Source organism: Carex rostrata, chromosome 5 (genome assembly GCF_964058835.1).
Source record: "Carex rostrata chromosome 5, lpCarRost1.2, whole genome shotgun sequence".
Lineage (NCBI taxonomy): Eukaryota > Viridiplantae > Streptophyta > Magnoliopsida > Poales > Cyperaceae > Carex > Carex rostrata.
This window is the reverse complement of record NC_135922.1, coordinates 7,447,738-7,519,826: the sequence shown is the minus strand read 5'-3', so window position 1 is coordinate 7,519,826 and position 72,089 is coordinate 7,447,738. Positions and strand designations below refer to the sequence as shown.

The 72,089-nt window shown below is 34.4% G+C and overlaps 2 protein-coding genes across 3 annotated transcripts; one reads left to right on the top strand and one right to left on the bottom strand.

Moving 5' to 3' along the window:
- The first annotated feature begins 26,151 nt into the window (after nucleotides 1-26,151).
- On the top strand, nucleotides 26,152-41,747 carry LOC144553788 (putative disease resistance RPP13-like protein 3). The gene is made up of 3 exons (XM_078301984.1): nucleotides 26,152-26,835; nucleotides 27,434-28,225; nucleotides 40,442-41,747. The coding sequence occupies exons 1-3, from the start codon at nucleotides 26,246-26,248 to the stop codon at nucleotides 41,745-41,747; spliced, it is 2,688 nt and encodes an 895-aa protein (XP_078158110.1). The 5' UTR covers nucleotides 26,152-26,245.
- Nucleotides 41,748-58,152: 16,405 nt separating this feature from the next.
- On the bottom strand, nucleotides 58,153-61,857 carry LOC144553696 (receptor-like serine/threonine-protein kinase SD1-7). Of its 2 annotated transcripts, none has more exons than XM_078301908.1 (7): nucleotides 60,368-61,857; nucleotides 60,029-60,154; nucleotides 59,796-59,962; nucleotides 59,366-59,576; nucleotides 58,951-59,188; nucleotides 58,729-58,861; nucleotides 58,153-58,628 (listed from the first exon to the last, which is right to left on the bottom strand). In XM_078301908.1, the coding sequence occupies exons 1-7, from the start codon at nucleotides 61,644-61,646 to the stop codon at nucleotides 58,320-58,322; spliced, it is 2,463 nt and encodes an 820-aa protein (XP_078158034.1). In that variant the 5' UTR covers nucleotides 61,647-61,857; the 3' UTR covers nucleotides 58,153-58,319. The 2 variants fall into 2 exon arrangements, with proteins under 2 accessions (XP_078158034.1, XP_078158035.1); XM_078301909.1 differs by having other exon boundaries at nucleotides 59,357-59,576; nucleotides 59,796-59,944.
- Nucleotides 61,858-72,089: the final 10,232 nt, after the last annotated feature.

Here is a 72,089-nt window from a genome sequence, read left to right as displayed (position 1 = left end):
TAGATGCCCTATTGCTAGTGTATTTAGTTCTGGTGATGGATTTCGCACAAATCCAGTAGCCCTTTAAATTCCGCACTGAGAAAACGGATGACAGGTTTTCTCACCCCCTCCCCTCGGGGAATTTTTCCCTTTGAACTGATATGTGCAGGTAAACGCGAGTGAAGTGGGACTCGGGCTCGACGCGTGAGTTTAGGCCGAGTTAATAGGTTATGCCAAACCCTTTTTGTACCCATTTTGAATGTGTAGTTGAACCCGTAGTCGGTTATTTTGATGTATAGGTTGTTATCGAACCGTATTATGTTATAAAACCCTAACGGTATGTTTTAAATGGTTGTTATGATTTAAATGTTGAAATTGCATTTTAAATGCCATTAAAATTGCTAGTGAATGGGGAATAATTGTTTAGTTATACGAGGATTTGATCGGGTTTGAAAACGGGGTGAAATTTCACGAAAATGGGCAAAGGAATGAAAATCAGTACCCTTATTGCGGGCCGCAATAACCCTATTGCGGGCCGCAATGAGAGTAGACAGAAAAATTCGCAGCTTAACAAGCCAACCAGGTCATTGCGGGCCGCAATAAATTCATTGCGGGCCGCAATGAATGGAGGCAGAAGTGCGGTGCAGAGGCTGGGAATTTTGGAATTTGTTGCGGGCCGCAATAAATTCATTGCGGGCCGCAATGAATGGAGACAGAGGCAAATTTCAAAGGCTGGAAATTTTGAGAAGTGTTGCGGGCCGCAACAGCCCTATTGCGGGCCGCAACAGCCCTATTGCGGGCCGCAATGGGTTCCCAAAAATACTGTTTTAGGGTATAACTTAGTCAAATTAAATCGGTTTTGAACCAAACTTGTTTTAAATCAAATCATATGATAATTTGACTAATCTGGACCGTCGGTTAAAGGATTTTAATGCAATTTGACTTCTTCAAAATAAAATTTGCTGTGCTCTATTGAGCGGTGCTTCGTAACCTCAGACAACGCTCGCAGGGGGCTGCCGCCCCCCTGCCACCCCCCGCATACTAATAGAATGAGGCCCACCCACATAAACATATATCAATATATATATATATATATAGATCTGCATGAACAAAACCGCATTTTAAAACGAAACTGCGCGACCCCCTGTCCCGGGGTGTGACAGCATTAGGCTCAGACTTTTTATGAAATTGTGCTGAAAAATTGACTAAGTGTTGAGTGCGGGTGAGTGACCCGCACTGCGGATGGGTTCAGCCGCACTCATGAATTCCTGTATTGAACTGAATTTCCTGAAATCGGCTAAGTACTGAGTGCGGATGAGGTTGACCCGCAGTGCGGGTGGAATTCATCCGCACTATGCTCGGATTTTCCTGAATTTCTATTAAAAACTTTCCAAGTCCCGAGTGCGGGTCAAGCCACCCGCAGTGCGGATGGGTGCATCCGCATTCAGGGTAATTTTAACTCTAAAACTCAAATTGAAGCCTCTCTCTCTCTCCCACTTCATATTTTCCCCATTTTCTTGTGATTTTCGCCCATAAAGAAGAAAAAGAACGTGAGAACTTTCCGTTCCTTTCAAACCTCCGATTGTTGCGAGAAATCGAAATCAGAACCGAGTAAGCTGCCGAGGATCTCTCCGAACTCCCCTATTTGGTATTTCTTTCTCTCCTTTCTTTCGAAACCTCAAATTTTCTCGATTTCTCAGATTCTCGTTTTAAACTCGAGATTTGTGTTCGAATTGCTCGAGGACTAGTTCTTCTACACTCCTTACTTGTTTGTTTGTCAATATTTTTCCCGATTTCTTCCGATTTGTGGATTTTGATTTCTAGGGTTTCGTGCCAAAACTGAAATTGGGCATAATCATGAATTGATCTGCTTAACCCAACCAATTAGACTTGTAATCGGTAGGGTTGCTTCCTGATCTTGAATTTTTAGAACGTTTAACGGTTAATTTGAGGTTTTGACCAAATTAGGGTTTAACCAATCGGTGAATTGAATTGATCCGAGGACCAAAGTAGTGAAACGGTGATTGATGGTTACCGAAGTGAAATAGTATATGGCTTGAGGGCCTAGATGAAATTGTGCACCGTTATGTGAGATTTTGGTAAGAAAAGAGGAATCGAAAGAATCGGTACCAAAGCATAGGAATTGGTTAAGGAATGTAAAAGCCCTAGTACCACTCGATTAAACTCCTTGATCATGAACCAAGGTTAAACCTAGAATACGTGTGATATAGGTGTAGGCTCGGTCGAGCAAGACGTAGCGAGGCAATTCGAGACGCCTGATCTGTAGTTTAAGCGGTACGCTCGTCATACTAAGGTGCGGGATTCTTGGACTTGTTTGATACTTTATTTTCAGGAATTAAACTGTTTATTCGTTTGTCATGTTTAATGCTTAATTGTTGCATATTTTGGAATTCATGCTGTATATTGATTCTTGCATAAATGAGAATGATTTGAATTGTCCGGTTAAGGTTATTTGGCATGTTGGTATGGTTATTATTTGATTAGTTCTATTAATTGTTCTTGATGTGAATGAATCTACCAGGCCGACCTGTTTAGGTGGCTGGATAAGGTGACGGTGACCTATCCGTTGACCTGTGTTTATGAATTTGCCAGACCGACCTGTTTAGGTGGCTGGATAAAGTGACGGTGACCTATCCGTTGACCTGTGTTTATGAATTTGCCAGACCGACCTGTTTAGGTGGCTGGATAAGGTGACGCTGCTGACTTATGCGTTGACCTGTTATGAATTTGCCAGACCGACCTGTTTAGGTGGCTGGATAAGGTGACGCTGCTGACTTATGCGTTGACCTGTTATGAATTTGCCAGACCGACCTGTTTAGGTGGCTGGATAAGGTGACGGTGACCTATCCGTTGACCTGTTTAATGAATTGTGTAAAGCTGATAGCTGATTTTGATTATATTTGAATGAAATTGCAAAGTTGAGTGGTATGGCTAACTTTGATTCCGTGTGATTGCATTTTTGTCAAAGTTGACCTGTATAGGCTGTTACACTTAGGGGCACCTCTAATTGCTCAAAAAACTGAAATTAAATTGCAATTGAAAGTAAAGAGATGAGTTTAGAGAAATTTGACACGCGGGGTGATAACGGAGTTCGGCAAAACTAAGGCCTACGTCTCCGGGGCTTCGCAACCTTGTGAGGTGCGCCTTCCTATTACCCAATACGAAAGGATTACAACTTGTGAACCGTTGAGCCCTTATACACCAAGCGGGAAGTCAAACGGCCAACTCAAATAGGTGAGAACAAGGTCTCGATTGTCTAGGAACACAAGATAAACACTCAATAGATCACTCTAACCTAATCTATAACAAGATTAGTGAAGTAGGTTTGAGGTTGCTTGAGGGATTTTGAAGTTTTAAGCTCTCACAACAATGGAGTAGGCTAAGCTCTCAGAAAATCGCTTTTAGAATAATTAGGGTCGGCTGAGGTGGATTTGAAAGTGATCCCCTCAGTCTATTTATAGTGGCAGCTCAAAAATGAGCTGTTTGACATAAAACGTTACCAACGTTTTATTCAAATGCGATTTAGGGTTTTAATTCTCTGATAGCTTAGTAAAACGTTACTTAACGTTTTATAAAACGTTACAACGTTTTCCAAACGTTATAACGTTTCTAGTTTGTACTGAACACCTGTTCTTCAGTTGTTCTGAACCTGTTAAATGTTACAACGTTTTATAACCGTTATGACGTTTGTAAAACGTCACAACGTTTTATAAAACGTTCTAACGTTATAACTTGGTTCTCTTTTGATATTTTTGAAACTTCTGATCATTATAAAACGTTACCAACGTTTTGAAAACGTTCCTAACGTTTTATCCCACTTTGATCAACCTCACACATACTTTACTAAGCTTTTGAATTTACATTTTATATTCTAGATAAAAGTCTTCGTGATTTCTTCAGTCCAAGCATATTACATCGCAGTTCTTACTCTTCTTGGACCTATATGTTCTCAAAATAGAAGAAATCGTAAAATTCAATAATTGTATGTTTTTGCAAATTAGTCAAATAGGCGTAAAAGATTATTGTACAAACAACAATCTCCCCCTTTTGGCGATTTGCAAAAACATACAATGTGAGTAAGTGCATAAATCGAAAATTTTCAAAAATTAGTTAATCCAGTTTTGATTTTGCATTTCAATCCATTTGTACCAATTTCTCCCCCTTTTGGAAATCGACAAAAGGGTGAAAAATTAGCACTAATTTAAAGTGCTCCCCCTCAAATTATGCACTCCCCCTTAATTTAGTAATATAGCAACAATAATTTACAAACAAAAATAAAGTTGAGGGCATAACTTTTACATGCAAAACAATTCAATTTCAATTAACCATATCAAGTTGTATATATCAATGTGCATAAATCATGCATATACAACATTTCAAATCATGCAATCCAAGTAATTCAATAAAACTTGTCAAGGCGCCAAGATATCCAATTTTGCAATTTTGCAAAGTAGCCCCTTACAAGTTAGCAATTCATACACCATTTTTAAGATATCTATATCTCATACATATCCACACCAAATTTCAAATACCACAATTCAATCAAATCATGCAATTCAAATTAAACATGTAATCAACAAACAATTCATGTAAATAACACACAATTTAAGTTAGCAAGTTTTTTAGTCTTTAAAACTAGTACGATCTACTCATCATTCATGGGGTCGTGTGGTTCATCGGCCACTTCTTCTTGACCTTCAACTGGGATGTCTTCTTCTTCATCATCCAGGTTTTCTTCCTCAACCAGACGCTCACGTGCTCGTGCTGGGCTTCCAGAGGGACCATATTGCTTGATAAAGCGATTGGAGAGGCTTGATTGTGCTTCATCAAGCGTATTGAGAGCTCGAGCATGTGCTCGCAGTTGTTGCCTTATCTTCATTTGCCCCTTTTCAAGCTTGTCGAACCTCCTTTGCATGGCTTGATGATTCTGTTGAATCTCAAGACGTTGATCATACATTTGTTGACAAAGCCACACCATTTGCGCTTCTTGACCTTCTGGAGGGACAAACGCACCAGCTTGTGGCACAAATTGTGGTTGAGGTGGAGGTTGAACCGGTGCAACTTCTTCTTCCGAATCCCAATATTGATTGGGTAGTGCCTCTAGATGGTTTATCCATTGGTTGATGGGTCTTGCATCGGGTTCATAGCGCCTCAGACCCGATTCTGAATTACCATAGACCCACCCGATTCTTGTCAGGTGGTCAACCAAGTTTGTCGGGAAGGATACTTCTGCATCTTCGGGTAGTTGGATATGGTTGAGGCGGATGATTTTGTGAATAAGATGGGCATATGGCAGAGAATGGACCGTGGTTGAAAATGCACCATTAATGTGGCGAATAAAGAAGTAGGGTATGTTGATCCTTTTTCCATCCAATTGAATGAGATGACGAAGAAAGTACATGGGTCCCCATTCAAGATTGGTTTTGATTGTGGCTTTGGGCATGAGGATGTTGTTGATGAAGAGAAAAAGTAGCCGATGTAGAGACGGAAGGTGAGAAACATAGATTTTAGCCCCGGATATGTAGTTTCGGTCAAACCATTTCTTATAATCAATTGAGGTTCCATCGGCATAAAGAGGCCAACTTCTCAAGGGGTAGGTTTCCTCCCCGTCATTCTCAACCACAAGCCATTGTGCTACATTATCCAGAGACAGGACAATTTCTTTCCCGCCAACCCAAGAGGTGATCCTGAAGGGTTCATCACTAGTTTGGATGTTTGCATAGAACGTACGGGTAAGAAGTTCAGTGTAGGGTTCGAAACAAGTCACAATAGGTTCCCATCCCCAATGATTCACATGAGCAATTATCTTGTCATCCTTGGGTTGGGAGAAGGTAACCACGGATTTGTTAAACCAGTAGCAATCGGTTATTTTCCTATTCATAAAAGAACCCACATAGTTCTCATAGGCAACAATATCCCGGAATAGGTATCTATTTGACCGGTGAATGTTCCAATTTGGTTCTAGATTCCCCCCACTTCCTTGACCACCCTCCGAGTCCACACGTCTTTTCTTACCACCCTTAGCCACCGCATCTTTCTTTGGTGCCATTAGATTAGGTTTAAAGAGAAAGTTTACCGATTGAGAAGTGAAGTGCTAAACCGAGAAGAGGAGAACCCTAGAAGTGCAGTGGTGAAGTCGGATCGTCAATCCAACGGTCAGATCGCCGGATTTGCGCCTAGGGTTTTGGTTAGGGTTTTGGATAGAGAGAGATTGAGAGAGAGAAAAGAGATTTGGAGAAGAGAATGGAGTAGAGAGAAGAGAGGAGAGGAGGATTCAAGAAGAATTTCTTGATTTGGTGAAGTAAATGGTTAGAATGGGTAAAGAGAGAGAGAGAGAGTCGGAGTAGAGGAAGAAGGAGAGTATTGGAGGAAGAAGGAAGGAAATAAGAGGAAGGGACGGGTTTGGAGGCTTTAAAACCCTTTTTCGCTATAAAACGTTACCAACGTTTATAAAACGTTACCAACGTTTGTTTAAAATACATTGTTTTTACCTAAAACGTTATAACGTTTGTATAACGTTTGTCCAACGTTTTTGTGAAGCTTTCGGACTTTTTGAAGTCTCATAAAACGTTACCAACGTTTTCATTTGTAATTTTTGCACTTTTGGTCCCTTGTCAGACAAACGTTGCAACGTTTGTATAATCGTTGTGACGTTTTGAAAACGTTGGAATGTTTGTGTAACGTTTGTTCAACGTTTTTGTGAAGCTTTCGGACTTTTTGAAGTTTAATAAAACGTTACCAACGTTTCCAAAACATTTACAACGTTTATAGTGTAGTTTGTCAAGATTTTGGCTAAGTATTAAAAGTGAAAACGTTTACAACGGTTACAAAACGTTATGTAACGTTTTTATCATGCTTTCGGACTTTTTGAAGTTTCACAAAACGTTAGGAACGTTTTCAGAAACGTTATAACGTTTTGTTTCTTTAGAACACTCCTTAAATGAACTATTTTGATTGCAAATGATTATTTTGAAATAAGTTGTGAATATGATTATTCTCTAAGTTCAAGCATGCCTAATTTAAATCTCAATTCATTGTGTTGTTGTGTATTTAGGGGTTTTGTGAATATATCGGCAATTTGTTCTTTGATGTCGATATGTATGAGTTCAATTTCACCTTTTTCTATATGATCCCTAATAAAATGATGCCTTATCTCTATGTGCTTGGTTCTAGAATGAAGGACCGGATTTTTGGATATCATAATGGCACTAGTATTGTCACACATAATTGGTACGTTGCGGAAGCGAATTTCATTATCATTTAGGGATTGAATCATCCAAAGAATTTGTGTGCAACAACTACCGGCCGCTACATACTCGGCTTCCGTTGTGGAAAGGGCAACCGAGGTTTGTTTGCGACTTGACCAAGATACAAGTGAACCACCAAGAAATTGGCATGTACCACTTGTGCTTTTTCTATCCATACGGTCTCCGGCAAAATCGGCATCGGCATATCCTATCAAGTCTAAATCCGATTGTTTGCCATACCATAATCCCAAATTTAAACTACCTTTGACATATTTGAGAATTCTTTTAACGGCTTTCAAGTGCAATTCTTTGGGATTTGCTTGATACCTAGCACATAGACATACCGCAAATATTATATCGGGTCTACTAGCAGTTAAATAGAGTAGGCTACCTATCATAGCTCGGTATTGAGTGATGTCCACCGATGTGCCATTTGGATCCGAGTCAAGATTTGTATTCGTAGCCATAGGAGTTTTGCTAGTATTGCTTTCGGTCATCCCAAATTTCTTGATCAACTCCTTTGCATACTTGGTTTGGCTCACAAAGATGCCATCCATGAGTTGCTTGATTTGAAGTCCCAAGAAGAAATTCAATTCACCCATCATGCTCATCTCGAATTCACTACTCATAAGAGAAGAAAATTCCTCAGCAAGTGCCGCATTAGGTGAACCAAAAATTATATCATCTACATAAATTTGCACCACCAAGAGTGATCCATCTCTCTTCTTAGTGAAAAGAGTTGTGTCATTTTTGCCTCTAATGAATTCATTGTCAATTAGAAAGGAACTTAACCTACCATACCATGCCCTATGGGCTTGTTTGAGTACATAGAGAGCTTTGGTGAGTCTATACACATGATTAGGAAATGTTGGATCAACAAAGCCTTGAGGTTGATTAACATACACCTCCTCATCTATGAATCCATTCAAGAATGCACTTTTAACATCCATTTGAAATAATTTGAAATTTTTATTTGAGGCATATGCTAAAAGCATTCTAATGGATTCAAGACGAGCTACGGGTGCAAAGGTTTCTTCAAAGTCAATACCCTCTTGTTGTTTGTACCCTTGAGCTACCAACCTAGCTTTGTTGCGAATTACATTTCCATCTTCATCCTTTTTATTTCTAAAGACCCATTTGGTTCCAATAATCATTCTATCATTTGGCTTAGGTACAAGTTCCCAAACTTTGTTCCTTTCAAATTGAGCAAGTTCATCTTGCATAGCACAAATCCAATTTGGGTCTACATTTGCATCTTTAAAATTTTTAGGTTCTATATGAGATACAAATGCACAATGACCAATCATTTGATTTAATTCGGATCTTGTTTTAACCATTTTCCTAGGATCACCAATTACATTAGAAAGAGGATGAGAAGATACTTCCCTTAGGTCTTGAGGAATTTGATACTCAATTCGTGAAGGTTGTATCTCTTCGGTTTGCATTCCTTCAACTATTTGATCCATCTCATGATTGGTTGCATCTTCAATTATTTGATCTGTTTTAATAGTGTTGGTTGTATCCATTTCGGGTTGAGTTTGCTCGGGTTGATTCTCAATTGTGTCGGTTCTTGTCTCAACTTCATCTTGATCAAGGATTGGCACTTCAACACCTACAATCTCAATACCTTTCTCGACCTTTTGATTAGCATTTTCATCAAATTTAACATGCACGGATTCAATTACAATTCTTTGAGATGGAATGTAAATTCTATAGGCTTTACTTGAATTTGAATACCCTACAAACATTCCCTCAATAGATTTAGAATCAAATTTAGTTACTTTGGGAGATTCATCAAGAACAAAGCATTTTGAACCAAATACTCTAAAATGAGATATCTTAGGCTTGTACCATTTCCATAGCTCATATGGTGTTTTATTCAATATGGTCCTTATGCTTACGCGGTTTACTACGTAGCATGCCGTATTTACCGCCTCGGCCCACAAGTGTTTGGGTAAGGAGTATTCGTTTAGCATGGTTCGGGCAAGCTCAACTAAGGTTCGGTTCTTCCTCTCAACTACCCCATTTTGTTGAGGTGTGCGAGGAGCCGAATACTCATGTTTGTATCCCCTTTTAGAGCAAAGTTGATCAAATTTTGCATTTTCAAATTCCCCCCATGGTCGCTTCTAATCCTAATGATTTTTGACCTCTTTTCATTTTCAACACGTTTGCAAAATTCAATGAAGTTGCTAATTGCATCATCCTTGTGTTGTAGGAATAAAACCCAAGTAAAGCGACTATAGTCATCTACAATTACATATGCATATTTCTTTTTGGCCAAACTTGGTACACTAATTGGTCCGAATAAATCCATATGTAACAATTGCAAAGGTTGATCGGTTGAAACCATGTCTTTGGATTTAAAACTACTCTTGGTTTGTTTACCTTGAACACATGCATCACATAATCCTTCAAGTTCTAATTTATGTGTTGGTAAACCACGCACAAGGTCTAGTTTAACCAATTTCTTAATGGTATCAATTGAAACATGACCTAATCTACGATGCCATAACCATGATCCATTAGATATGGCACTTAGGCATGTCTCACCGGAATTAAAATGAGTAAAATACAAGTAATAAACATTTTTCTTTCGTTTACCCGAATAGATTAGAGTATCATCCGAAGATCTAACTAAGTGACAAGCATTAGCATCAAATTTGGCATAGTATCCCGAATCACATAACTTACTTACACTAAGTAAGTTATAGTCTAATCCATTAACTAGATATACATTGGATATGGTCAAGTGTTGGTTACCAATTGAGCCTGTACCAATAATAGAGCTCTTTCTTTGATTGTTTCCAAAAGTAACCGTACCTCCATCATATGGTTCTAAGAATTTAAAATTAGATTTGTCACCGGTCATATGGTGTGAGCATCCACTATCAATGATCCAAGCACTTTCCTTTTGAGATGAAATCAAACACACCTACAAAGTATATATTAGTTATTATTGAGTTAGTAACTAACATATACCTTGCTTTTAATCTCCCCCTTTGTATTTGGCAATTTTAAAACTTTTAGGGGAGATTAAGTGTGAACCTAAGATAGAATAGATTTAGGAATCCAAACAACATTATGTTTGTTGTTTACATTCCTAAATCCACATTCTAAGGAAGTGTGGCCAAGTTTACAACAATAGTTGCATATTGTAGTTGATTGCTTAAGTGTAGTAGAACCTTGTTTGAGAATGGATTGGTACTTCACTTCACACACACTACTCTTATTACTATCATGTGACCTATTTGCAACTTTAAATACAACACTTTTGATTTTGTTAGAATTAAATCTATTGTGATGTTGGGGAACATCTCTAGCTACACCATTTCTTTGAGTTTGGTTTTGTAAAGCATTTTTATTTTTAAGTTCATAAAACCATCCATCGGGTCCTTTGAAATAAGTTTCGTTTGACCCCTTTGGATTAAACATGTTCTTATCATTATTTTGAAAAGTATTTTTGTTCTTGAAATTTCTTTTATTGTACTTATACCTAAATGCATAATTAGGTGACTTTTTATCTTGATTAGCATTTGAGGCATGAGAAGACTTCAATTTGGATGACTCCTTGTTCAAGGGAGTTAAACCCTTTTTGGTAAAGAATTGATAATTTGAATATTGTTCACAATTAAACTTTAGTTTTTCATTTGGAATACTTGAAGTTTGAGAATGTTCCCCTTTTTCTTTAGGGCTGAGCATGTGATTAGATTTAAGTGAGGATTTACCCTTCTCAAATCCAAGACCAACTCTATCATTTTTATAATAGGATTGATCATTTATCAACTTGCTCACATAGTAGGGATCTAGACTAGTAACTTTTGATAATTCACTAGGAGATCTCAATGCCCGAATTTCGGTTTCCAAAGTTTGAACTTTAACTTTTAAAATGCCTATTTCACCTAAGTGAGATGCTTTTAATTTTTTATTTTCAAGTTCTAGCATGTCATTTTTAGCAATTAATTTTTGCATAATACCTTCTTTCTCAACCAAGGTTCTATTGGACTCATCAAGGAGGGATTTCAACCTAGATTCATTATCATAGTGCATTAGAATTTCATTATTGAAAGTGCTTGCATCATTGGTGTCTAACCGATTCATATTCAAGTCATTATTGGTCTCATTTGTGATAATACAATTTTCAATATCAATTTCACCACTATATTCTTCACCACCTTCATTTACAAATTCAAGTTCGGTCTCATAACCATCAAGACTAAGAGTTGAATGTACCTCACTAGCAAAGTTTGTTGAGGTGTTGACTCCTTCATCTCCCTCCTTGGCATTCCTTGATTTAACAAGCTCCATGAGAAAGTTGATGGTTGTTTCATCGGTGATGTTCTTGCTAGCTATAATTGAGTCTATGTCAATCTTCGAGGAATCTTCATCTACACTTGCCATCAATGCAAGGTTGATCTCCTCTTCATTCTCCGATTCTGTGTCGGATTGTTCCGTCTCACTATCCGAGAACAAAGCTTGCATAGCTTTGGCCTTCTTCTTCTTATACCCATCATACTTTTGTCTTGGTTTTCGATCTTGTTGTGTTTCGCCATCCGTGTTCTTCAATTGTGGAAATAGCTTGAAACATGTTTGAATGGAATGCCCTTCTCTATGGCATGCGAAACACATTACCCTTTTGTTCTTCTCTTCTCGTTCCTTGTTGTATTTTCTTTCAAAGTCAAGCATTCCTTGAAACATTTTGGATAAGAGAAGAGCATCTTTGGATGTTTCATGATCAATTTTGTTGATAAATTGATCATTTGAGAGACGGGTGTTTGAGGAGCTTGGAAAGTTACGGTTTTGTGCCGGAAAAGCTACGGTTTTGGATTTTGAGCTTTGCTTCAAATCACCGGATTGTCGAAGTTTTTCTTCAAAACTTCTAAACTGAGCATAGAGGTCATCCGGTGTGAATGTGTCGTGCGTGCCTTGGATTGCTTCTAGAGCACTCACCAATCCAGACCATCTATCCCTCATGAGCATCACTCTCAATAGCTTTCCTACAATTTTATTGTTAGAAAGTGGTTCTCCCAATTCGGTAAACTCATTTTGGATATGCATAAGTCTATTATACATATCCTCAATGCTTTCACCATCTTCAACCTTAAAGGTTTCAAATTTTGCTTCTAAACCGGTTATTTTGGTTCGTTTGATTTGGGTATTTCCTTCATACCGGTTTACAAGAGCATCCCACATTTCTTTTGCACTTGATGCACTTCCAAAGAGTGAGGCTACCGATTCACTAACCAAATTGAATATGACATTGGTTGCTAGGTCATTGTCTTTCTTGGTTTGTTTGGAATCGACGGTCTCAATTTTGGCATCGGTTGAACCCTCGGTAGGAACATTTGTGTATGTTGGTGTATACCCCCTTTCAACCACATACCATACCTCAAGGATATTCAAGTAATTAATCATGGTTTTCTTCCAATGCATGAAGTTTTTGGTAGTAGTACCAAAAATTAGGGGTTCTTTCACGGATCTATAGGGTGCCATTTGTCAAGTTGATCTAATCTCCAATTAAGTGTGTCTTAATTCGAGTAACCTGGCTCTGATACCACTTTGTTACACTTAGGGGCACCTCTAATTGCTCAAAAAACTGAAATTAAATTGCAATTGAAAGTAAAGAGATGAGTTTAGAAAAATTTGACACGCGGGGTGATAACGGAGTTCGGCAAAACTAAGGCCTACGTCTCCGGGGCTTCGCAACCTTGTGAGGTGCGCCTTCCTATTACCCAATACGAAAGGATTACAACTTGTGAACCGTTGAGCCCTTATACACCAAGCGGGAAGTCAAACGGCCAACTCAAATAGGTGAGAACAAGGTCTCGATTGTCTAGGAACACAAGATAAACACTCAATAGATCACTCTAACCTAATCTATAACAAGATTAGTGAAGTAGGTTTGAGGTTGCTTGAGGGATTTTGAAGTTTTAAGCTCTCACAACAATGGAGTAGGCTAAGCTCTCAGAAAATCGCTTTTAGAATAATTAGGGTCGGCTGAGGTGGATTTGAAAGTGATCCCCTCAGTCTATTTATAGTGGCAGCTCAAAAATGAGCTGTTTGACATAAAACGTTACCAACGTTTTATTCAAATGCGATTTAGGGTTTTAATTCTCTGATAGCTTAGTAAAACGTTACTTAACGTTTTATAAAACGTTACAACGTTTTCCAAACGTTATAACGTTTTATAAACGTTATAACGTTTCTAGTTTGTACTGAACACCTGTACTTCAGTTGTTCTGAACCTGTTAAATGTTACAACGTTTTATAACCGTTATGACGTTTGTAAAACGTCACAACGTTTTATAAAACGTTCTAACGTTATAACTTGGTTCTCTTTTGATATTTTTGAAACTTCTGATCATTATAAAACGTTACCAACGTTTTGAAAACGTTCCTAACGTTTTATTCCACTTTGATCAACCTCACACATACTTTACTAAGCTTTTGAATTTACATTTTATATTCTAGATAAAAGTCTTCGTGATTTCTTCAGTCCAAGCATATTACATCGCAGTTCTTACTCTTCTTGGACCTATATGTTCTCAAAATAGAAGAAATCGTAAAATTCAATAATTGTATGTTTTTGCAAATTAGTCAAATAGACGTAAAAGATTATTGTACGAACAACATAGGCGACTTTTAACCATACCTTAGGAAATGGTTAAGCCAAACAAATACAGATGGGTGTCAGATAAAGGGTCCAGCTTGGTTGGCCATCTGTAGGCGTCTGTAACCCTGCAGATGTGGGTTTGATAAAGGTCTAGCTCGAAAGAACATCTGTAGTTGCTACAAGCCCTAATGAATCGAGTTAAGCCAAATATATGTTGTGTTTGAAATTCATTTTGGAAATTCCGTGAATTGTGTTTCAGGTTGATTAATTGTTGTCGAGCATTGGTATACTGTTATTTATGATTATATATATCTGTTTGCATTGTTATTGTTTGGGTTTCATTTTTGAATATGGAGTTTGATTGCAAGTCCAATAATCTAAACTGTGGCAAATTTCGCACTGGGAATTTATTCTCACCCCCACCATTTGGGTTACTTTACAGGTACCGGTGCGACTGATTCCGGAGAGGCACGAGAGTAGTAGGCCTTAGTAGCTTACCACTTGATAACCCTAGATATATTTTGTTGTATAGATTTAGGGTAGGCCTTATGGTTGGTATCCGGATGTGATACTTTTGTTGTATTATTTACTGTCCAAACTGTGTACTCTGATTATATACTATAAACTTGGTTTTATACTTAATTGTTTGGATTGAATTGTTAATTGCCTTGTAAGCACACACGGTGTTGTATGCTTACGGCGGGGGACTGTTACGACCCGTGGCCGCGGGGTGTGACAGTTATTTTTAGTACTATAGAGAAAGAGAAGGAGAATGTTTCTTCTAAGCACATATTATGCTGTTGCGGATTTGCAAGACTGTTTATTGGTTTCAGTAATATGAAGCTGGGCCTAGGCCTTTTCAACCAAAAAAAAAAAAAAAAAGATTCCTATGAACTTGATACACACGAATCTTATAGCAGATCAAACCAATCAAATTTGGTCTGATGCTCATTGGACACTGATTTCTTGTCATGGGCTGTATATATTTTTCATTATTCTGTTGTGTTTGTTTGTGATCAAAGCTTAGTATGGGAAAAAAAAATAAAAATAGTCTTAAGTTTTCTCAACAAGATGTGGACTATTTATCCGGACGAGTAAATATAATTGATTTTTTTGTCCATTTTTGGACTGTTTATCCGGACGAGTAAAATTATTTTGATAAAATATTATATAAATATTGATTGTTAGATACACCACTGTACCAAAATTCAATATAAAATATTAACATCACAAAAACATCTTGTACCGAAATTAAAATTCAGTGTGGTGGGTGTACCGAAAATAAATTTCGATAAGTACATCACTTTACCGAATATAAATTTTTGTACAGGGTTTTTTTTGTGTAACAATGTGCAAGATGTGGCAAGTGGATGTATCGAATTTGAATTTCGGTAGCGTGTACCAAATTTCAAATTCAGTATTGATGGTTTTTGTAAAAGAAAAACCCCCGCAATCAACCCATTTTTTTTTAAATCTATATTTCGTTGATATCGTCTTTTTCTTTCACATGTAAATCTTTTTAGAGGATAAGTAATTCTAGCGACCAAAATTCATCCTAATTTCATTGCTTATCATACTATCAAACCCATGTAAACCTTAAGCACCTCGAAAATTTAATCTCATAATTAAAGCATTGGAGATTAGCTTGTTTTTCCATTTCAACCCTTGTATAAGAAACTGATTTTGGGCCCCATGCATGGCCTGTTTAAACCCAAACAAAACCCAGCTTAGCTTAGCAGGCCACTGCACTATGTAACTAGGACCAGACCGACAATCCTATAATTTGAGGATGAAGCAAATTTTGTTATGCAGCCCTCCAATTTCATTTTTCAATTTAAAAGTACCTTTTATTAATCAGACAGTTCAAATTAATAGATAGAGAATGTACCTATAGTTTTACATTTTATAATTTAAATTTATTTTAAATTAAATTATTTCTTGAATTTTACTGTAATTTTAAAATTATTTTATGAAACTATAGATAAAAATAAGTTGTTATTTTTATCAAACTATTAGATTAGTGACCAATAAGCTGCATAGAACTCTATCATGTCCCCTAAGAAGATAAAACTCAAGCAAAACATGAAAATATCTCTGTCAAATGAATCCTTCAATTTTAAATTTCTCGGTACATTGTTATGTCTAATTAATTTTTTTCTTGACTCAAGTAAATATGAAACAATAAATGTAAGTGAGTCGGATTTCTTAATAAATTTAAGATTTATTTTGCCATTAACAATTGTCAACATTTTTTTCCCTAAATGTTAATATATTACAACACTTTCATGTTTAGTTGTTTATAATAACTTATTTGTTTTTCTCTCATGCTGTAACTTTGTTTGCAGGAATTAATTAGGGATTTGTGTGACTGTTAATAATGTTATGTGTGAAGAAAGATCCAAATAATAATGTTACAGTGCAATGCAGAATAGATTGAATGATATACAAAAATAATGAAATAGAGACGAGCAAATATGAAATATATATGAAATAAAGTATATATAATGAGATAAACATCTACAACTTCGTGACTCAGTGCTTGGTCTTTAAGCTGTACACGGACAAAACATGATGATAATGAACTAACAATTAAAATAAACAATTAAAATAAACATTAGTTTGTATTGATCCAGGGAAGGGTTCTTGGTTAGGTTAATCTGGTATCATCTCATTTTCACTGAGCATATAGGAGCATCATTTAAGAATATTACAATTGGCACCTACTGGTCAATAGCTTAATTTGACTTGGAAGCTTGTAAGACACTGCAGATAATATTAATAATTTCATTTTTAAATACCTTATTAGCATGCCATTTTGATCATGTTGAGTCCTTGACCTGCAACAATATATTTACAACAAGAAAGTTGTAGAGCTTGTTGTAAGATTTCCAAAGAACTTTGAAGGACATCAATTGAATCTCCTATGAAGAACTTTTGGTCAAAATACTGAAGCGTGTCCCTTAGTGACGATTTGGTCACTCAGTGGTGGTTCCCGACATTGGAACTCATGTCATTACTGAAGCTTCCAGTGGTGGTTTTGGACAATTTAACAACCACTGCCAGAACATGTCCATCTTTTGACTCAGGGGCAGAGCCATACTTTCGAACAATGGGGATTAAACACATATGAATCAATCATATAAAAACTTTTGAACTATGATGATCAATTATACACAAATTTTATGTGAAAATAGAGTCAATTTTACTGTGACATGACATTTTACGCTAAATTATATAGAAAATTAAACATAAATGTTTATGTAGGAAAATTAAATGGGAATCAATATAATTGACTTCCATTGGATGTTCTTAGATTCTCCTCTGCTTTGACTCATCTTGGGCGGTGTCAAAATCAGGTGATCTAGAAATTTTATATCATGTGAAACTACCTATCTATAAAAAAAGAGTAAAAAAATAGTAAAATTTGATTTACAAGCACATTTTTTTTATATGTAGATCATGTTGAATGATTCAGAGTGATTGTTTGTTTGAATTTTGAAAAAACAAATATTAATTCATAGTACTAGCCAATCCGCACTAAACGCATAACATCAAATATAACCTCACTCTTAGTTAAAATTAAAGTCCTCATTATGGGTTGCATCTTCTGTTTAGTGCATTAAGACCGCCGGGTAACATGCATTGAGACCTCGAAATCAGTATTTAATTTGATACGGCTTACGAGAAAGTAACATGCGCATTCCTTGGAAATTGTATATATATATGGTTGTATTGGTTTTCTGCCGGACATTATTTGATTAATTAGAGTTAATGGAAATTTGTCTATCTGGTGTGTTGGTTTTCTGCTGAACAATATTTGAGTTTTCAAAATCCTATCGGATGATCCGAACCTTTCAACATGATTTTCATATTAATATGTACTTGCAAACCAAATTTTAATTTTTTTAGAATATTTTTACTATTTCTTTAGATAGGTAAAAAATCACTTAATCTGAATGATACATAATTCTCAGATCAAGTGATTTTCTATTGTTTCGGCTTTGTTTCTTTTTGTTCTTGAAACTTTTGTGTACTTCACGAGATGAATGAGTTTCGGACACATGCATAATAATGCCGGGTATCATGCATTAACCTCGAAATCAGTATTTAATTACACACAAGTAATGAAAAAGTAACATGCATCACATGAAAGTTTGTCTAGGTATATCCATGGTTGTATTGAAAATACGAAGTAACACAGAAAGTAACATGCATCACATAGTAACGTACGTGCATCACATGCTTGCTGCCGGGCATTATTATTTGATTAAGAGTAGGGTTATAATGCACCATTAATTTTGTGCCTCAATCATATCTCATGTCTTTATCTCTATTTACAAAGTTCAAACAGTCGATTCGAACCGCTCAACATGATATACATATTAAAATGTGCTTAGAGACCATATTTTATTTTTTTTGGAACTTTTTTTACTATTTTTTTAGATAAATACAAAATCACTGCATCTGGACCATAAAAAAACAGTGATTTTGTACCTATATAAAAAATAATAAAAATTTCAAAAAATATAAAATTTGGTCTCCAAGCACATTTTAATATGTATATCATATTGAGTGGTTCGGACTGACTGTTTGTCAGAAAGTAACATGCACCACCTGGATTTGGTGTATATGGTGTTTTCCTAGCGTGTACCTTTTTTGTCAATATTGGATTATACGTACCATGTGTTGCGTTGAAAATTGTTACTTGAGATTGAAATAAGTAATGGGTGCTAAGAGGAATAGGTTGTTCCGATGGTTCGTCATTTGTAAAAATGACAAGCTTTTGGAAAAACAAGAGAAATAAAATTTAGAAAAAAGTTAATAATTATACTGAATATGGAGATTATATTGAACGGTTTGGATTGAACGATAAGATTTTGAAAATAAAAATATTGATCTGTATTAAGGACCAAATCGTGATATGTATATATATATAGTACCATAGACTGAAGTTTACAAAAGATGTGTCTATAGTACTATGCTAGACCAAATTTACGGTTTCGGTACTATGCATATCAAGATGTTTGTATTAAAATCGGACCGAATCGGACGGCTACGCCAAAAAAAATTATATTGGACTGGACGGCTAGACTGGAAAAAACGGACCTGAATTCTAATCCGGTTCCGGTTCCGGTTCAGATAAAAGACAAAATAAGTATATAAACCGGAATAATATGAAAAAATGGCCGGTTTTTAGAAAACCTTGGAACCACCCAAAACCCGGAATAATAAGATGTTGGAGGAAACAAAAAAAAAAAAAAAAACATTGTTAATAACACTTGCATAGATAAGACTTTTTAGCTCAATTACAAAGTTTAAGATCAAGTGAAAGTACCGGCCACCCCCTCGACCAACTCTTTGCAACCTCTCCAAAATCTCGAGCAGAAGCAGCATGAGCAGCACGAGGGTGATGGCAACAAAGCCTTTCCACGTAAAGATTTGTTCTTCTTAGAGAGCAGTGTATTTTTTTTTTGACAAAAGTGGTATTTTACCACCGGTTTCATTACGAAACAAAAAGTTAGAGAACAGTGTATTAATTGGAGATCTAATTAAATAACTTAGTTTGATCAAGAGAGGTGAATAAAGGAGAGAGTTAATGGCACTATTTGTTAGAAATAAAATTTGCTAATCACGATTCACCAGAGAATACATTATAAATATAAAGGATTAGAGATGGCTATCTCCTACAAATCTTACTTTTTTGACTTAGTCATTTAATTATTATTTTTATTCCAATCGATGTATTAGCGCTAAAAGAAAAAGAAAAAACAGAAATAACAATAGAGAGAAGAATTTTCACATTATAAATAGATAATTTTGAGTTGTTCAAATTTAAGTTTTAACACCAATTAATGTAACTTTTATATTATCCCCGTAATTATCTTGAAAATTGTAAATATATGTGATAAAGTACTTAGTAAGAAAAAATAAACCCCATGCATATCCATTATTAATATATAATTATAAGATATAAAAAAAAAAAGATGCTGTCGATCTGGTATCAATAAATGATCCCAAGCATGGATCATGCATGCATGATTCAGTAATTGTTAACAATTAATTATATCCGTATCCAAATAATTCCATATTATAATTATTTAAGTTGATCCACGCAGATCGGGTCAGAGCCAGCATTGAAATCACATTAATTGAGACCCCGCTGATTAATATATATATATATATATATACATATATAGAGTTTATTGAGGAATTCAGAGTAGGTCTGATGCCCATCGGACCTACTTTGGTTTGATGTGCTCAATTTTACTATTCTATCAGTATTAAGATGTGTGCAATTTGTTTTAAAAACCGTGCGTATTTGTTTTAATTTTTAAGCACACGGATTTTAATGCGGATCAGACAGTGTTGGAGATAATTGGGCCTACTCCGCTCCAAAGAGAAAATTTGAGAGAGAGAATGAGAGAGAAGAGAGAGAGTGAATATTTGAAATGAGATTCAAAATTTCGGATATACCTGACCTCTTTATAAAATGTCAAGTAGTAGTTTAAGTAGTAGGGGCATTTTTACAATTTTTGAAAAATGGAGAGGCACTTTGGAATTTTTTTATTTTTTATTTTTCTCTCTGAGGATATGAGTAAAAATTTTAGATCTGAACTAGACCGAATCAACGGAATTAAGTAAATGAAATGGGAACACCTCGATATGTGCCATTCAGTTTGAATAATGAATTAAATAGGAGCAACAAATACAAATAATTAAGCAGTTGGCAGTGCGGTTTATAAATTGGGTAGACCTCGAGATCTGTCACTGAGTTTGAATAATGAATTAAAAACGAATTGTCAACTCAATTCATTACACAATAAAATGAATGCATCTCGGATCTGACTTGCTATGTAGTTGTATTAATCACACCATCTTGAGTCTTAACTCTTAACTGCCGCGCATTGTGCATGCTTCCCATATAACGTATGGATGGGTGCAATTTTCAAGAGAAACATTTGAAAATTTATTCAGCAGTACGGAATTAAAATTTGAATATAGAATTAACCTAAACATCTTTTGTAAAATGTCACGATAAAAAAGTAAAATCTATATATAATAAAAAATAATATGATACTTGACAATTTTATTTTAGTAAAACATTCAATAAGTAATAAGAAGAATCCAGAAGAGAACCCACACATGATACAATTAATAACGGACAAATGTATACAAAAGAAGGTGAGGGAGATCATGCTAATATAACGAATAATTATTTCAATCCTTCCACTCTAGTATCCGTATTCGTATTGTACCCGCAGCAACAATAGACAAAATGTTGTACTCTGATTGTCACTAAATATATGGTCCTCATTTCTCAATCCCTGCAATCGTCTCCCTGTTCGCTTTCATAGGTATAAACTTGGAACATAACAAATTAATACTTGCAAAATAAGATATTATTACTTACATGTGTAACTTGATATAATAATCACCTTTTCAAGTCCCCTAATCATCCCCATAACCTGTAGTGCTTGGTGATAGCTCACCATGACACCCAACAATTATGGTTTTGGATGGGCTTAAGCCATAATCATTATAAATTTCGGACCAAACTACAAGATATAATTACTTTTGCTAGTTCTTTACCCTCAGATTACCAAACTGCTTTTCTGATAATGTTTAGTATGTTTTGTTTGACCATCTGAAAAATTCGAAATAATCTATGTTTTCTACATGTAGCTGTTAAGAATTTTAGAACCATTGTACTAATGATTGTTGCATTGGTGCATTACTGGACAGATATAGTCAAGAGGCAAACTCGAGACATCATCCCCACTTGGCTGCCGGCAGTGATAGAAGAGATTCTGCTGCGGATCTGGAAACCAGAAGATACGCAATTGGTGATATATCAACCCCAGGGGGAGGAAGATCGTAGTTCCAGCACCACGACTTAGTCTTTATGCTACTTTATCTAATTAGTCTAGCTAGAAAAAAACATTTTCTTTCCTGTTAAGTTTTGTTAGAATCTGCCTGGTATTGCCACTTTGGTATTTTGGAATTTTACTTGCTTCTGGCATGGTACTTTTCTATGTAGGAATGTAATAAACATTGTTTCTTGAATGAAACGGGCATATGCCTTTTATCAAAAAAAAAAAAAATAGATAGCTCACCATAACCTGTAGTTCATGATATATACTGCTCTGATTTTCGTGTTGAAACCAATCATTCTTCATTGTCCATCTTCATATCTGGAACTGACAATACAATCATTTGGCCTCTTCTACAAATTTTTGATTCAGCTATCAGTTCATTTCTCCTATTCCAGAGTAAAATGGAGAATGTGAACTACTGGATAATATATGGTCCACAAACAATAATGATTTTGTATCTATTTAAAAAAATAAAAAATAAATAAAAATTTGATGATCTACAAGCATATTTTAATTTGAATATTATGTTGAGCAGTTCAAATCAACTGTTTGGACTGATCAAGACATAAATAAATGATATGAGGAATAAAAGATGTACATGAGGCGCATGAACTCTCTTCTTACAACAATAACTGTGAACAATATTTTACATAGCCAGCAACTACGCTATTATTCATTCTTCTGCCTCCATATAAATAAATCGTATTATATTCATTCACACCGGTGAAATATATATCAAATAAGCCAAAATGATAAAAGGACTATTATTGGGTAAAATAATGAGATAGCTAGGTCCATGATAGTGCATGACAGTCTGTCTACATGTCCATCACGATCGGCATGAAGAGGTAGAAACATTTTAATCGAAAATAAACATGAAGAAAGTTAGACCGATACGGATTGGATATTAAACGAATATGAATACGGCTCAGGTATTGACGGATACGAATATGGATACATATATAATTTGGATATTCAATCATTATGGCAAACAATATAATTTTTCTCGTGTAATTTTTACTATATATTAAGCCACATTGAAAATCGGTGATTCGACAGTGGGTTAACCAAACATTAAAACTAGAATGGACCATTGGATCAATGATTTTCAATGTGGCTTAATAAATAGCAAAAAAATTAAAAAAAATGTAAAATTTGATCTCCAAGCACATTTTCATATAGAGATCATATCTAATTGTTTGGATCAAATTATTGGACTTTGAAAATTGAAAAATGATTTAGTTGCATAGGACCTTATGGACAATCGATTTGATATTAGCTAACCTTTATATATATAAAGAGAGAGATAGAGAGGAGGGATCCACTTGCATTCTTTTTTGGTGACATCGAATTACATCCTACATTTTTAAACTTTTCAAAGTTCAAACAGTCAAATCTAAACAGTTCAACATGATGGATATATTAAAATGTACTTGCAGATCAAATTTTACATTTTTTTGAATTTGTTTACTATTTGTTAAGTGTTTTATAAAATCTCTGTTTTCAGAACATTGAATTTTTGTAGCCATCTTAAAAATAGTAAAAAAATTTAAAAAAAATGTAAAATTTGATTTGCAAGCCCATTTTAATATATCCATTATGTTGAATGGTTTAGATCAACTATTTGGACTTTGAAAATGTATGATGTAATCCGGTGTCACTAAAAAAAGGTATAAGTGGATCTCTCCTCATATATTTATATACACACACTTAAAGATATAATCCAATATACAAAAAAACTTATGCATTGCAATGTATGGTAGCCTCTCTCTCTATATATATATATATATACATATATATAATTACAAAAATTAATTGCTAACATAAAATGGTGTTGCAGTTACAATAATCGCTCAAAGATAGAATCCAATATACAAAAAAATAGGATTCCGACATTTTGTTTTATTTTTTTAAAGGAATAAATTGGCTTTGAATAAATTTGTGAGACATCTTGTCAAATTTCATTGTTTGATAAAATGTTACTATAATGCAATTTAGTCTTTCTGACATTATCTAATTACGAACTAATAAATTTGCAACTCTCACCCTTTGTATTCCTTTTTGTTGGACGCAAGTCCCTAAAACAACCAATATAGCATACCAGCAGTAAGCACAATCAACTGGTATCATTATGTGAGAGGGTTACAGAAATTCAATACTAATTTTACATAATAACACAAAGGTAATTAACAAGGAAACAAATAGCTATGCATCGGTATAGCAAGGATTTAAGCTCAGTATGGTGACAGTTGCCTAATATATTTATAATGTTTCTGATCTGAATTATTGGATTGATTATTTGTGTAATTTATCTCTTCCCTCAAAGTAACGGGTGAAGTTTACTTATTTTTTTCTTTTGTCTTTTATTTTCATTTAAATATATTTATTTTTATTTTGTGTGAATGTCAACAAAAAAGTCCAATAACATATATGTTATTTTATTTTATTTTGATTTTCAACGAAGATCCTAAAAATTTAATTGTCGATAGCCCTTAATTAATTTTTATTATAGAGTAATCGAATAACATATATATTATTTTATATATGGTTATTTCTCACCAAAGACTCTAGAAGTTTATTCGTCGATATCCGTAGAAGTTTAATTTAGGATATCGGCGATTAAACTTTCAGGATTTTCAGTGAAAAATAATAACAAAACAAAATAATATATATTTTATTAATCTTCTTTGTAATAAAAATTAATTTAGGAATATCGGCAAATAAACTTCTAGGGTCTTCGTTAAAAAATAATCATAAAATAAAATAATATATATGTTATTGGACTACTCTGTAATAAACATTAATTTAGGATTATCGGTGATTAAACTTTTAGGATCTTCTGTGAAAAATAATTACAAAATAAAAAAAAATAATATGTATGTTGTTGGACTTATTTGTAATAAAAATAAATTTAGAGATAGCGGCGAATAAATTTTTAAGGTCTTCGGTGAAAAATAAGGCTATTAGCGAATAAAATAATATATATGTTATTGGATTTTTTTGTAAAAAAATGATATAAGGCTATTAGCGAATAAAATTCTAGAATTTTTGGTGAAAAATAAATATAAAATAAAATAATACATTATATATTATAATCAATACGAATTTGTTTCATTCGGGACCAGAATCTCAAACATTGAGGAAAAAATTAAAAATAGGGCCGCATCTAGTGGATGCGGTTTCTAGTAATTAGTTCCACATCCTCTAGAAGTAGTTGTAGTAGATTTATAATTTCACAGAAATCGTGGTTTTCTGATTTTCTTTTTAGAAAATGGTACATTTAAAAATTTCAGAGGTTGGCAGCTGTACCTAAATACTATTACAAAAAAAATTGATGAAAATCTGAGCTCACAATTTAAGTCTCTTGTAATTTTATTAATGGATAGTAAATTGGATGCACAATCATTTATATACAAGACATTTGAAATTATTTTTGAGAAAATATTTATTGAGCTCTCTTCAAGGATTTCTATTTTGGCATCATTTGCAACGGTAACAAATTGTTTGCTTTCATATTTTAAAAAAAAAGTTAATAAAGTTCTATTTCCGGTTATATGGTCAGTTGCAACATAATCTAAAATCCATTCAATTTTTTGAGAATTATATGTACTAGATTGGCAGCCATACACATAATCACGAGATTTGCGAATTATTTGCAAATAATTATTTTTTTGGTGATGTTAAACTAAACACTGAATTATTCAATTGATCGAACTTTGACCGAATTAAACCGAATAATTAGTGAATTTTACGAATTTTTCCTAAATTTTATGAATTATTCACGAATTTTTCTCTAATTTTTTCAGAACATTATTTTTTTGCTCTCTTGCAAAACTGAGATCTATGGTCCAGATAATTCCAAATTATATCAAAATTATTTCTGAATCACAAGTTTTTGACTTTGCCGAACCGAATCCGAATAATTCATTTGTCGTTATGGCCGTACATGAATTCTTTCGAGAGTTTTTTTGAAGCAGCACAGTGAGCTGCCGTAAGAGTTGTCTCATTTGATCCGAGGTGAGATCGGTTGTGGATGTTGCGTTGGATTCAACCCGTTCACACCCAGCGCTAAAGTACCTCTCTCTCTTCTCATCACTCCACTAGTGATAGCTCCTTTCTTCTCATCACACCCCAGCCCAAAAGTACCTCTCTTTCTTCTCATCACTCCAGTAGCTAACTAGCGATAGCTCCTTTCTTTTTTGGAGTTAGGGTTTTGGTGTGTTCGACCTTCGAGCTTAGGATTGTTAGTCACGGCGAGTGCCAGAGCTAGTCGTCGAGGCTCTTCTATTTTCTTCGTGGTCATTACTGTTGCAAAGTCGAGGAGATTAGAAGAGAGCAACGGATCTGAGATTGGGGAAAGGTATTCCTTTACTTTCTTTAAGAGTTTTGAGAAATCAAGTTGAGCCATGTTTTTCGGTTTTACTGGTATTTGATTTGTACCAGTTTTGGGATTTGATTTTTTGGTATTGGATCCTAATCTTCATTATTCTGAACATTCCCACAATCAGAAATACATGGCAGCAGCTGTGATCTCTGTGCTGGTAAAGCTTGCTGGTATCTTGCGCGAGAATGTTCGGGAAGTGCAGGCTGTGCGTGGGCAGATCGAACAGGTGCAAAAGGAGCTTCACTTGATCGAAGCGCTGATAAAAGATGTTGATTCCAAGGGTACCAGAAATGATGTGGTAACAGTGTGGCTGAACCAGGTCAGAGAAATTGCCAACAGAATAGCTACTGTAATTGATACCTTCTGGGTTAAGATTGAAGAAAAAAACCATGCAGACAGTTCCAATTGGCTTGTCAGGCCATTTAAGATGGCCAAAAGAAACTATAAAACGTACATGCTCGGCCTGCATGACGAGCTCGAGAAAATCATAGAGGAACTAAATCGGCTTTACCAGCGCCGAACCGACTTGAGAATTGAGGATCTTGGTGCTATTGATGATGTTGATGATGTTGATGATCCCGAAGTTGTTGGCCTTGAGGATGACCAGGCAAAGATTATCGACCAGCTGCTTAATAGCAGTATTTCAAGGCGCACGGTGCTCTCGATTGTGGGTACTGGCGGCCTCGGGAAGACAACGCTCGCCCAAAAAGTATACAACAGGTGCGTGTCCTTTCTTTTAAACTTTTATTTTTAATATATAAATCTGGTAATTTTTTGTGGAACAATTAATCTATAACGAGAAAATTGGTACATTCCAAACCAACTAGTTCTGAAGAACTCAACTGTCCAAATTTAAATTGTTGTCCTTTCTCAAGAAGTGATGATATTCCATTCTTTGATCTAATCAGGAAAAGAAAGATACTGTTATGAATAATTATTAGTAATCAATTACTTTGCATGTAATTCTTACCTAGTGCAAACCTGCACGTTTATCCAGCCTGATGTATGAGTTAAATTATGATGATTTGCATACATGAATATAAATGTTACTCAACTACACCCAATATATGTAGTTCTGATAATTTGTTCCATAGCTAATCACCGTAATATGTACGCTTAATCAAAATTAGCCTCTCTATTTTGGTTAATAGAATTTACAAGATGGTAATAATGACTCCAAATGTTCTTAGCTCCATGCATGGTAAATTAGGTACACATACATGGTTCAAACTTGAAAGAGTCTTCTCTTAACAATAAATTTCTCTCGTTATCTTCCTTATTTTTCCTTCATGTAACACATTTTTTTTTGTAAAAACAGTGATAAATTGGAGGGACAATTCGATTTTCGCGCATGGCAGTCCATTTCTCAAACGTACATTTTAAATGAACTCTTGAGAGAAATTCTTTACAAAGTTAGACCTGACATGAAAAAAAAAGATCCACCCATAGCAGATAAGGATTTACCAGTGAAGCTAAAGAAATACTTCTTGATCAGTGGCAAGAGATACTTAATTATTTTAGATGATGTGTGGGACAATAATCTTTGCGGGCAGTTGAAAATAGCATTACCCGAAATGTACAATGCAAGCCGCGTGATCATTACCACCAGATCGCTTGATGTTGCCAAAGCAGCAGATTGCAACACAAAACCATATAAGCTCCGTTACCTAAGTGACGATGAGGGTCTAGCTCTCCTGTTCAGAAACGCTTTTCAACAACATGTACAACCTGAGAATTACCCAGCTCATCTCTTGGATGTGGCCAAAAGATTAACGAAAAAATGTGGTGGGCTACCCTTGGCATTGATTGTTCTAGGTGGCATCCTCACAAGGAAGGACCGCAACTACACTGCCTGGAACATGTTGTACGAGACCATAGATTGGCACGACAAAGATGGGATACAGTGCTCGCAGGTCCTTGCCAGGAGTTATGAAGACTTACCTCGATATCTCAAAGATTGTTTTCTTTATTTTGCTGCATTTCCCGAAGATTATAAGATTTCAGGAGTGCACGTTACAAGAATGTGGATGGCTGAAGGATTCGTACCGAAAGATGGAGCTGGAACAATAGATGACAAAGCTGAGAAATGCCTTGAAGAGCTAGTGGAAAGGTACATCTCTTTTCAATTTTATTTTTGAAGGTACTTATCACGTATAAAAGAAGTCCTCTCTAGGGACTCCCCCTATATTCAATCAATACCCGGTACATGTACATGATCTCCTTTTTACCTCTCTAACCATTCCTCCTTTTTACCTTCCAAAATTAATTTTCAATGATAAATATCAAATAAATTTTATTTTACATAAGAATATTTGCACAAAATTTAGTATCTTTTAATGCATAAAGGTCAAGGATTGTACCTGATAGAAATAATTTGTTAGAAATTCTCTCATGTCCAAAAATTCAAGTAATTTTGCAAACAGAAGCTTCTTTATATATGTATATCTTTGTTGCATTCATGTGCCACTTCGTGAGATAGTAAGTTTGCTGATCAGTATGTAGAATGTTCTGGTTCTGTCTGAAAGGAATTGAAATTAAGTTTAGAAAAAGACTTTTTCAAGTTTTAGGCAACAAATTATTTGTTACAAAAAGATTTAAAAATATTTATTTTGTTGTTTGTCAATGTTTCACAGAACTAGATATAATGTTGTATAGGATGAAATTCAATGGGCACAGTGTCGTGTGTTGATTCATAATTGTCAGGTCTGGGGCTTTTATTATTAGACCATTCTCTTATGACTCCTTTGATTTTCTCCACTGTCAATGGCCAATTGTGTGTCTTTCATTTAATCAACCCAACCACTGCCTTGTCCAGTTTCACTAATAGTCTGATTTCGCAAATTTTGTCTATTCAGCCTATTTATTCCCTGCAAAACTTCATTAAAAATAAAACCTTCATACACAATTAAATAGAGAGAAATTTTGAAGCTAAGAGAAATATTTTGATTAATTAAACTGATTAAACAAATATAATTTATCTTTATTGAGTTCGAACCTAATCTTGCTTAATTTGATTAATATCAAAGAGAGAAGATAAGCACAAAGTTCCAAGCAATTTTCTGTGTTGAGCCGTAAAGGCCAACCGGGGTTTTTTACCTTTTACTTCAAGATTAAGTTTACTGCAATGAGACTGTACACAGTTAACGAGGTATCAATTAAAGAAGATCAAAACAGTTATTTTAAATATTTCTCTCACCTCAACATTGCTCGACTCAAAATATTGTTGTAGATATATACATGGATTGGAAAATCAGCCGAGTCCAATCCGCCGAGTCCGAGTTAGAACGGTATCGGTCGGTTACAAACATAAATTGAACCGGTGAGTGACGAGGAAGAGATCTGAGTATATATATTTTTTTTTTTTTTTTTTTAAAAGAGGCGATAGCCCATTGTCATTGCTGAAAAGATAAGATTACAGAGTCAAGTCACCGAATGTGATAGATCAAAGTAAACCAACATAGCAACAGGGGACATAGCCCAGCAGGCAGCAATACATCCAAGCAAAAGAAGAGTCCAACAACCAAAAGTATGTTAAGCTATCTATAACTAAGCCGCTTTGACAAGGGCTGGGGTAAACAAAAAGTAAGTTGTAATGCTGTGGCTTCATTCTTCACTGTGAGTAACTCCAGGAGCTTGGAAAATCACCATCTCCATATCAGGTGGTATGACAGCTAGGGGCACGGCATCTTCAATAAGAGGCATCCATCCCATTGCTGCATCTTTAATCTTCTTCTTAATAGGTCCTGTCCAGTAAACAAGAGTAGACTTAATTAGTAAAATGATAGATCTAGCTGATTTGTGTTGGCAATCATTAAAGCACACATCATTCCGATATTTCCAGAGTACCCAGCACACAGCACTAAAGGCTATGAGTAGTCCCTGATTTTCTACTGGGTTAAGAGTAAGAGCATGGTGAAAGATGTCATCCCAGGACTCCCAATTGTGCATGAACAGTTGACTTTTTCCTAACCAGAACCAGACTTGTTGAGCAAATTGACAGGTCAAGAAAAGATGGTCTCTTGTTTCAGTGTTAGAGCAAAAATGACATGTAGTTATCCCTGTCCAACCTTTGGTGGCAAGGACATCCTTAGTGAGAAGTTTTTTATGCATATTAAGCCACATAAAGATTCGAATTTTGTGTGGTATGGGTAATGACCACCAGATCAATGGATGTGCAATTAACACCCCTCTATTATTTAAGAATTTATAAATAGCCTGAGTAGAGTACTTCCCTGTGGGATCCCATCTGAGGTTGAGAATATCACCCTCATGACGAAAAGACATGGAGCTAATAATTTGTAGAAGATCTGACCAGTCAGTCAGATTGACCCCACTAAGGGTTCGTCGAAAGCGTAAGATACTACCTTGAGATTGGATTACATGAGAAAGGAGGATATGTTTGGTTGTGCTAATTTGGTACAAGTGTGGATAAACAGTGGCTAGAGAGCAATTTTGGTACCACAGGTCTTCCCAAAATTTTACTTGTGAGGTAGTACCTGGTTCATAGCTAACACTTACATTTCCTAAATTATCTAATGAGCTAATAGCTGTGTAAAAAGGTGATTTGTGAGGGTGTGTACCTACACCATATTTCATAAGAATCAAAGTTTTCCAAGTACTGCTGTATGAGGGATTCTTAAGTTTCCACCACCATTTGAGTAATAGTGAAATATTCATGTCTCTAAGATTAAGAACTCCCATACCTCCTAATTGTTTTGCCAGACAAACGACAGACCATTTCATTAAAATATACTTCCTTTTTGCCCGATTACTACTTTGCCAAAGAAATTGTCTGCGAATCTTATCTAGTCGATTAAGTATGTTCACTGGTATTTTATAAACATACAAAGTATAAAGCGGAATAGAAGACAGTACCGAGTTTACCAAAGTGAGTTTTCCTCCCATGGAGAGGAGATGTCCTTTCCAACTAGGTAGGCGTTGAGCTACTTTGTCAACTAAGAATTGCCATTCGGTTCGAGTCAATTTTTTGGGGCTTAATGGTAATCCTAAGTAAGTAAAAGGAAATTGCCCCCAGGAACAGTTAAATAGGTTATGAAAGTGATTATCCGTGGAGACATTGAGAGGGTACATAAAGGTTTTTTCGTAGTTCATTTGGATGCCGGATAGAGCCTCAAAGGCCATCATGGCCCACCAAGCGGATTCAATGTTTTCTGCATGAGCTTCCAGGAAAAGGATTGTGTCATCGGCGTAATGACAATTGGTAACAGCTTTATGATTGAGACAAGGAGGTCCTAATCCTATAATGACATTCTGAGTTCTACCTTTAGCAAAGATCTTACTGAGGGTATCAGAGGCTAAAATATAAAGAAAAGGAGAGAGGGGGTCCCCTTGCCGGACTCCCCTTTTACAATAGAAATAAGCAGATAATTCTCCATTAATGTTCACACAAGATTGAGAGCTGTACAACCATTGTGTGATCCATTGTACCCATTTAGTTCCAAATTTTTGACTTTCTAACACTTCAAGGAGATAGCCCCAGTGGATTTTGTCATACGCCTTTTCAAAATCCACTTTGACTACCACCCCTGGTTGTTGAGTTATATGGCAGGAGTGGAGAAGTTCTTGACTAAGTACTACATTATCGAGGATGTATCTATTTTTAATGAAAGCAGCCTGACTTGCATCGATGATTCTAAACATGATAGGTTCTAATCTAATTGTAAGGATTTTGGATAGAAGTTTAAAGCTACAATTGAATAAGCTAATAGGTCTGTATTTTTTGATATTGGTGGCAGCTTTCTCTTTAGGAATAAGGCAGATAGTAGATTTGTTAATTTTGTGCAGGTCTAAGTTATGATCATAGAAATAGTGAGCAAGGAGCATTAAGTCTGATTTAACAATATCCCAGAAATACTGATAAAATTTAAAAGTGAAGCCACAGGGCCAGGGGCCCCATTGGCTTCAGAGGCAAAAAGGGCAATTTTCAATTCGTCTTCTGTAAATGGTTTTTCTAAAGACCATTGTTCTAAGGGGGTTAAGGTATCTTCTATGTCCCAAAAGCCAAGATCTAAATGTCCAATTTTGATTCCTGGAGACCCTAACAAGTCTGTATAAAATTGCAGTATATGCGTTTTAATGTCAGAAGTGTTGGTAGTGAGTTGGCCATCGATATCTAAAGTGGTAATCATATTTTTTTTAGATCTATGGGTAGCAATAGAATGAAAGAATTTGGTATTGGAGTCCCCTGCTTCTAACCATTTTTGTTTAGATTTCAATTTCCATTGTTCCTCTTCCCGCAAATATATTTGGTGTAACCGATGAGTGTAAGAAGTCCATTGATCGAATTCCAGGGGAGTAAGAGGTCTAGAATCATGCATTAGTTCTAAATCATGGAGTAGAGTCAATAACGCCGATTTTTCCTTTTTCTGAGTTCCATAATAATTCCTAGCCCACCCTTTAATCCGTTTCCTAACATGTTTAAGTTTGTGGTTCCAAGATTGAGCAATATCAGGGAGTGCAATGGGTTTTTCTTGCCACCATTTGGGTAGCAAGTTAATGAAATCTTCTTGCTCCAGCCAGGAAGGATCAAACTTAAACATATAAGGCCGTTTTGGTAATGAAGGACAAGTGTGTAAGATTAAAGGGCAATGGTCTGAGGAATTCTTATGCAAATCAGTGACATAACTATTCGGATAAGTTTGATCCCAATCTAATGAAGTAAAGAACCTATCTAGTAAGGCAAAATGTCTACCACTAGACCAAGTAAATTTCCTAGAATGGAGAGGATGTTCTACTAAGAGATGATCTTGAATAAAAGTATTGAATTGCAGGCTAAGTGGAATATCAAAAGTCGTGCCAGATTTTTCGGATTTCTTCCTAATGGCATTAAAGTCTCCACAAACAATCCAATGAGAGATAGCGCTATCTTGAATTTGGTGCAATTCATCCCAAAAGGATTGTTTGGAAGATCTTAGTACAGGCCCATAAACTATAGTTAGTTGCCAAACAGTTTGATCCTGTTTACATTCTAAGGTAATGTTAAGACAAAATCTATGCATGGTATGTGTAAGAATAGAGATTTTATTACTATCCCCTCCAAATAGGATACCGCCAGATCGACCTAATGAAGGTAACCATAGCCAAATATCTAAATGATTGGAAATACTTCTTAGTTGTCTGGTAGTGAACTTGTGTTTTTTGGTTTCCTGAATGGCTATCATATCAATCTGATTATCTACTATCATATCTCTTAATCTGTGTCTTTTACTACTGGAATTTAAACCCCTACAGTTCCAATTAAGGATATTCATTTAATTACTAGTGAGTTGCTCTGGAGTAAAGGTAAGTAAGGTATCTAAGTCTAGAGTAACTAGTTCTTGTTCTAATCGAGGAGTACTAAGTTTGTGGGTAACTAAAGTTTCAAAGTGTGCTCTATCCATCTGTTGAATACTAGTGATAATCTGTCTACAATCTTCCATACTGGATCCCAATCGAATCTGGTACACTTGGAATAGAGCTTGAATTTGATCTACATCTAATCGAGCAAAAGGGAATCTAGTGATTAGTGAGTTACCATTACCAGATGAGCTAGCACCTGTGTTGTTGGCCTGCTTCCTCCTCTGAGCTTTACTCATGACTGTTTCAGTGTCGTCCTGAGGTACCCGAAGGCTTCTACGAGGAGGTGGAGCAGTGGGAGGTTTAGGTGGTTTAGGAGCAGAAGGTCTGACAGGTGCCTGTTCTGTCAGAGGTGGTGTAGGCATCTCAGTATCAGAGTCATCCAGATAAATGGCTTTGGCAGGGGTGGATCCGGGAAGACCCCGGGGTCGAAGTCTGGAAGCAACACTGCCCCTTGATTTGTGTTTGGAGGCCATCAACAAGGTTTTTTAACAGAGAGTGATGTGGATTTGTTTTTCCTCCCCCAGGTGTATTTTTTATTACGCAAAGGGGGAAATTTCTTTAGCCGCTCCTCCCACATTTTCTGGATGGCAGTACGGGTACCAGCACCCACCGGAGCACTGCGTGGGGCAGCAGTTTTGATCAGGTGAGCAATTGGTATGTCTTCCTCCTCCGTATACGGTGGAGTGTGAGGACTGGGAATGGGGAAGACTGGGGAGGGGGAGACAGGAGGTGCAATATGGGGAAGCTGTGTAGGAGAGGAGGGTGTTGCTGGAGAGACCTGACTTCCAGTAGTAGGGTGGAGAGTGTCAGGAGTGACTGATAAAGTAGTAGTGGAAGAAGTATCTGGATTGGTCTGGGGTGGGGTGTTGTGTGGAAGGGAGGTTGCAAGAGAGGTAGTGAAAGGTGTGTCAGGGATGACAGGAGAAGGAGGTTTACCAGTAACTGGTCCGGCACTACCAGTAACGGGGCCATCAGAGGCAGCAGTGAGGTTGGAGTTCGGATGAGGGATGGCAGTGGGAGGATTACCAATTGTATCACTGACTGTGTCAAGACGGCTATTCACCATAGGTGAAAAATGTACAGCACGAGAATCAGAAGCAACAGATTTACCTTTAGTTTCTGCTGAGATGGCATCCACAGTGGTTCTTGTCCTGCTACCCCCCTGTTGGTGTCGTGGTGCATTGGTACCCAACATAGTGCCATTTGCCCGGGGTGGAGCCGGTGGTGCATTATGATCTGGTGGTGGCAGTTCGGTTGGGGTCACGCCGAACTCCGTCCCATTGGGGTACGGTCGGCCGTTTTTCCGGCGGGCCCAGGCCCATAGGCCCTCCGTCGCTGGTCCTTCAATCGATATCCCCAGCTCATACAAGGAGCGTTTACCAGAGACCCCCCGCAATGGTACCTTATGTTGAGCAGGGATACGTTGTCTGTCACAGAAGAGATCTGAGTATATACTAACATAAATTAATTGACTTACAAAATTAAGTAATAAAATTGACAATGACATCCACCTGGAGGTGAAGAAAAAGGGAGGTCAAGGATATAATTTGTATTTGATTCTCTTATTTGATTGATCTTGTCTTCTTCCGTTACACTATAATTTGAAGGGTAAAAAAATAAAAACTCTAAAAGATTACAGTAAATCAAAAGAATAACGTCTTTGTCTATTAAATTTTCAATCAAATAAAAACTTTTTATGAAATTTTCTCTCGTCTTACCACTTTTCTTCTGCCCTTCATCCAATTAAACAAGACATAATAGTAGATCTATGTCACACCCCGACAACAGGGCTGACAACCCGCCGCGCTTATCAGCGCAAGGCGATTCCATAATCATACACAATATATATATATATATATACATACATTACCAATGACAAGACAAGAGCCACAATACATGAATAAACTTTTCTTTTTAAATTTTGAAATTGACATGTAACAACAATTTGAAAATAAACCTCTTACGGTACAATAAAATCCAATTGAAGTACCATAACAGATTTATTTAAAGTGAAGTACCAAATACTCATCTTTGTGGCATGTCATGCAGTCCTCTAGTTCGGCATCTCACTTTTGTGTCTCGCGCTTTGTACCTGGAACCCACCGAAATGGAAATGTGAGAGATTGAAAATCTCCCAGTGCTGTATTCAGTTCCAGTCGAGTTATCCGCAGATCTGACCAACTGAAACCAAAACAGCACCGAGTACCAGAAATATAGACTACAATAATAATATAAGAATCAAAGAATCTTAGCTACCAATTATCATCAATCAAGAAACTAAAATATACGTCCACTTCAAGAAATGCTCAATACCGCAAGAGAAATCAGCAAGCTATAGAACAATGTATAGCAATAACAATCAAGCAAAACGAAATATATGACATGCAATGCTCATGTACAATAGATGTAAAAGTTCAATCCAATTTAATTGTGCAACCATATCATATAATTATCCTTTGTTCAAAACTATCCATGATAGAATAAAATATCATTTTATTAGGTAATCATTTTGGTATTACAATACTCGGTCATGCGCTACAAGTACAGCGCCTACATGACCCCGGTCATGCGCTACAAGTTCAGCGCCTACATGACCGTCAAGACTCATACAGGACTCCGATCGTGAGCTACCACAAATATGGCGCCTATACAATTTTTGTTATGGCCATAACCTGAAATTATGCGCTTACCCCGAATAGGGCGCCTACATGACTAAAGTTATGCGCTACAAGTACAGCGCCTACATAACCGAGTCATGCGCTACCACGAATATGGCGCCTATGCAATTTATGTTATGTGCTACAAGTATAGCGCCTACATAACAAAAATTACACGCTTACCCCGAATATGGCGCCTATGCAATTTCTGTTATGCGCTACAAGTACAGCGCCTACATAACAAAAATTACACGCTTACCCCGAATAGGGCGCATACATGATCGTCAGGTTTCAGACATCTAGTTCTTTAACACAGTTCACAGTATCATATTTCAAATCATGTCAAGCTTTCATTTCAAAATAAAAATATAATCATGCATGTCCTAAAGCATTTCAAGCAATCATAGCATGCAATTTGAAAACTATAATAATTATCCCACTATGCAATTTGAAAATCATAATAATTATGCATGCTTTGCAAACATCAACCATTACCCGATAATTGATCAATACTTACTCTATAACAATCAAGCAACCCAATTCAACCATTATAAGCAAGCAATAAAAATTCAAGCAACCCAAATCAACAAGTATAAGCAAGAAATCAACAATTATAATCTAGAAATCAGCAATCAATAAAATTAGTTCAAGGAATCTGAGAATAACTCGAAATCCGCACCTTAGCAATGGTGAGATGATGCGATCAGCGTGTTGCTGCGTTGTGGGTGCATTATATAATTCTACTTGATCCAATTGTGCAAGGTCATGCCTATGTCAGATTATCAAAACTCGAGTGAACGACAGATGTTGCGAACATCTTCGTCTCCTTCGTCTCTTCGTAATTGCTTGGCTATCGGGGAAAGCTAATCGGGTCTAGGCATAAGAACAAACCAAGCAACAAGGCACCACCATCTTCCTCTCTTATCTTCTCTCTTTTTTCCTCTCTTAAGATGACTCGGTTTTGTCCCCTTTCCATTCCCGATAATTTCAAGAGGTTATGGTTCTTGGTTTGTGGAGGAGAGAAGGAAAAGAAAAGGTTGGTTCTATTAATGTTGGAATGTTTTCATTTTAACCCTAAGGATTTCTCTAATTATTACTTCTTGAATCAAAAAGAAAAATACATAGTACTTAGAGAGGAATAAGTGGGATGGTGAATTGTGGAGGTTCAAAAATAAATAACGTGGAGTGAAGGAGCTTTTGTGAAAGAATTATTAATGAGAGAGAGTTAGTGGTTTTAGATGAATAAGGTTAGGTGGTTGACAAGTGTCCCTTCATGCATATTTTTATTTTACAAATGAATATTAACATGTCAAAAGTACTTAAAATTTTAAAGAATTGTTGAGATAAAGTTAGTGAAATTAAGTGAATAAGGATAGGTGAATGACAAGTGCTCCCACTAAAATGATTTTAAAAACAAAAATAAATTTCATTTAATTCTCTTCTTATTTAATGATTTCTAAATTTACACTAAGACCCCTTTTATTTCATGCTTTTATTTCATGTATTGAACTTGACAAATAAGGAACTAAGTTTCTAACATTATATTGAAAAACCAACTATAAAATATTTCAATGATTAGGAAATATATCTATAGAGTCACTTATATGACCTTTAAACAAAATTATTCCAAATAGTCTTGTTCAAATAATTTTACTATACGAGTCTCAACCTGCCATGACATTATCAAAATTCGTTCAATTACCCCCCTTTTTTTTATATGCAGAATAAATTTTCTTATTATTTAAAATCTAGGATATTACATAATTAACATTTATAATTATAAATTTAAAAAAAAAATCCAATTGTTATTTTAAACACACTTTACTTCAAGTGAACTAAAAATTTCATATATTCTTAAATTAGGATGTTACAATCTAGAAATCCATAACCGACAAAATTTTATTTTAAAAGAGTGAAGCAAGCTGATAGAGAAGTTCGCTACTTTACTTATATAAGCATATGAGGGCATATGTTTATATGTTATTTTTGCATTTTTAATGTTCAAATAATTAATTTGAAGCACTCAACATGTTCTCTATATTAGCATGTGCTTGGAGGCCAAAATTTACATTTTATGAAATTATTTTACTATTTTGTAAGAATTTTTCAAAATAGTGTTTTTGAATACTTTTTATTATTTTTTATTATATTTTTTACCATGTTAAAATCCGGTTTTGAAATTTCTAAAAAAAAAGTGAAATTTAAAAAAAAAAATGTAAAATTTGATCTCCAAACACAATCTGATATGGAGAAATTTTGAAGCAAAGAGAAATATGTTTGGATAATAAAGCTGATTAAAAATTCCGATCCACTAATCTCGGTCCAAACTTTGGATCTGGATCATTGGTCCCGATTCTTCTAGTACATCAAAATTCTAAGGTATTCCATATATTTTCTATATTATTTGATAATAATTTCTAAAAATAAAAGATCTATTCACTCTTCTCGTTTGTAACTCAAACCAATGATCTAAAAATGAAAATCTTTGGATCGGGGAATTTTTTACCAATCTAAAATTTTGATCGGTAAAATTTCATCCTTCTATATATGCATAAAAAAGTTGAGGAACTTTTGGTTTTTCTCTCTTATTTGATAATATTTATATAAATAAATAAAAAATCCCTTCTAATGGATGGGTTGGCTTCTATATATTGTCTTTTTGCTTGTCTAGGTGTTGTAATTATTGGGTTTTCTCAGAGATTCTTTTGACCGTCTACTTAGTAAACTGGTAATGACTAGGGTTTATTTTTGTTTTTTTGTTGTTTTTTTTACTATTTTCCTGCTGACAAAAGGATTGGAAATAGGTGCCAAATCCAAGCTTTTAACGACGCTTTACTTAAACATCTTTACTAACAAAAGCCTCAAACTTGACTAAAGTTATTGAAAGTTATACCTGTACGCTTGATAAACAAATCAGAAAAAGATAATTAAATTAAAAAAATATTCTGCAAGTAGGCCAAGTATTTTAATTAGAAACGATTTGGATTTTTTTTTCTCAAAACGCTGGCTATTTAGTTTTTTTTTTTTTTATCGTCTCGTTCAAATAAATGGCAAATTGCTTTTAAAAAAAATAAAAAAAATAAATAACCACATGACAGGAGTTTGTCATCCTGCTAGCTTTAATCTAGAACTGTTATGTTTTTAATATTTTGCTTAAAGATGAAATGTTCTAACAGACTAATAATCCAAGAACTTTATCTAGGTGGGAAACTAAAAATTTGTTCGGTAAACAGTAACTTGAAGGTAAGAATTGCGTCACAGTTTTTTTGAAGATGAGATGCATCGCATATATGTGCGATTGTGTTGCCATGTCTCTTTACTATTGCTTCCATCCTTTTTTTGAAGATGAGATGCATCCCATGTGCGATTTGAGGTCAAAACAGTTACTTCTAGAAATTTCTCTCACCTCAACATAGTCCGTATCATCTGACATACCTCAAATTTTTTATTTTTTTTTCTTTTTGAAGTGGAAGGCCGTAGGCTTTAATACCTCAAACTTTCAGTTAATATAAAGCCGGATCAAATATTTTTCAATGCCTGTTCATAATATTGTGCTTTGAGATTAGTGCATAAAAAGTTTGAATGGTTCAAAATATTGATGTAGATATCTGAAAACCTCAGCACACGTACGTGTGCTACAGTGTACCAACAACCTAAGTTAGCAGTTAAGAGTACAAGAATGAGACAATATTCACAAGGGATACCGTATGTATACCCTCGCGGATACTCCCGTCGTTAATAGAAAAAAAGCCTTTTTGTTGGTATATTAGTTAGCAGTTAAGAGTGCGTTACTGATAAATATTTTCATACAAGTGATACAACTATCTAAATAACAAATTAATACTACGAGAATTAGATGTAGTTTTTGGACCTAAATAAAAGAGGACAGCCATATTCTTAATTAATTGCTTTACCGTCAAACAATACCAAAACTTTTAATTTTATCCATATAGAAAAATATATAATGTAACATAATATATCTAACTCAAACCAAATTTATATGTAACTTACATATTAGCTGAGTAAGAATTTTTATAATAATAATATCAACATTTGCAGTTTCCTAAATATATTTTATATTTCTATCACCGCATTTCAGTAATCCTAGTGGGACCACTGTAAGGAATACCTACTTATATATATATATATCTCAGCATTCATCATTTATAAAAACTTTCTTTGGACGAAAGATATAGCCAAGCGTTCATCAATTTTTTATTTTAATTTGACTTGAAGAAATACCAACTTATTCATAAACAAATATTTTCCTACTTCTTTGATGTCAATTTGTATGAAAAATATTGTTGTAGGTGTTTGATTCAAGTTACTAAAAAATCATGGAACGGCTACTGTAAATACTGCAATATGCACGATCTTCTACGAGATTTGGCTATCACCAAAGCTAAAGAGGGGAACTTCTTCACCGTATTCTCAAAAGAAGGCGAAGATGTTAACCAGCTGCCTGCTATAAAACCGCGCCGTGCGGCACTGCAATTTTCCACTCTCACACAGAATGGTGTTTATTCAGTAAACACTCGTTCTTTACTTTGTTTTGGTTTTGGCCGATATTCATCAAAAGATTGTGGCTTTAGCAAATTAAATTATAGTGGCTTTAGTCTACTTAGAGTGTTAACCTTGCAGAGTGTAGATATGACCAAATTCACCCAGAGACAGTGGCCGAAGGGCTTGGTACATTTGAGGTATTTGGGTTTAAGAGACTGTCAGATTCCAGAGGATTTATTTAAGAAGTTTTCCTTCAATAATCTAGAAACCATTGATTTAAAGGGGTCAATTACTGTGGACCAAGGCATTATTGTTTTGGATGTCCTAATTCCAACCCTAAAACATGTATATGGTAACTGGTATTTCGATTTCCGTTTAAAATGGAATCAACATACAAATCTACAAACACTCAAGTATGTGCGTATAGAGACAGAAATAGTGGAATTAGCATGTTGTATGAACTTACGTACATTAGTGATTTACTTTGGAGAGACTATAGATAATGAAAGGGCTCAACAAATGTGGCAAAATTTCAAGGCTGTGCTGAGAAGGACCGAACAGTTGGTCTACTTGGGTATTATACAGGGAGGTGGGATCCTACCGTATGGTGGTACAACGGACTTACCTTGTCATGGGAAGATACAAAATATATATCTCAGAGGAGAGTGGATGAGAGATATATGTGTTCCAAGTGTTAAGATGTTTCCACCATACCTGACCAAATTGACGCTCATATTGTCTAAACTTGAGGAAGATCCAATGCCCATAGTGGAGAAGCTGCTGAGCCTCAGGATACTTTATTTAGGCTATGGCTCATATGTGGGAACTAAGCTGATTTGTTCAACCAGAGGGTTTCCTAACCTCGAAAAACTGAGGCTCGATAGACTGCCATATCTATGTCATTGGGACATAAAAGAGGGAGCTATGCCCGTCCTTCGTCACCTCAGAATTGATGGATGTGGTTGGCTTAACACACTTCCCGAACTACAAAAGGTGCCGACTCTTCAAGAGTTAGTAGTAAATTACCCCTCGGATGAGCTACGCGAATCTATGCAAGGAGATAAAGATCTACACAAGATTAAGCATATCCCATTTGTGCGTAAAGAAATGTGAGACCTCATGCTCTTCTTTGGTTGTAATTAACATTTCTTTACTTGATTGCAGTTCATATATACTTTGCTATTGTTTTCATTGTAATTAATTGTTCTTCTCTTAATTATTGCAGTGGTTGGTAAGCAAAACAATAAAAGGAGACTACACGAAAGAATGCAAGTAAAGACGAACGGTTAGATTTTGAGTCTCAATGATTGTAAGTTGCCCTTTTCAGTTTGTTGTTCCGAGGTTGTTCGAATTTTCCCACTTTTTTGTTTGTTATGTTTAATTTTCTATAGTCCGTACTTTTCATTTTTATTTAATTTTAATTGTACTCTTTTATTTTGCATGGGTTGATGTTATTGATTTTATTTATGTAACGTGATGAATGATTTTTTTTATCATTGTTGTGAGTATATTTTTGGTTGTACTATTAAATACTCTATTTTTAAAAAAAATTAAAAAGTTCATAGTTTTAGACAAAACATAATGATTACTGTTAGTTTAGACTCCAAGTATATAATTATCCGAAACAGGATGGAAGAAAAGCACAATAAATTATAAAAAAAAAAAAAATTAAAATTCACATGATATCCTTTTAACCGTTTACCAAAGAATAATAAATGGTCATTTAAATTTGGTGTTTGCGTTTTTCTAGAAAAGAATTCTGACAGAAAAGAAATTAAAGTTTAATCAGTCAATCCAAACCACTCAACATGATCTTCATATGAAATGAATTTCGAACCAAATTTTAAATTTTTAGAATTTGTTTTTACTATTTTTTAGATAGGTAGAATATCACCTGATTTAAAGATTTTCAGCTATTCAAAAGTAGTGATTTTATTTTATTTATCTGAAAAATAGAAAAATTTCTGAAAAAAAAAATCCTAAATTTGATTTTCAAGTACATTTTTATATGGAGATTATGTTGAATAGTTCAGGTTGACTATTTAAACTTCGAAAATGCAGAACTAAATCCATAGTATGACTTGATTAGTGCATTGACAATACCAAAGTACCATATTTATAATTTTTTTTAAATATTTATTTTGATAATAAATGTAGTTATTATACCTTATGTAATTAAGAATTGAAATTCAGAAGTTGTTATTTTACTCGTTCAAAAAGGATATTGGGCCTCCTCCGCTCCCGGACTTTCAAGATTTCAATTCTTGAGTTCAAGCCTTTTACTTTTGTTTATTCGGACCACAATGGAGATGGATATCTCGTCAGTGATTTCAGATTTCGAGTCGTCTCTGCAGCGTCTATTACATTTTACACAGACGTTACGCGAGGCAGAAGGGGTACTCAAAGAACGACACACTGGGGCCACAACTGATCCAGTTCGCCAAGCTCTGCCAATTCATCTATCACCGACAGTAGAAATTGGGGATTCTTTGTTAGCCGCTCGATCAGGAGGAGTGTCTCACGATTTGGGGAGTGCACCGCCGAATCCATATTCTCTCATCTCCAGTCGATCCTATGCGACTACAGTTCTTGCTGGTCCTAAGCGGGTCATTCCAGAGTCAGCTCCTTACTCCGCTATAGATAGGCACACAACAACCTCTACACAAACAGATCAGCGACAATTTATTAACCAGGCAGTGACTACCAAGATCGATCAGATCCGGCGTTCTTCCTTTTCTTCTAAACCTTACTGTTTCAAGTGTGGCGATAAAGGCCACCAGGCGATTTCCTGTCGGAACGCAGTAGTGTGTTTCCGCTGTCATCGATTGGGTCATCGTTCTTATCACTGCAAAGCAACCATGCTAAAGTCGGCGACTCGATCTGTTTCTCAGGAAGTGCTTGGAGAAGCGATGAAATTTCCGAATATGAAATTCTTTCCTACCAATGCGATTAGGGATTTTGATGAGGTGATTAAGAGGGGGATTGTGGTCAAGGATGATTTGGCATTTGGTAAGGATTTCATTCAATCACATTTAGTGAAGGAGCATCCGACAAATGGCTTTGCGTGGGTACCTCGCCTTTTAGGGGATAACCTATACCTGCTGGATCCACCAAATGACGAGTGGAGATCTGAGGTACTGGCGAAAGGGCAGCTTTGGTTGGGAGATGTAGCTTTTGAGGTGGCTCTGTTCGACTTTCTTTCACATGATGGAGGATATGAACCAGTGCAAGTCTGGCTCAATATCCGAGGTTTTCCACCACAGCTATGGTCTCGAATGGAGTTTCGTAGGTTAGTTGATAATTTAGGGGGTTTCTTGATTGATGTTGATCCCCGTTCTAGCGGGCACTATGATTTTTCCGTTCTTCGATTGAAAGTAGGAGTGCCGGATGTAGCAAGCATTCCTAAGGCCCGGGTTTTACACTTTGTTGGCAATGATCAGCTACATCGGTTTTATTTTCTGACTATTGAGATTGATAGATTACAGAAGGGAGGTGCTATGAGTCTAGGTAGATCAGTTTCTTATTGGCAGGAAAGACGTACTTGGGAGACTCCTTTTTGGGAGGAACCTTTGGTTGAGAACAAGGCTAAGAGTTCTAAAGGGATTAAAGAGAGGCAGGGTTCAGGTCGTGGGATAGTAATTGGTGAGCAGAAGGTTGAGGAAGGTCAGCGACGGAAGGTTGCGGAAGTGATGGGGAAAGGTAAAGGTGTTTGGCGTGACGAGGGAAAGGAGGTTGAGGAGGATGAAGATGAGGATCTTTTAGATAGTAATCCATTCTCATCTTTAAGAGAAGAGGGGTTTTATGGTGATAAGTCAGGTGAGCAGATTGGGGAATCATCGAAAGATGTTAGTAGCAAAGGGGTCTCTATGCAATTTACAGTGGTGCCACCACCAATTCTGTCGGAGTCAAGGCATAGTACACAGCTGATAGATAAGCTCCCTTGTGAGAAGGAGGCTATTGGTGATAAGGAGATGATTGGGATGAGTGCTGCTGCTAATTCAGGCGATCAGCTTGAGGACCTGATTCAGACTGAGCAACAAGGGGATAAGGGGAATGCTGATGGGAAAGGGTCGGCTAAAGAGTTTGGTGCAACTTCATTGGATCTTGCTTTGGTAAATCCAGGGGTGGCGAATGAGTTACCAGCAGGTTCAGAAATTCAGAAAGTGGTTCCTGCTCAACCAGATGTTACAGAGGGCCCGCTAGCAATACCGGAGGAGCCACGCCATAGTACCCGCCTGAGGGGTGGACAGGTACAGCATGTCGTCAACCGCAGGGGCCGAGGTCGAGGTGGTCGCCGTGGTAGGGGTGGACGACAACCAGCAGCTGGTCCAGGTAATGTTAGTTTTCTAGATGATTTCCCATTTGTGGATTTTACAGATGATGAGCTGATTCAGTTATATGAGATTGCGGGGTTTAAATTAGGAGAATGTTATGATGCTAAACTGATTGTTATAAACTATTTGCGAGGGCTTCATAAGGAACGATTTGACCTTGTGATGGATGACTTACTAGCAGCCAAAAAAGCAGCAGGGGAAACTGTGGTAAATATTAGTTCTAGAGTTATGCTAGAGAATTATGAGGGTGTATCTGGTTTGCCTAATGAGTAGAATTTTAAGTTGGAATATTAGGGGATTAGGTAATCCGGTAGCTAAACGTATTTTAAAAGATATCCTCCTTCATAATAAAATAGATATTGTTGGGATTCAAGAAACTAAATTAGAAGTTTATCCTTCTCGTTTTTTCAGTACTTTAAGTACAACTATTACTAATTGGCATTATAAACCGTCGATGGGTAGCTCCGGGGGTATTTTATTAGGTATTAATGCTGATTTATATGAAGTAAAGTCGATTTGGATAAAAGATTTTTCTGTATCAGTGCTTTTAAAAAATAAAATAGATTCTTTTGAGTGGATTTTTTCTGTTGTTTATGGTCCTACTGTTTCTCATCTACGAGGTAATTTTTTAAAGGAAATAAAGGAAATTTGTTCTATAGGACCTGATGCTGTTATGATTTGTGGGGATTTTAATCTAATTAGGCGACAGAGTGAAAAAGTAGGAAAGACGTATAACTATGTGTTGAGTAATAGGTTTAATACTTGCATTGCTGATCTTGGATTAATGGAATTAGGTTTGAATGATAGAAGTTTTACATGGGCAAGGTCTATTTTTTCTAATTCTAAAGCGCTATTAGACAGGTTTTTATGTTCTATTAGTTGGAATTCTCATTTTCATAATTCAGGAGCTTATTCTTTACCTCGAATTCAGTCTGACCATAATCCCATCATAGTTAGTACTCAGGCTGTTTCGTTTGTTGGGAATAAACATATTAGATTTGAAAAAGATTGGTTACATCAAGAGGGCTTTACAGACTTACTTATTAAATGGTGGAATTCTTATACATTAACACATGATGTAGCTAATAGTTGGAGGTTAAAACTTCAGTTTATGCGCCAGAAATTGCGTGGATGGAATAATAATTTTAGGGCTACTCAACGGAAAACTAAAACTCAACTATTACATAAACTAGATAGATATGAATGTTTAGCTGAATTAGACTCTTTGGATATGGTTGATCAACAACAGTGGCAGGATTGTCAATTAGATTTTAAAAAAATATTTAGGGATGAAGAGATTTATTGGCAAAGTAGGGCTAAGACAAAGTGGTTTCTAGAAAGGGACACTAATACTAAGTTTTTTCATATTCAAGCATCTATTCGAAAAAAGAAAAATTCTATTTTCGCACTTATGATTGATGGAATTCTAGTACAGGATGTTCATTTAATTAGGAATCACATCACAGGTTTTTATAAGAACTTGTTAGGGACTACTACAAATAGAAAAGTGTCGATTCAGCCATTGTGGGCTGATTCAGAAAAACTAACTTATGAACAACAGCAGGATTTAGAAGCACCTTTTACATTAGATGAGATTACTAAAACAGTTTTTTCATGTAACCCATCAAAGGCACCAGGCCCTGATGGGTTCTCTTTCTTGTTTTATCAAACTTTTTGGGAGGATATCAAACATGATTTTATGCAATTGGTAGTAGCTTTTTATAATAATCAATTGGATTTAGCAAGGATTAATATGGCTTCTATTTGTTTAATCCCAAAGAAAGATAATGCCAATGAAGTTAGAAACTTTAGACCAATAAGCTTAATAAATTGTAGCATGAAAATTATTACAAAATGTTTAACGGATAGGCTTTCTTTGTGCATTGATGATCTAATTGATGCATCCCAAACTGCATTTATCAAAGGTATATGACCGAGTCCATTGACTGATAATGGATAATATTATAGTGGCCAACGAAGTTTTACATAAAGTTAGGGTGCATAAAGAACAAGGTGTGTTATTTAAACTGGATTTTGAAAAGGCATATGACCGAGTCCATTGGGATTTCTTGTTGGAGGTTTTACATTTGCGAGGATTTGGTGATAGGTTTATTTCTTGGATTACCTTATTCTCAGAGAGTGGAAGATCTTGCATAAATTTAAATGGAGAATTAGGGGCTTACTTTCATTGTAAAAGGGGTTTACGTCAAGGGGATCCTCTATCCCCTTTATTATTTAACCTTGTAGCTGATGCGTTAAATAAAATATTATTGAGAGCTCAACAATCAGGTTTGATCCAAGGTTTAGGAAATTTTTCTACTTGTAGAAATATATTGAATTTACATTTCGCAGATGACACTTTACTTTTCTTGAAAGCTGATAGAAAAATGATCACTGTTCTTAGGTGGTTATTATTATGCTTTGAAAATCTTTCGGGTATGAAAATTAATTTTGACAAGAGTGAGATGGTATCTTTAAACATTAGCACTGTGGAGGGCCAAGAACTAGCTAGCTTGTTAGGATGTAAATTAGTGCAGCTACCAATCATGTACCTAGGTGTACCTTTGCATTGGAAAAAGTTAAGCGAGAATGAATGGTTGCCTTTAGTTGAAAAAATAGAAAAACGTTTACAAACATGGAAAGGCAAGCTGATGTCAATGGGGGGAAAAGTTACTTTGGTCAACTCAGTTATTTCATCTATTCCGTTATACTGGCTATCTTTTTATAAAATGCCAAGTAAGATTAGGTATAAAATTGATAGATTAAGACGTAAATTTCTATTGTTTGGAGGGAACACTGTTAGGAAAAAAGCATCTCCAATTGCTTGGGATAAGGTCTGTAAAAGTAAGAACCAAGGAGGTCTTGGGGTCTTAGATCTCCAACGTATGAATATCTCCTTGTTGGCTAAATGGTTGTTTAGGTTTTATGATAATAAGGTAACAGGTACATGGAAAGAGCTCATAATTGAAAAATATTCGTATACAGGTGATAGAAGAGTGAAATCTTCTTTATGGAATGATATCTTAAAATTTAGACATATTATTCAGGTAAGTAGTAGTTGGTCTGTTGGTAATGGGGAATCAATAAGATTTTGGTTAGATACATGGTGTGGAGATACGTTGCTAAGTGTTGATTTCCCTAGTCTCTTTGAAATTGCTTATGACCAAAATATTAGGGTAGCTGCATCTTTTCAAAACAATAGATTAAATATTCAATTTGCTAGACAATTAACATAAACTCTCCTTACTGAATGGATAGCCTTAGTCAACCGTATTTCTTCTGTTAGTTTAAACCTTACTGCTGACCAAATCTCTTGGAAGTGGAATCCACATGGTACCTTTACTGTTAATTCCCTTTATAAGTTCTTAGAATTTGGTGGAGTCCCTGTTAATACTTACAATAGTATTTGGAAGGCTAAAATTCCCTTAAAAATCAAGATTTTCTTATGGTTAGTAAGACAAAAGCGTGTCTTAACTAAAGATCGATTAAGTAAACAAGGATGGACAGGTGATACTACATGTGTGTATTGTTCCCAAAAGGAAACTGTTGACCACTTGTTTGTGACTTGCACTTTTGCACGATCGATTTGGAATTGGATAGCTAAGTATAATAACTTTTCTTTTGATTATATGACTATAGATACCCTGTGGGAAATGGATTACTGTATTCCATTAAAAGAACCAAATATTATTGAAATAATTCGAGGGTCTGTTTTATGGAATATTTGGTTGGATAGAAATAGGATTATTTTTAAAGAAGGTAATATACAGCATGTGCATGCAATAGGTTCAAAAATATTAACTATGGCTAGATTTTGGGCTTTAAACCAAAAAACAGATCTTACATGTCATTTGAATCTAATTTTACCTTGTGATTTGAAGGACCTGATAGGGTGTACAATGGTCATTTCCATGGAGGCTACACAAGTTTCAACCCCTATGCATGGAGTAGAGATCATTTCTAGTGATGAAGAAGGTTCCTCAACTAGTGCAGGATATAGTGGAAGCAACTTAACAATAGCGGTGACCTAATATTTTAGGGTCTTTTATGCTAAAGTTCTTTTTTGTGATGTTCTATACTTGTCTGTTCGGGTTTCTGGTTTATGGAGGCTTTGATGAATTGTTTTGAGATTTCTTTGTTTACAGGGACTATTATGCATATGTTGATTCGTTGGTGATATGTTAGCTTTTTAGGGGCTGGTGAGCTTATTTCTTTAGGTATTCATAACCTAGAGCAGATGACACTATATGATGATGATCTATTGGACCTGACTTCATTTGAAGATCTTCGAACCGGCGTTTTTTATTATGACTGCCTTTAGTTTTTGCTGTTTTGTTGTTACAAAGCTATATTCTCTATGTGGTGTTTTGTTCTATTTCTAGCTATGAGGATTGCTGTAAGAACATAGGTGTGTTGGTACCAACTTGGTACCATCTTCACCCTTGGGATTTTCTAATGAAAATCGGTGGCAATGACCACTTATTTCAAAAAAAAAAAAAAAAAAAAAAAAGATAAATAATTTTCATATTTAGTATAAACATTTGCATGTACAAATAAGAGATGTGCATCAAAATACTACCTAGTATATTTCCTGCAGCTATAACATGAAAGCCACTCAACTAAACTCAGATTTACAAATAATAAAAAAGAGAGAATATTTAAAGAATATTATACGGATAACCTTGATCAACCATGCACTTAATTACATAAGGTATAACTATTTTTATTTGTCTCTCTTCATTGGAACACAATTTTCGTAATTGATATAAGGTTCTAACTTAAGGTTTGTTTATATCAATTAAGAAAAATTAGTTCCAGTGAAGAGTGAGACACAAGTATACAAATTTAAGTTAAATGTAAACTCATGAATTATTTTCCCCTTTTTTCTTTCGATTGTAGTCTACTCCATATAATTTATAAACTATACTGGGTGATTGGATTATTTTGGAGACTATGAAATTACCCTATTACATAATACCCCAATTTTTTTATTAATAGAAAATACAAATAAAAAAATATCGCAAAAGAGGATTGCTTTGGTGAAAAATCAAAATTTAAGAAAACCGGGATGGTTTATCCCGTCTAGCTAAAGTATCTGTACGGGATAAACCATCCCATCATGTTAATCTTGACCCTTATTAGCGATTTAACATAAAAAAAAATAAAAATACCTTGAACATGATAGATTATCCCGTCTGGCACTGTAGCATTTTTTTGCTGGATGGGATAATCTATTCCGTCCAAGAAATTCTTTTATTTCTTTTTTCTATTTCATAAGATTAGCGGAGCACTAATCTGGACAGAATAGTTTATCCCATCCAAACATTGTAGATGGACAGGATAAACCATCCCGTTTTTCCTACATTTTAATTTTTCAGCAAAACGATACCCTTTCTTGATATTTTTTTATTTTATTTTCGATTAATAAAAAAATGCGGCAGAATACCTGCAATTTAACACAAAAAGACTATAAAGGAAAGAAAATAGAAATACAATTGCGCATCCAGGGAATTTAACCCTGGTCAGTACCGTGGGAGGGTATGATACCACTACACCAGATGCGCTTTGTTGTAGTCATTTACACAAAGCATTTTGTATAAGAATAGTATTTGCGAATTTTAGGAATATCGTATGCTTTATTATCAGTTTCAGAGTATGTCTGACATGAGAACCTTTATATTATTTATAAATTCTTTTTTCCATCTGGTTATTATAACGAATAATAAAAGTATTATCTATAAAAAAAAAAAAAGTAAAATGAGTAGAACTAGGGTGTTCTTAAGTTCACCAAGTCCTTTGGTGAACTCAAATCTAAAATCTACTAAATCGGCTTCAAATGACGAATTCAAACCATTGAAATCTGTCTACCTTGTGAGTGTTGCGTTTACATAGATTAAATAACAATAACTAAGTCTTTAGTCCTAATAAGGTTGACTTTAAAATTTTAAATATAACAATTAATTACTATTTAATTCTCAATTTTACCGATGAAAATGATCATAATATCCTTGATTAATTTATACATCACAATTTTAAATATCATTTTAATTAAACTAGTAATAATAATATTTACATCAAAACGTTAGGGGTGAAAACGGAGTGGATTCGGAGCGGATAATGTTGATACCAAATCTGTATCCATTTTTCAATGAGCGGATACGAATACGGATACATATAGTAAACAGATGTCAAAATTTAAAATCAAATTCGCCTTAAACGAATACGTATACGGAGAGGATAATATACTAATACGGATTCAAATACAAATACGAAATGAATAATTGTTGGATAATTGATTTATATGAATAATTCACTCAAATATTATATTCAAAACCGACTTTTGTTTTGTAATGCAAAATAAGAAAAAAAAAAATAGAAACTTTCATGGCCCAGACCAAATTTATTAAATTACAAGATCATAGGACAAAACCTTACAACTAGATTGGAGATAATCCATTCATTTTCTCCATTGTGTGCAATAGAAATTGCTCCTGTTCCAAGATAAAATTAGTCCCACAATTTAAATTAAAGTATATATTGAGGCCTTAATAGGCCAAGGACCCCTCCTTTGTCCTTCATCTGACACCCCATGTGAAGACAGAAACAGGATATCTACGGGCAAAAGCCAAATGCCTCAAAAGAAAACGGGTTCATGGATATTACCGCTTCAGCTGCAGCAGCGCTGGTAAGTACATTTCGGATCCGAATAAAACCAGATATCCACTCCGTTTATCACACAGTATCTGAAGTCGGATGTTTTCTTCACATTATAAATATATCTGGATCTATTTATCCGAATTCAAATTTCATCCGAATACGGATCGGATTCGAAGCGGATAATTCGGATCCCGTTTTCAGCCCTACATAACGTTCGTTATCTTTCATGTACAAAGAAAAAATCATACAAATATATTTTTCCTACAAATATATATATATATATATATATACACACACAAAAGCAAAAATTAAAACTAAATAAGTTTAAATAAAACATCTCATGTATTATGAATATTTAATAAAGCGCCTACAATTAAAAAAAAATTACTATCTTTTTCCCAATTAATAAACCATTAAACATATATATGTTTGTATACCGTAAACATTTAATAATATTTTAGTCATTTCATACTTAAAATAAATTATCTGTCACAAAATAAAAATATTATCACTGCTTGTATAATTCGAGAGTAGCTAGAGAGAAGGAAGAGGATAATATTGTCAAAATTATATAAAGGTTAATTATCAACTCTTGACATTAGATAATAATTTTTTTTTCACATTCGTGTGATACATGAAAGCTGCATGAAAGATCCATTTCAATTGTTTTTCATTGCCCCAAAAACACCTCCCTCGAGTGATTCTCTGAGTTAATTCAAAATTTGAGGTTTTTTTAGTAAAGAATAAATATCAAGTGATCCAACTATTTAATATTCACAAGAAATTTATGTTTCAATTTCGAACATGCAACCTTTCACACAGAGAACATTATCTTCGTCTCTAGATCAAAGGTTGATCCTCAATTAAATTTTGAGGTTAGATCTCAACCGTCCGATTAGAATCTGAACTTAATTGCATGCACGTTTTATTATTAAAAACCGTAATATAACTAAAGAAGGTTGACCTTATCTTATAAGCTAACTTCTCTTTTAGTTGGCATTGTTCCTTTGGAATAAGCTCTAGCTAGTGTTATAAGCTAAGAACCAATTCTTGTTAATTTAGCAAAAAAAATGATGATAGTGTTTCATGGGATCTTAGTATGACATATATGTCCTCGTTGTTTTTTTAAGCAGAGGGGTGGTAGTAAGGGTGTTTATTGGATATGATTTATTTGATTTTCAATTCAACTATCAAACTTTGAATTAAATAGTTCGGTTTTGCGGTTTAAATGGTTTGGTTCAATTAAAATTTTGAATTACTTTGATTTTTTATATTTTATTTGGTTTAACTAATAAACAAACCGGAATTTATTTTATATTAATTTGAGTTCTTTTTTATATATTTGAATCAGTTTAATCTTTCTAATTTTAGCTCGACTGATATATATTTTAATATTTATTTTTATAATTATTAAATGTACTTGTATATATTGTGTTTTAACCTCTCTTATTTTGGTTCAATCAAACATACCAATTTATTTCAGTTCTTTTATTCAGTTACAAGTTTAATTCACCTGGTTCAGATAGATTTTTATAAAACCGAATGAAATTTTCTTTTGATCATTTTAATTCGGGTTTTAACTGAACCGGTCATTTGAACACCTCTAATTGGAGAGTCAATTCAAACAATGCTCTTATATTAATTTACAAAAAAATAATCTTCAGTTAAATTTTGATTATGTAATCTCTCACATGAAAAACATAAGAAAATGTTTATAAACTGTAGGCAAGTTTGGCAAGCGTGTCCAATTGAGCAAACATAATTTATCTTCACTTAACTTGAAGCATATATATACCAAACATATAAAAAAATTGTTCCAACCCTACACAACATGCATCATTGTCATGCATTTAATCATTCCATCCCCCTGTTTGAACTAGAAAATCTACATAGAGAGGGGCTGAGAACTTAAAATGCATAATTATTAATTTGTAGTTAGTAGGATTTGAATTTAAGACCTTCCAAGTATAAAATAGAGCCTACACCACTAGACAACAAACACACATTTGATACTTTATGAGGAGGCTGAAGTATATACAAAGTTCAGTAAAATAAAAATTCAATTAAATTTCAACTTACGTAATTAAAATTTTCAAAATCATGAGGTGGCTTAGCACCCCTAGGCTATTTGTAAATCTGCCCCTAACTATAAATTCCCCCAAATTGAGCAATCCGTGACACTACCACCAAGTACTCTCTCACACATACCATATTATCCTTAGAGAGAGAGAGAGAGAGAGAGAGAGAGAGGAACAATGGCAGGTGTTTGGCAGTTCAATAAGAATGGCATGATTCACCTGAACGAAAACAAGCAGACGCATAAGGCCTTGATTTATATGCGAACAGACAAAATATAAAGACCTCACCACGCAGTCATCATTTCCTAATTTTAGTTTGCTTTATTAGTTAAAGAGGAGGGTTCAAATGCCTCCATGTTTTTGTGCCTCCATCATGCCTCCATCTTTCTCCATCATTTTCAAAGTTCAAACAATCGATCCGAACCGCTCAACGTAACCTCCATACTAAAATATGTTTGGAGACCAAATTTTATATTTTTAGGAAGTTTTTTACTATTTTTTTAGATAGGTACAAAATCAGTAAATCTGAACCATCTAAAAACAGTATTTTTGTACCTATCTAAAAAAATAGTAAAAAACTTTCTAAAAATATAAAATTTGGTCTCCAAACATATTTTAGTATGGAGGTTAAGTTGAGCGGTTCGGATCGACTGTTTGAACTTTGAAAATGATGGAGAGAGATAGAGACATTATGGAGACACAAAAACATGGAGGCATTTGAACCCTCCTCTTAGTTAAATACAAATATTGGACCTCATTTCTGGGCCCATAATTGAACCCATCATTCTCTTCTCTCTTTCATGGGTTTTCTAGACCATTTACAGAGAAAGCCTAAATATATATATATATATTTTTCCCTTATCCAGCAATGGCATTGAATTACATAATTATTCTCCTCTCTTATTACCACTTGTTGTAATCTTGTAAATTGTTACCTGACAAGGTTTTCTCTGTTATCTGACATATACGGAATAATGAAAACCATCATTTAGAATTCCATATATTTCTAACGGCCTTTTAATAATTTATTGATCTCTAGGGGTATATTGGTACTCATTCATAATTTATTCATAAATGTGTCATGACTGGTACAATTGAGATGACTGGTGCAGTATTGATGTACCGAGTGATGCAAGACAAAAATCTGAGAAAGACACATTTGTCTTTCAAATTTAATCTCGTTGGTACAACAAGGAAAATAGCAAGGGCCCAACTCACCAACTCAAAAGAATTACAATAGTAAACAAGACTCTAAACATCAACTGTATTCTCCACAACTATGACTATTTTGCTTTTTCAATTCAGGTTTCAGTTTTAGAGGACTAGATTACTGAATGACTGGACTGGATTATTGAATAATTGGATTACTCAAATGTCTGAATCACTGGGTTACTGAATCACTGAAATGAGCATTGCGCTTTTTTTTCCAAAAACTGAAACAATTTGTATACCAGTATACAGAGGAAATAACGGGGTGATTTTCGAGCTGGAAATAACTACTCCAAAGATTTCTTTTTCGGACAATAAAACAAATTGACATAACAATAGTAATATATACCTTCAAACATACATGTATAAAATCACACATACATAATCATAGTAATAGAATTAAACATACATACATAAAATAGAAGAATCTGATAGAAATCAGATTCAAATTCATTAAACATTTTATAATTAAATACTACTAAATCACACATAAAATAATACAGTTCAAAGATTGCTCCAAGTACTTTTTCAGCATCACTCATGCCGCATGTGGCTTGGAAGCCAGGAATTAAAGAAATTTCCAAGTCAGAGAGTCTGTGCGATTCCAGTCATGCCGCATGCGGCATGAACCCAGTGCCTCACAACACTGCTTCCAGAAGAGCAGGCAGTTATCAGATTATATTTTGTGAAGATAAACAATGGTAAAGTGATAACATCTCTTGAATAAATTAACTTATCCATGTAACTTAATTCATAATGAATATTATATGCATTACTAAATTATGACAAGAAGAGTAGAACTAGGGTGTTCTTAAGTTCACCAAGGCTCTTAGTGAACTCAAGTCTAAAATCCATCAAATCGACTTTAAATGATGAATCTAAACCATTGAAACCCGCCTATCTTACAAGTGATGTGTCTACATATGAAAATTTTAAACATTCGAATTAATTTAGTATAAAGTCATCAAGCGATCAAAAATCATTCAAAAAATGAATGCATTAAAATTAATTTATTAAGCTTCTAATTTTGACCGATGGACTTTATACTAAATTAATTCGAATGTTTAAATTTTGACATGTAGACGCATCACTCGTAAGGTAGGCAGGTTCCAACGATTCAGATTCATTATTTGAAGCCGATTTAATGGGATTAGATTTTAGTTCACGAAGGGGCTTGGTGAACTTAAGAACACCCTAGTTCTAATCATTTAACTATTCTAATACTACTTAGTCATTGTTTTTAAAGGAGAATTTTAAGTAGTTATGTTGAATCAAATAAATAATTCGAAAATTTGTTTATTAAACATAACAATATTATGGTATACATGCATGTATCATGCATGATACATTTAAACTTTTATCTAAATTAGTCTAATTGTCTGAAACTCCATAAATCTGAACCCTGACGATTTAAATCGGAGTAACATTTCTGGTTATACATACTCCAGGTCAATAGAGTTGGCTTCCAGACAAACGGCATCGATCCATCTCAATTATTGTGTTGAATGTTATACTTGACAGCAGATTTATTGTGTAGACCTAAAATTATTTCATGACCACTGGAGAGAGTGATCATGAATTCACTGCCTGTCAACCATCAAAGAAAGTCACTAGTCACTCTATTTATTCAGGCCATCTGATCATGTTGAAAATTCTTCAGGGGATCTATCTATTGGATAAGTCTGGTGATTTAATTGAAAGAACAAGGACAGTTTTGTCATTTGTACTTGTGCAAAAGAGAGGTCATTTTCTTTGAAAAAACATTTTAAATGGGACTTGGGGCTATCAGGTTTTAGATTTATATTATTGAGCTTCTGTTAAGCTTGTTGGGACTAATCAAAGGCCAATCCAAATTACAATTAATTGTAGAGTGACCAGGTAAAGATATTAGCAGGGCTGATTTGGCTTCATACAACACAGGAGCAATACAGTCATAATGCCATATCTTCATGCAGCACAGGAGCACAGGTGTGCTGAATGAACTTAATATCTTTACCCGTCTCTGCAGAGAAGGTTTATATCTGGTTGGGTTTTAGAATGATTCAGCGTTGGAAGTATTGGTGACCTGACGGCTACCTGTAAACATACCAGAAAATGCAAAAAAGCGGAAATTAAAATACCAAAATCTAGAAGCGAGAGTCATTGTGGCGGAGCTATATATGCCGCAATTTTCATTCTTTTGATACATCATTGACTTAACTAATAATGAATCCACCAATAGAGCTGAATAGGGGTGATCTTGGTTCAAATAAATCAGCGTGACTCTGCTATCGAGATAGCAGTAGATGCAAGTTTCATTTTCTCATTTTTCTTAGAGAACTTGTCTATCAATTGAAGAATTTGAAAAATGTAAAAGTGTGGATATCATCAAAATATCCAATTCTCACATACTGTTTGGCCTGAAATTTCTAGGAAAATAAAAATAAAAATTTTAAAAATAGGAAATTTCGTGTAGAAATTTGAAAAATAAAAATATTAAAAATATGGCGTCCCACTTACGATATTTTTTTTTTCGTTTTTTTTCACGGTCTTGAGTGTATTGCTTTCCCATTTTTCAAATTCCCACACGATATTTTCTATTTTTAATATTTTTATTTTTTATTTTCCTAGAAATTTCAGGCCAAACAGTATGTGAGAATTGGATATTTTGATGATATCCACACTTTTACATTTTTCAAATTCTTCAATTGATAGACAAGTTCTCTAAGAAAAATGAGAAAAAGAATGAAACTTGCATCTACTACTATCTCGATAGCAGAGTCACGTTGATTTATTTGAACCAAGATCACCCCTATTCAGCTCTATTGGTGGATTCATTATTAGTTAAGTCAATGATGTATCAAATGAAATTACTTATTCATGATATTTTGTTATGTGAGATGTACAAGTCCCTAACATTCTTGGTAGTCTTGATATTTTTCTTATTTTCATATGATGGAGGATGAAGTCTAATAGGCTAGTCTTATTGGGACAATAAGCTGCAGGACCCATGGTTTTTGCCTTGAGCAGATGATTGGGACCCAGACAGTGATGGATGACTTGTTCTTTCTTTCCTGTGCCCAATTTCAGGATTTATATATTAAACTTGTAATTAATATTCTTGCTCTTATTTTTAGTTGCAGCTAGCTGTGCCCAATTGTGCCTAAAACATTCAAACTTTTATGAAGTTTGGGCATATTTCTGATTTGTAATACTCAAATTTAATCGAACTTCACAGTTCATCATTTCGGAGTACTTAAACTATATTAACTAGGGCCCAAAAAAAAATTGTAATTTAGGAAGATAGTAATATCAATCTTGACAACTAACATTCATGTCAATTCCTAAGAAACCCCAAATAACACAATATTTGCTATTCAAATGTTCCAGCATTTTCAGGAGAGCTTCGTTACTTTCTCCTAGATTCTCTAGTGACCTTCTATTGTCGTCATAGTCAATTGGTCTACACTAATCGAGTCACACTTGTAGAAGTTTCTATCAGTAGCGAACACTCCAATGCTTCTGCCAAATAAGGGTTTCTTTGGGGCCGGTATCTCCAGGTTGTCACATGATAGCATCATGACAACTGATGACATAGATGGCCTATCATCGGGGCATTCTTGCACACACAAAAGACCCACATGAATGCATCTTGATAGCTCTGCTGTAAGAACTGTGCTTTGTACTGCTTCATCAAGTAGCTTCAAAATGTTTTCTTCCTCCCAAAATTTCCATGCCTTGTGTGTGAATTATGAGTGAGGTATGTATTAGCAATTATATTTAATCACATCAGTTTTGTTATATAAATTATTAAAAATATACGAGATTAATTCTTACATATGCAAGAAGGTTTTGATTCCCTTGGTTCCTCTTGCGACTTATAATCTCAAGGAGTATTACTCCAAAGCTATACACATCAGATTTGACAGAAAATGTACCCTCTATGATGTACTCAGGAGACATGTATCCACTTCATATATAGGAAATACAAATAGACGAAATTAATAAACAAAACAGTTGAACATATTCCATATGCAGCATAAAATTGAATGTACATACCGAGTCCCAATCACTGTTTCTGTGCCTATTACTGGCTGTTCTCTTTCAAACAATCTTGCTGTGCCGAAATCTGAAATCTTTGGATTCATCTCTTCATCCAATAAAACATTTGCTGCTTTGAGGTCCCTATGGATTATGTTGAATCTAGAATCGTGATGAAGGTAGAGAAGCCCTCTTGCAATCCCTGTTACTATTTCCAATCTTGTTCTCCAACTCAAGCAGGCACGCTTCTCTGTATCTGTTGCAAGTTCCCATGAATTATAAACAACTTCCAATTTGACTGGGTAAGATTTGTAGGTTACAGTTGAAATCAATAGTTGCATTGGGTATTATAAATTGATAAATGATCAAATATCAGAAACAATTAACTAATCAATAATGTTGTGTAATTAGTTAATATTTGTACGTTGCATACTGAATATGAAGAAATCTAAACTTTTGTTGGTCATGAACTCGTAGATTAATATTCGCTCATTGTTGTCAATGCAGCATCCATGGAGTTTAACAAGATTCCTATGTTGTAGCTTGGAAATCAGCATAACTTCATTCATGAACTCGTTCAATCCTTGTGATGAATTCATGGAGAGCCGTTTGACTGCAATTTCTTGGCCACAAGTGAGCTTGCCCTAACATATAGTAAGTTATCATTTTGATTAATAACTAGTTAACTTTTCAGTATGCTTTAACAGAAACAAACTTTACATCTATCTTTGATTTCGGATGCTTATCTCGCATCGTCATCCAAAATATTTAAATTTGATAGTTTTTTTTTTTAATAAAAAATGATAGGTTGTCAGAAGTCTTCTTAAAGCAGAACATGAGCATGATTCAAATAAAAAGTATACCTTGTAGACAATGCCAAAAGCGCCTTGTCCTACTTCATTTGTTATCGAAAAATCGTCTGTGGCTTGCAAAATTGTCTCCATATCAAAAACTGGGAGGTCTATACCATGGAATGAGTCATTTTGTGCCAGGTACTTTTTTTTGGTTTTATCTGTAGAAAATATGATTTCTATATAAATTATGAAGGTTAGAGATCACAAAGCCACAGTAAAATTGATTTTCACAATCTGTTTACCTTGTTTTACATATCTTATCTTCTTCCTCTTGAGTAGATATCCAAATAAGCATATTAGAAGCACTGATATCACGATGCTTGTTATTGTTCCGATTATTATTGCCAGCTTCCTTTTGTTACTTGTTCCTGCATTTATAGAGAAATAATTCATGAAAAGAAGAGAAACAATTCATGAAAAGAAATCTTAGCAATTCTACCTGCTTCACAATTCTATATTGACATCCAGATATTTCTTGTTAAGATTGTTGCTTTTACATATGGACAAATCCTCAAATACTTTTCTTCAATAATGTTTGACTTGATGATTATAAATTAAAAAAGAAAGAAAGATATTTGTACCCAATTCAGACTTTGAAACCTTCACATGTAGGGTGTCTTGCCCACCAATAACATACTTGATGTCAAACAGTACAGTGTTCCACATAACACACCCGCTTCCATATGGCCTTATATCTGAAGGGGAATAAGCCAAGCATGAACAATTCATCAAGCATCTCCTCCTGCACTCCTCAACACTTATATTAGCATCTACAGTTGTATTATGGGAATATGGTAGCTTCACCCCTTTTAGCGCATAAAACCCATCACTGTTACCAGTACATCCTACTGGGGTTCGTCGTTTGCACCCTCCAGAATAATCTCTCATGTTCCACTCGGTTTGTGCCGCTTCCTCAAATCCTCTGAGACAACTACAAGTGTTGATAGTATCAGGCTGACATATACTAAAAGCACCACATTTCCCAAAATAATCACACTCATCTTTTGGTCCAGACCAGAACTCATTCCATATCTGTTGATCTGGGTCCCAAACCAACCGCTGTATTATACCAATATCACTCAGAAATAATCGTGCCAAAATCAGAGTTGATTTAGCCTCAAATCCATATGGCACCTCATCTTTATCCCGCACAAACAAGAAAGTAAACATATCACTATAACTTAACATCTGGGTTAGCCCACTAAAATATATCCCGTTCCACATTCCAGTTCTAAACCTAATTTGATCATGGTCCCGTAAGACCATCTCTGCACCTTCAATGTCCATCTTAAACGTGTAGTTCCCTTTTGATGGATTGTTGCTGCTTTTCCATGAAGAAAGCACTGTTTCAAATCCAGTTGTCAATCTCTTGCCAAGTTCCATCCCAGCAATCAACGAGTTTGTTGGATGATCAAAGCTTTGCCATATGATAGTATTACTTATTAGATCTTTCAGTACAAGATTGCCTGAATCATTCAGTTGCACTATTGGACTGATATCATTTGTAATACTTGTTAAGTTAGTACTAGATGACCATACCACTCTTTCCAATGAAACATATAGCACTAGAGACCCGTTCCTATGTACGGTTAGTATTCCTGAACTGTTGTTCAGGGGACTATCTCGGTTCGCAACCCACACAACAGTCTCTGGTGAAACACTGAACCATATACCGATAAAAATACCTGGGGAGGAGCTGGGAGGGAAGAAGCCTAGCTCGAATTTGTTGTTGGACGAAATGAGAGACTGTCTTGTAGTAATGTTTTCGCCAGGAAGTAGGGTATCCATAGGCCAGGAAAGTGGTGAGGATGCAAATAGAAAAAGAGAAACTATGAGTTTCTTGTGAAGTTGTGTCTTCATGTTTTCAATTTTAAGGAGATTAAAACATTGTGGGGATCAGAGAGGGATGGAGAGCAGGTCACAAATGGCAATTGTCCCCCCTTTGTATGGCTGATTAATTCTTCAAACAATCAACTAGCTTGGACATTTCTTCATTGGTAAATTGTGACCCAAACACCTTTGGTTTTGATGGTTTGTTTCTTGAGGATTTGTAGTATATGCTTATGCCTTTATGAAAATGAAACATACACCATTAAAAACTGCCTAATTTTATGCAATTAGAATTCCTTATAATATAAAAAATTATCATCTTGTTTCCTCTATAGAACCTTATTCTTGAGTGGACTTTAATAAATCCATATTCTCTCAAGTACCTAGAGGAGGCAGAATACTCCCAGCCGAGGCAAAATCTATTCGGTATCTATTTTGAATATAGGCTGCTTGGTTTTGAGATTCGTGCCAGATTGAAACGGATGACTCAGATCTCATTCTACACAGTCAAGTATTGCACTTGAACTGGATTCAACTTTACTTGGGACTGTCTCAAGTCTACTTTTCAATTGACATTTATTCTCTATTTAGCCTCCTTAATAAGTAATCTTAATTCAGCATGTCCAACACTACCTCCATAACATTAATTAAATTTGAATTTTACTGCCCACATTTTATCTCTTGTTCACCACTTTTCTTAGATAATTGTAGCTAAAAATTGCTTTCGTATAGTCACATATCTTCTCCTGTTTACCAAATTAATTTTCACTGACTATCATTATTTTCTTTTATATTTTTTTTTTATCTTGCTGGTCACTACGAAGACCTGAAAAAAAAAGATCATATTTTTTTACAACATTCAGATTTCAAAGGTATTAGAGGCTTTGCAAAATATTTTAACAGATACAAGGAAACTTTTCCAACAAGAATGTTACTTGGAGGAACTACTAATCCACAACAGAGATCACTGCAAATTTGGAAAATAAATCCCAAGTCTATTGCAAGATTTTATTGGACAAGAATGTTACTTGTTTGAATGTTTGCTTTAGACCGGAACCTTCTATATGACCTATTAGGCTGTTTAAGCAAAAATATTGTCAGAGCTAGTTTGACTTCATGCAGCGCATAATTAATAGAGAAATTGAAAAAAAAATATGATTGGTGTCCTCCATGAAGCCACTAGCTCCGTCAATATCTTTATCCGGCTGCTCATGAGATGCTAAACCATTGATTGCTGCTTGGGTAAAACATTTCCCAGAGCAATTTTGACTTCATGCAACACACGAACCATATGAACTATAATTTGGATTCTATAGTCTCTGTGTTGTATGAAGCCAAAATTACTTTGTTAAACTCTTTACCCGTCATACAAGGAGATTTAGAATTTTCCTCTATTGATGGTTGCATACCAATGGTAAACATTGATTGTGATGCGAAATAATTGATCGAAGTGAATTCAAAGATTTTTGTGTATTTGAACAAGCAAGTCGCAATTTAGAAAGAATGAAATTAAAGAGTAGTTTTCAAAGAGACTTTGTGTATCCGGCCAAGCAAAGTCTGATTTCAGAAAGAGATATTGAAAGGAGCAATTTTATCTTAAGTGAAACGTAGATATTAGTAGTTGGTGAGTACTGCTTGGTCAAATTGGACTCCGATTGCTTGTCCGAAAAACACGGTGGAGTGGTAAATTTTCAAAATCTTTAATCTTAACATCTATATTTAAATTTCAAAATTTTGAATACTATATATATTTATTAAACTTATGCGTTTACTAGATTTTTATTTAACTTATACATTAAGCCAGTTAAAAAAGAAGCTGAATTATTTTTTCTAAATATATAAACAAGCTTATTGAACATAAAATTGAACACACACACACATACATATGTGTGTGTTCACATTTAATTGTGAATTATTCGTTTATACAATTTAATCTTATCACATGCATTCATAGTTCTGAAATGATATTTTAATTGAAAAATTAATTAAGAATTCTATAGGATAGAAACTTAATACTGTTCCATTAATTTCGGATGACTCATTATATAAATTTCACTTCTATACAATGGCCGGCTGGGTTCACTACTACAAAAACGAGATCTTCTATTGCCCTTTTTCTAACAGTTTAGACCGATTCTGATCTACAGCCGATAAACTAAAGGAATTGTGGCAAATTAGTAAATAAGTTGAAACATTCATGTATCGGTTGAGCCTTCCCGAACCGATAGGCTATGTGGACAATTTTCTTCTATCTAGTAGTGTACCGATAGATGATATGGAACTTCTTCTAGGTGTATTACTATCCTAACGATATAATTATTTAATGTTCTTCTGATATCGGTTAATACATTAGTACCGATATAAGAAAAACAAATTTGTTCAGCTGGTTGGGTTTTCAACCATTACAATATAGAGACTTTAATTTTGCGCTTTATCACTGGATTGATATCATTAATTTTCACACCGCTCATTGTCTAATCAAATTAACTTCTCTCATATCTCTCTTCTTCCACTTTATTCTTCATCTTGTCTAACCATATTGTCTTTCATTTGTAAGTTGTTTATGTTGAATTAATACTGAATATACTTGAATTATAGATATGTAAGTTTAATGTTGAATATTCTCTCATGTATGGTGTTTATGTTGAATGTTGAATTAATATTTCTTGAATTATATATGCATATCATGTATATATGTTGAATAAAAAATTCGTCCAAGTACCTAATCTACTTCTATCATTATGAGGATTCAATAGATAGAAAAATCAATTGGCTTTTGCCTAGGGTTTTAAACATGTTTATGCTTCTTCTAACGGTTAATGATTTTCTTTCGATATAATAATTCCATATTGCACGCCATTTCATTGCCCTATCTTTAATTCCCACCTCCTCCCTGTCTAATCAAATGAATATATGTACGTGTTCTCCGGGAACCAACTACTTACTCTGCTATCGGTGATGGTGTTGAACCGATAGAAGAATTTAAAATTTGAGCTCCTTTTCAACTACCTAATCTCCAATTTGCACTACTCCCTGTCAAATCAATTAAATTTATCATCTATGTCTTCTGCCCATTTATTTATCTGTTTTGTTCTTATATTACACTGTTGATAAATTCTGTTAGGGTTTAGGCACCGTTTTGCTCTATATTTTTCCCTTTTACTATTGATAATCTCTCTTTCTCTTTGATTAATTTTTGGATCATGAGACTGATCGACCTAGGTAGGGTATTGCATTGGTTGGGTTGTCCATGTTGCCGACCACCCTTGTTATTAATTTTTTTGGCGACATGATTTGGAAGTAAATCCCTGTAAATTTGTTTCCTTGGTATAGTCTTGTGAAGCCAATGTCAATTCTTCATAATCGACAAAGGGCGCAGAAACTAGTAACATTTTTTGGTAGTTGTTCTTATGTTGCCCTTTTGGAATGTCTGGAAATGATCGGAGTCTAAGGATCTGATTAGGGGACAACTATCACAGAATTAACCGAATGGGCGCATCTAATACGGACTCTATCAAGGTGATTGTGGTCCGTGTTGAACAATATGTATTGGATGCGATCCATAACAGTGATCCAAATTTTTATAGTTGATGATCGACTTGGTCCGATTCTTAATCCATTTGATGTAATATTGTCAATAATCATCTTTCTCATACAAAAAAAGCATAAAAGTGAGATATTAAGGTAAAACTTAATCCAAAACCCTATGTATAATGTGATACGTTTGAGCTTGATCACACCTCCCAATTTGAATGATTACTTGTCATCAAACAACAACATCCCAGCTAGTTTGAATGGTATAAGGCATGACTAAACTAAACAGTTCAATCTCAAGGAAATTGCTAAAAACTATGTTGGACTTGGACTTGGTACAACGGACTTGGTTCCAAAAAAATTAAAATCCTAAGATTTCTACGGTCTCTCCCTTGAACAATTTATTCACCCAATGATTGATCTAATCCGGCATCCCTCAAAGTAATATTTCCAAGTGATACATCCCACAAATATCCTTAAACTCAAGAGTATTAAATTCTCATTCGTTTATAAACTGTTCCCTTCCAAACAGTAGTAATTCCTAATGATTTAATTATTTCTCTTTTTGATTTCTCTGATTTATCTATTCTTTTTTTTTTGTATTTTTTGGTTTTGCATTTTTCTTTTGTATTTCTTTGTTTTATTTGAAATTTAAAAATTGAAAAATAAAATTGTTGTGTTGCAAGTACCAAGAATTCACACAATTTTAAATATTAATTTATGTAAAGTTCCCACTATATTTGTGTATCTTATATTGTCCCTATATAATAAAACCAAGATCCCTATCTTACCCAAGCTGGATCTACTTTTGCACATCACCGAACTTCGTATTATATACTAAAACTTGCAATTCATTTTCCTCAGGGAGTATATATATCATGTGAAAACATTAGTAAAGACGTAAATTTTTTATCGCTCCAACAATTTTTGGCTTTTAAGTTAAATAATTTTAACACTACTGAGAGTTTTGTCAAATTTTCACACATAAGATACAACGGCGTTAGAGAGATCAGCAAACAGTTACTATCAAGCACATTATCCTCTGCATCATGTGGCATTTCACACACATTGTTATCACTACCACTGTCCAATTGATCATTATCAATTTCCAATTCTACATTATTACATCAAGTACATTGTCATCCACATCATCATGGCATTCATGATTTATATCTACATCGGTGTCAGTTTTCATTATAGTCTACACTAATGGGAGAGTATCTGCGACCGATACTGTCGGTATACCCCTGCAGATACTATCAAAAATATGCACAATTTTATATCCTAAGAAAAAAAAGTAAATTATTTAGATGTATAATTAAATATAATAAAAATCTATCCTTAATTATCTTATCTGATCGAAATGCGTTGAGACAGATCTGCTGTGCGCTGATCAAATGGAGGCTTTGATCTGTAATTTATCAAAGTAGTATATAGTAGAACAAATACACATTCACACACGGTTCACATAAAGGCAAACTTGTACGAAAAAAAATAACAGATGTTTTCCCTAAAAATCCGCATACACGGTTAAATCTAGGAAACCGTGTAAATCATTTTGCCATATAGAAATATGGTTCATCTAAAAACAACCGTGTACAATGTATTTTATACATGGTTTATTAACAATAAACCGTGTACAAATATTGGTGACTTTAGTCTACGGTTGCTTTTGAATTGACTGCGGGTTTGCAGGATTGAGCTTTATATAGTATGGTCGCATTTTTCGAAAAAAAATTGAACTTTAAATCGCGTCTCCTCTCTTTACACACTGGTTTTTTGGAAAAAAATTTCAACTATGCATGATATGCTGTGTATAGTTGCGTTTTCTGCAGTAGTGCAAGCCATTTCTAATAAGTTTATTTAAAAACAGCCGTGTACAATTTATTTTATACATGGTTTATTAACAATAAACCGTGTACAAATATTGGTGATTTTAGTCTATGGTTGCTTTTGAATTGACTGCGTGTTTGTAGGATTGAGCTTTATATAGTATGGTCGTATTTTTCGGAATTTTTTTGAACTTTAAATTGCGTCTCCTCTCTTTACACACTGGTTTTTTGGAAAAAAATTTCAAATGTGTATGATATGCTGTGTATAGTCGTGTTTTCTGCAGTAGTGTATGTCATTTCTGATAAGTTTATTGACTAATTTTTGGCCATGAATTTGGTCCTTGTATGTACTCTGACTGACAATTACATCTGTTGATTAATTGTTTTGCCACAAATTCTACTGATTTCTGACCGACAAATTTATTTTTTGAGAGGAATATTTTTAAGCTAATGAAGATCTTGCGAAATTCTACATATAATTCGGGTTAATTTCAAATTATTTTTTCCTTGTAGAAAACGGAGATTAGTACTTTAAACGAAATAATGGAGGCATCATTTGCATTTTGTTTCATTGCTTAAAGAGGAGGGACAAAATATTTCTTAATTTCTCAAAGCGGTTGAAGACCTATTTACACAACCAAATACCCGTAATCCAACAAAGCAATTAATCCCTTTGGATAAGGTCTGTGTGGTCTAAAGACCTCTTTGTTTTTGTGTGCGTGTGTGGTGGGGTGGGGAATTGGTGATATGCAATGAAAGTCAATTAAAATGGATCTTTCATGTGCCTTTTATGCGTCACAAATGTCAAACTTCTAGAAATTGTAACATTCTAATTTTTGAATAGTTAGAAAATTTTATTTGATACGAATTAAATAGATAATCGTCGTAGCATGTTGATATGTATCTTGGGTTTGTGTAAATTCATCCTAACAATTAATTAAAGAAAATATTAGTTAACTATAAAATCATATAAGTGATTATAATGTTGTCTTTTATCTTGAAATATTTTATAATATTTAACAATTTGTAGTTAAAAAATAGCAACGATAAAATTCAAGTTTTACATTTTTAATGTGATAGAGGGGTTTAGTGAAAATTAACCTAAAACAACACACCATTATCTCCATAATTTTTAAGAATACCATATTCGAAAAAAAAATAAACTAAACAATCATGTGTTTTGAAAAATTCGAATTTTGACACGGCCGCAACCCCTAGGTGTGGCCACCTTTCTGCGGGCCGCATCTAAGGAATGCAGTTAGAGCTGTATCTCCTAGATGCGGCAACCCTTTTTTTTTAATTCAGATTGAACTTCCGCACGAGAAGGGAAAAAAAATGGGCTGCATCCCCTAGATGCGGCCCGCAGAAAGGTGGCCAAATTTAGATGATGCGGCCATGTCAAAATTCAAAATTTTCAACATTATTTTTAATTAAGCTTTTATCTTCTTTGGATTATCTTATTAGTTGGTCAAACCAATTTTCTCTATTTAAAATATAGCAATATAATGATAGTTAAATAAATAGGTATAATAATCAAATGAATATATATGAATGATTTACATGGTGACACCTGTTGGTCACAATGCCAACTCATCACCTAACTCCACCAATTCACTCTGGCCCTTACCGATTAACTAATTTTTCTCGATAGGTATTTTCTGGTTGAATCTGCTGATTGAAAACAAAAAAAAGAGACATTCTTTCCTATTCTTTCTTTTGGATTTGCTCCCCCGTCAACTTCTTTCTGGGATCACCTTTTATTCCTATCTATACCTTGAATGCAAATTGGAAATGGTTCTGGTAAGCAATTGTGCAAGGAGAAACAGAAAGTGGATCAGCTCCTTAATCTGCTGGTCATAAGTAATGTAATCCAGAGCAGCGTGAATAAGCGAGATTGTATGACACATCGACATCACGTGTATCGCATATTAAACCAATACAGATACAGATCACATATTAAACGAATACAGATACAAATTAATATAATCCGGATAATTAAAATTAAATTATTAATGTATATTTTGATAAATAAATAATATCTAAATATACTAATTTTATTTATAAATTAATTTTCGTTGATGTACTGCCTCCAAAAGAAAAATGACTTCCAAAATTAATAATGATATATTGCGTCAATTTTTATTGATGTACTGCCTCCAAGAATCATCGTACTATTCATAAAGTAAAAGGGAAAATAAAAAAAGCAAAAGAAAAAGTAAAGGTTCGAATTCCGATACTATTTATTATCTTAGTCCCACTAGGGAACCACAAATTAAACACAAGCAATAATATAACGGAAAGTTGATATGCTTCTAGGTCTAGAACTAATTGAGTCGGTCCATGATCCATTTCTTAATATGATCACTTGAAATTAAAAATCAATATTAATATTAATAAAACACTAGAAGGACAATTTTAGCATTCTTCTTAATTATCACAGCCTTTAACAGAAATACCTTCCCCCTGTATTACTATATAGTGAGGGAGAAGATCTTCAATATTGATGTTTTTGTTTTCTGATAAAAAGAACACCTTAATTAGTACTTCTTGGTGTTGAATTAGTCAAACATCACAAAAGAGAACACGAGAGTTTAAATTGCAGACACAGGGAGAATCTTGACACTTATACGAGAGCAATTAGACGATCAATTTGATGCAAAACGGTAGTAACAACCCAATACATAATAAGGGTGCCCATTTTGAAAGGGCGAAGGTGTCGCCTTATCTATTTTTTCATTAAATGCTAGGGAATTACTGTTGTTTTGTTTTTTTTATTAATATTAATATGTATCTTTAATTGATTTAATTGAGTAATGGATATATTTATAATATGATTATATTAATATAGAAAATAATTAATTTCGATGAAAAAATCTAATTGAAGGAGTTACAATAAGCATATATTTAAATTTCTCTTTTAACAAAATAAGTATAACAACAAACATTACTTTTTGCTTCAATTGGGTAATCTTAGCCTTACAGAAAAAGAACTTGAGTTGCATTAATTTAGCTATAATATTACTATTTTTCAGGAATTTGAGCAGATTTTTTTCTCTCTTGGAAATACCTTTCTTTGTTAGTTATTTTCTTTTATTAAATTTTGTATATATATATATATATATATATATATATATATATATATATATATAGGAAATTAAACACCGTACATATAGCATTCATTAATTATATCTTTATCAGCTTCTTTTAAATCTAACAAGTGGTCCAGAAAACCCATCAAAGAACAATGTAAATTATGGGTTCTATATTGGGCCCAAATATGAGGCCTATATTTTTATCAACAAATAGAGCAACTAAAATTAGGAAATGATGACTGCAAGCTTGGTAGTTGGCAAAATTGATTTTGGCACTGTTTTGCAAATATGTATATGAAAAATGAGTAAATTACATAATTGACCTTAAAATATCAGTATTTTATGATTTGGATTTTTATTTTTCAAATTTAACAATTCGGTCACTGAAGTTATGAACTTGTACCAAATCAACTATACTGTTAAATTATGTTGATAGTAATATTGAATGTTCATAGTAATCAGCTTGGTAGTTGGCAAAATTGATTTCAAATTGAATGTTGATAGTAATATTTATACCACCAATAGAAATAGTTGGTAATTAATATAGATGATAAAATAAATATACAAGTCATTTTATTAATAATGTCAATGATCATTTCTAATAATCTTAATTCACAGTATGATACCTATATATATAATTAGTTCAGAAATTCTTACTTAGTAAAAGTTTGAATCTTATTTATTGAACAAAGATTAATTTTAATTACATATATATTCTTATTTCCTATCTATTTGTTTGGTAATTTAGACATATATTTTTTTTTTTCTTCAAAAAGATATCAGGGAATTAACTGCAGACAATAAAACGAAGGAGAATTTAAGTGGTTCTTAATTATGAATTAAGGTTGTTAAATTGATATGATTTTTTTTGTTTTATTAAAATAAAAAAGAAACTGATGTAATTCATGCAAAATTTATAAATTTTCGAATTAATTTAGTATAAAGTTAATTGGTAAATGATTGATGAAAAATAAATACGTCAAAAGTAACTTATAATCTTTAATTTTTTTACTGGAAACCCATATATCACTTGTATGGAGGAAACCCAACTTCTACATGCGATCTAAAATGAGCAAGTTCATAATTTGAATAAATAAAATGAAGTAGACAGTATATCATTCATAAAATTTAAGAGAGCAAAGCTATGGTGTGATGTGCCCATGAAGAGAGTTTGGTGAGCATAACTCCAAAAGTATATTGGATTGATTTCAAATGTCTAATTCAAACCGTTAAAATCCATATACTTCATTAGTGATGCATTTACACATAAAATTTTGAAAGTTTCGAGTTTATTTTCTTCAAGGTCAAGCGATCAAAGAAATAAATTTTTTATAAGTTAATTTATAAGCTGTTTTATAAATTCAATTTTTATCATTTCTTTGACCACTTGATCTTGTAGCAAATAAACTCGAGACTTTCAAAATTTTGCATTTACATTCAACACATGAGTACATGGATTTCAAAGGTTTGTATTTAACATTTGAAGTCGATCCGATATACTTTTAGAGTTGTACTCACCAAATCTTCTTGGTGAGCTACTATGTTGTCCACCTCCCTTGTACTTAATTTATGAAAGAAATATCAAGGACCTAATTTATATCTCGGCCATATTAATAGGCTAGTTAAGTCCTTACATGACTGGTTGACCAACACATGGGAACTTGGGGTCCACCACAGATTCACAGTAACTGAGAACAAGAGCAAAGCTGAAGGATTCAATAATATAGTTCCATACACTGATTCGCCTTTTTATTTATCCAACCACTGACACGTCAGTGCCATGTCACCATTTCTATCATAATTATCTAACTGATTCTTGTAATGGTTACTAGTCTGAAGTCCATCTGTTCCGATTATTAACATTAAATTTAGTAGGAAAGATAATGTTCAAAATCTGAATAAAAAAATTACTCATGAATATTAATCTAGTTGGTGATTTTACTGCTACTTAGAAAAAGGAAGGTCATGTTCCAAGCAGTGTTGTAAAATAATGGTATGCGCTCGTCAGATGAATA

Coding starts and splice junctions, on each gene's coding strand:
- LOC144553788 (XM_078301984.1), top strand. CDS start 26,246: ATGGCAGCAGCTGTGATCTCTGTGCTGGTAAAGCTTGCTGGTATCTTG. Junction 26,836..27,433: donor GCCCAAAAAGTATACAACAG/GTGCGTGTCCTT, acceptor TTGTAAAAACAG/TGATAAATTGGAGGGACAAT. Junction 28,226..40,441: donor CTTGAAGAGCTAGTGGAAAG/GTACATCTCTTT, acceptor ATATTGTTGTAG/GTGTTTGATTCAAGTTACTA.
- LOC144553696 (XM_078301908.1), bottom strand. CDS start 61,646: ATGAAGACACAACTTCACAAGAAACTCATAGTTTCTCTTTTTCTATTT. Junction 60,155..60,367: donor GGTTTCAAAGTCTGAATTGG/GTACAAATATCT, acceptor CTATAAATGCAG/GAACAAGTAACAAAAGGAAG. Junction 58,629..58,728: donor ATCAAAACCTTCTTGCATAT/GTAAGAATTAAT, acceptor TTCACACACAAG/GCATGGAAATTTTGGGAGGA.